Source organism: Carassius auratus, unplaced genomic scaffold (genome assembly GCF_003368295.1).
Source record: "Carassius auratus strain Wakin unplaced genomic scaffold, ASM336829v1 scaf_tig00041983, whole genome shotgun sequence".
Taxonomy (NCBI): domain Eukaryota; kingdom Metazoa; phylum Chordata; class Actinopteri; order Cypriniformes; family Cyprinidae; genus Carassius; species Carassius auratus.
Window position 1 is genome coordinate 30,135 of NW_020526686.1, and position 72,089 is coordinate 102,223.

Genomic DNA, 72,089 nt, shown 5'->3' on the forward strand with positions numbered 1-72,089 from the left:
CCATGGCAACACTATATCAGATATCAATATCCCCACAACAGATTTACATCGGACGTGTTTTGTCATTATTCTGATGAAGTTTTAAGTAAATAGAGTAAAAATAAGATGCTGAATTCAAAGCATTTGGAAAATGACACACTTCCTGCTGCCAGTTGGTGGCGCTATAATGTTGACTCTTAATAGTCACATATATACGATCAGTATCATACAACGAACAAACCAATGAAGTTTGATCAAATTCAGGAAATGTATGTGGATGTTATTAGACATTTCCTGTTTCTCATTTCTCGCCATAATTTCAACGCCTCGCCACGGGCAAACCGTTCGAGATATCAAAAATCCCCTCGCAATTTTTCATCCCCAATGTCTTGAGATCATGTTCACCGAGTTTCGTGGGTCCCAGCCTCTGCAGCGTCCTGATGGCCGCAGTTTCCAATGTGTGTGCCAATTTTCAAGAGGTTTTGAGCATGTTAAGGCCCCTAAAACCCCCTGGAAGGTTTAATAAAAAATAAAAAATAATAATAAGAATAATTCTTAGAAGAACAATAGGGCTCTTCGCCCCTTCGGGTTTGAGACCTAAATATAGCTGCAAGCAGCGATGTCGGGCTCAAGCCATCAGTGCAACGCCACCCTGGTGGCATCGGGAAAACTGTGCCCAGCGGGCATAAGCATTTACAGTAACCCTCTGACAATCAAGTTTTAAGGGATGCGGCAGTTAAAGGGTTAATCCGACCAATCTAGACTTTAAAATCACATACACAGAACAATATATATAACTTTAGTAACGCTTTATTTTTCTATTTATAAAAAATGTATAAGGTGTGCATTGTAGCTGACACCTATATGAACACATTACAACTGTTTTGTGACTGCAAGTCTTTCTTCTCAAATGCTATTGAGCTTCAAATTTGCATTTGAGCCCATGTGAAAAAGTAGCATAATTTACATATGACTTACAGTTTGTTGTAATATATATCAAACATTAAAATTAATTGTGCATTATAGCTGTCACCTAGATGAACAATTACAGTTGTTTTTATGACTGTAAGTCATTCTCTTCAAATGCTACTGACGTTAGAAAAGTGTATAACAATATCACATGTAACTTTAGAGACCGGCCCTAAATTTGAGACTCTCGAATGTCCAATGTCAAGACAACTTTATGCCTGTTTTTTTTTTGTCTTTAGTTTTCATTTCTCTGTGCCGGATTGCTAATGTTCTATACCCAGGCATAGATGTCCATCCATCAATTACGAACATTCAGCCGCAAACATGAGGTGTGAGCGGTCGCGAGCACAGATGGGAGAATGGCGCATGTTTTTTTTTTTTTTGTGTTTTTTTTTTGAGCAACTGGGATGGTGCCCCCTCTGGGAGTTGGTGCCCTACGAAGACTGCATACTCTGCATATAGGGAGCGGCAGTACTATCTGGAAGATATATTCCTCAAACCATCGTACAAGAGGAGGTGATGCTAATCCTTCAAGAATCGCTCAAAAGCTTTTCAAGTGTACAGTTTCCTTTTATTGCATCTTGAAATAAATATTTCTGAAATCTGAATCAAACTGGGTTGTGTTTATTAATTTATTTTATAAGACAACTGAGACTTTAATCTATTTTGTAACATATGTGCTTTTAAACCAAGAACAATTTATTTATAGATGTATTACTGCTTAATAATTACTATTATTGAGGGAAAAGGCTTTATAATCATGAACTATTTACTAATGCTTAGCTAATGAGTGCAGTTATTATAAAGTGTTACCAATGCATTTACTAATGTTAACAAATTAGACATTATTTTACAGTGTTACCAAATCCTTAAATAATTTATTAGTGTTTTGTAATGATTTTAATGACCTATAAGCATTTGTGAAATAGTTTTGCTTGCATTGCAGCTTTATCTGTCAGTTGAAGAGATTTACTGTTACATCCATGAGATTAATAAATGTCATGTCACGTCACAGGTTGTCATAGGTCAGTATCAAATGAGTTTGAAATTATTATTTGCAGCACAAATAAGGATTCTTAGGATGTTTTTAAATCCCTAAAACTGTCAGAAAAGGATAAGGCCTAAGAGATTTCTTAACCTGTAATGAAAGGAAAAAACACCACCATTAGCAACAACAAAAACAATAACAATTTAAAATACAGATTTTTTTTTCCTGATTATTAAAGGGATGATTAGGTCTCTCTCTCTCTCTCTCTCTCTCTCTCTCTCTCTGCCAGACAGCCCCTCCCTACAATCCACACACACTGTCCAGTCACCAAACATTCACAGTCACCAACCCCCTCCCTCTCCCCCTCCCTTTCCTCACACAGACAGAGTGGCCAGAGTGAGATCATCTCAGTTGAGATGTCTGACAGTTTTTTAATTTTCTGTTATCCATACAGTGTTGTAAAGTCGTGAAACTATGCATAATTCCTCAGAATAATTTGATCTCTGTATGAAAAAATGCTTTGAAGTGTTTGGAAGCTGCAATTTAAACATACAAGACAATTAATGTTTCCCTTTTTACTGTCATTTCAAAAAATCACCACGACAAAACCGTTCAAGCTAACCAAAATCCGTTCACAATTTAAGTTCCTCAATGTTTTTTCTTCATGTAGACAAAGTTTGGTGTGTATAGTGTACTTCCCCTGTGAAGAGTATGCATTAATTCACAACTGTAAAATCTAAAAAATACACATTCAAATCAAAATAGCCGACTTCCTGTTGGTCGTAGCTTATGACTGTGAATTAGAAAGTTGTCCGACTTGATTAGAACAATTTATGTACCAAGTTTGGTGTCTGTAGCTAAAACTAACCCCCCCACTTTTGACAAAAGGTGGCGCTATACAGTGCCTCCTTCACGCCCTTTTAAAAGCATTTGCCATTGTCTAGCTATCAATAATACCGATATGTGTTTTGACTTTCATGTAAATCTGAGCTTGTTATCTGCCTCAAACTCACCATAACAGAATATTCAAGTTTGACACGTTGCCATGGCAACACTATATTAGATATCAATATCCCCACAACAGATTTTCATCGGCCGTGTTTTGTCATTATTCTGATGAAGTTTGCAGCAAATCGAGTAAAAATAAGATGCTGAATTCAAAACATTTTGAAAATGACACACTTCCTGCTGCCAGCTGGTGGCGCTATAACGTTGACTCTTAATAGTCACATATATACGATCGGTATCATACAGCAAACAATTTTTCATCCCCAATGTCTTGAGATCATGTTGACCGAGTTTCGTGGCAATCAAGTAAAAAACTTATGACAAGTATATTTAATTCCAGAGCATGCTTTTTTTAAACAGCCCTGAATAGCTGACTTCCTTTTGGGCGGAGCCTATGACATAGAGCGCGAAAGTTGTTCAGCTCAATGAGATCTATAAGTGTATTGAGTTTCATATAAATACATGCAAGCGTGTGTGAGCTATGGTTCAAGATTTCTGACTGTGTTCCAGGGGGCGCTGTAGAGCCCCTGTGCCACGCCCGGGTCCCAGTCTCTGTGTCGTCCTGATAGCCGCAGATTCCAATGTGTGTGCCAATTTTCAAGAGTTTTTGAGCATGTTAAGGCCCCCAAAAATGCCCGGAAGGTTTAAAAAAATACATAAAAAAAAAATAAATAATAAGAATAATCCTTAGGGGAACAATAGGGCTCTTCGCCCCTTCGGGCTTGAGCCCTAATAATAAACGACACAGAAACAAGAGGGTCCTCGCACCATCGGTGCTCGGGCCCTAATAATAATTAAAGCTGCAAGCAGCGATGAACAGGCCCTTGCACCCGGGCTCACCAGCAGCGAGTGGCTTTAGTAAATAGGTGAACGGTGAGCAATATGCATTTAATCTCAAAAATATAAGTAGAATATATCAATGTTTATTCCATATATGTGCCAATATTCCTGTTGCCAGCAGGTGGCGCTATCATTATAATGGACTATTGGCCTTCAGATGTGTTCAGGCCAGGACTCTTATCGAACATGTGAAGTTTGGGGAAGATCAAACATTTTATGCCTGAGTTACAACAACTTCTCTTGCTGTGTCGAGACATCAAATTTTGTCATGGCGCCATGGACACGACCTTTAACAAAAACTCAAGATTGCCACAATTTAACATTGCACAGGCCTTTATGTTAGACTGACCAAAAAAAATACATTAATGTCAAAAAATCTCTAGGAGTAGTTTGTCTCTGCGTAAAATGTCTCTTCCTGTTGCCAATAGGTGGTGCTATGACTATAACTGAATATGGGCATGTAGATCTGTTAAGTGCAGAAGTCTTATCTAACATGTGAAGTTTGGGGCAGATTGGACATTGTATGTCTGAGTTACAGCAACTTCCTTTTTCATGGTGAATCATCGAAATTTGTCAAGCCGCTATGGACACGCCCTTTAACGAAACCTCAAGATCATCGCAATTTAACTTCGCAAAGGCCTTTAGATAACACTGACCAAGTTTGGTGTTGATCTGAATAAATCTCTAGGAGGAGTTTGTTAAAGCACAACCCCTGAAAATGGCAAAAACAACACCAATTTTGCTGAGAAAATTCTAAATAACTGACTTCCTGTTGGGATTCGGATTTCTTACCAAGAGACTTTTTCGTAGATACTGGTGTGTTACATGTGTGTACCGATTTTTGTACATGTACGTGACACAAAGCTCGAGGCGCACTCCGTTTAAAGTTTATACGTACTCCGTTGAAAGTGTATAGGTGGCGCTATCGAGCCATTCTGCCACACCCGGTGGAATATTGGCCTGCAGATCTGTTCAGGCCAGGACTCTTATCACACATGTGAAGTTTGGGGAAGATCGGACATTTTATGCCTGAGTTATAACATCTTTTATTCCCATGGCGAGACATAGAACTTCGTCGCGGCGCCATGAACAAGCCTTTTAACGAAAACTCAAGATCTTCACAACTGAACATCACACAGGCCTTTAGATTAGACTGACCACAAAAAAGACATTGATTTCATAAAATTTCTAGGAGTAGTTCGTCGCAGCGTAAAATATGTCACTTCCTGTTGCCAATAGGTGGCGCTATGACTATAACTGAATATGGGCATGTCAATCTGTTCAGGTTCGGAGTCTTATCAAACATGTGAAGTTTGGGGCAGATTGGACATTGTATGTGAGTGTTTTAGCAACTTCATTTTTCATGGCGAATCATCGAAATTCGCCAGGCCGCCACGGACACGCCCTTCAACGAAAACTCAAGATCTTCGCAATTTAACATCGCAAAGGCCTTTAGATTAGGCATACCAAATTTGGTGTTGATTTGAAGAACTCTCTAGGAGGAGTTCGTTAAAATACAACACATGGAAATGACCAAAATTACACAAAATATGCTCATAATATTAAAAATAACCGACTTCCTGTTGGGTTTAGAATTTCGCTCCAAGAGTCTTTTTTGTAGGTATTGGTGTGTTACATGTGTGTGCCAATTTTCGTGCATGTACGTGAAACATAGCTGGAAGGCTGTTGATTTTCTTGGTATAGGTGGCGCTGTCGAGCCATTTTGTCACACCCTCTTCTGAATCATTACCGTATGTATATATATTTTTTTAATTGGATGAATTAAACACTTTGCATCTTTGATTTATTTGCACCAACATTATTTGATCTTAACATTTTGGAAAATGTATTTATATAGCATACTTTTATTTAGTCTCACTGGTAAAGACCTTTTTTTTTAATTTAAAAACAAATTTAAAAACTAAAATACTGAATGCTGATTAAGAAACATCTTATTGAATGTGTGTTGATTGTGGTGTTTGGATTGTAGAATGCAGTTATTGTCTTTAATTTCACATGGTTACAGTTAATCTTTTAATTTAAGGCCAGTTCTATGTAGTTTCAACCCAATTCATAAACAAAAGCTAAATGCTGATGTGTGTACCATCTATGTTTGTATTGAATGTAGGCTACTTACTGTGCAGATACTGCTGTTAATTTCAGATGGTTACAGTTATTGTTTTCAATAGCCAAAAGCAAGTTTGGCCTATTAAATACTAAATATCTTGTTAATGCACACTTTCGTTCTTTCTTGTTTGTTGCTTAAAATCGGAAATCGGAAATCGTCCAGTTTGTTTGTAAAAAATCGGTAACGGAATCGGCCATGAAAAATCATGATCGGTGCATCCCTAATGTCAAGCTCTGTGTGTGTGTAACGCGTCAAACTGTAGCCTACATTTATATAATTAAATCACAACCATTACCAATTTTCTGATAGTACTAAGCAATCCCAAATTCTCACCACTATTCATAAAGTTACCAGGTGAGTAACATGTTTCAGCATTGATTATATTCGCATTTGGTGATTTGAACCATTTGAACCCTTTTATCTGTTTATTTGGTTAATTGCTTAAGGCCATTTCTCTATTTTTATCATCATGCATTAACCAGCACTACCCTGAGCATGCCCCCTGAAGAACTGAAACAATGAAACAACTGAAAAACTGATTTAATACCAGTAGTTTGGCCTGCTCCTGCAGCAGCTGTTGCTGAAGGATTTCAAGATGTCTTTGCTCATCCTCGAGCTGCCTGTGGATAAACTCCTGTAAAACAAACCATAAACAAGTGTTTAGCTTAAGTTCTATGTCATTTTAAACACAAGTTATCTAAGAAAGTCACCTGTTCAAGGTCAATCCTCCTCTTTTCCTCCTCAGCCCTCCTGTGCTCTTCTTTCTCTTTACGTCTAAGTTCCATTTCCTCTTTGTGTCTCTTGTCCTCCTGTTCCCTGCGTCTCTGCTCCCGCTCCTGCTGCCGCCTCATCTCACGCTCCCGACGTTGTTGCTGTGAGAAGTTGAGTTTCTTTTTTTCCCATTTTTTACACTGATTGTGGTCCAAAAGATAATACTGAATCTGTGCATGTTATTCTTATTTTTACTGGGGACAGTTCAATTACTTTGGGCGTGGCAACTTCATGTTTACAACAGAGATGTGTGACAACTTGATGTTGGATGTCAACTTATTACTCTAGTAATCTAACAAACCCCCAAGATACAATCAAAAAACTGTATAAGCAATCTATCTGAAATTTCCTAATTTACGTATCAATCAGTCAAATCCCACACTGAATGCCGCTAAAAATGTCATATACATGTAATGTGATTGCTTTGCATTATGATCAATCATCATACATTTAAACTTAAGTGTTAAACTTAAATGTTTCCTCAATCAACATTAACCAGTAAAGACATAATAAAATAAACAAAGCGTTGAATGAGCATAAATATAGTAAAAGTATTGTTATTAGGGCTGGGACAACGCATCGAGGTCGTCGATGACGTCGACGGAAGAAATACATCGACGCAAAATATGCGCATCGATTCGTCGACCTGTTTTTATTTCTCTAAAAAACGTTTGCAAAATGTTTACCTTATGTGCGCTGAATATACGCGATGGAGGGATCAACATTCTGTCCAACGTTATATAACCAATCCAGGGGTTTTTCTGCATTGATCTTTTTTTTTGGCGGCTGTTAAAGCCTTATTTAATAGGTGAGTGATGTAGAATAGAATGACTGCTGGGCCTGACAGGGCGCGTACGAGAGAGAGCCCCGGCTGCACGCGCACTCACAGTCTTCAAACAACATGAGCGCTTCTTGCTCTCTCTCTCCCTTGTGCATATTAATCAAAATCATTAAACACGATAGAAAAAGGGCGAAACACCAAAGTTTCACGCGCGCTCATGTAATGGAAACAGGTCAATTTAGCTCAAAGGGAATCATTTAAGATTTTAAAGGGAATTTGAACAGAATCACTGTTTCACGGCTGTTCACGGAGACGCCCTGCGATTCAGTGAACTAGCCGTTTAACATCAAATCAGCGCTGGATACTAATATCCAAACTATAGTGAAAACACTATTAATTAGCACAGTAACAAGATCGGCAGTTTAAGACATTAACTTGTAAGCACAAAACACAAGATACTTCTCTTTTCAATATGAATAAGGCTTTATTAGATAAATCTAAGACATATAAACTAATCTAACACATAAACGCACGCACACACACATTCACACAAGTTGCAGGAAGGTCGAAAGTTAGGGAAAGATGAGTTTAATAGAATGGAAATATGGAATCCCAAGTTAACAGCAATACGTTAAATTGCATAAACATGAACAACCATCAATCACGTAATTAGCGCTCGCATTGAGTTCCTCAATGAGGTTAAAATTATATTAGATACACCAGTAAAGGTCACAGTCTGGAGGTAAAGTTACTTGCATCTCCTGTGAAGAAGGAGCCTCGGTGAAAGGGCTATCCCGAGGTCGTTGATTGGCTGGAAGTTCAGTCTCTGAAGTGACGTGTTGGGAAGCCCGTGGTTGTTGGGCGTTGGCTGAAAGTGCAGAGTCGTGTGCGCTGGTTGAAGTTGAACCGACGTTACAAAACTTAACTCAGAACACAAAACTCTCAAACGGAAAAGAAAAGAAATAAAGTTTGACGAGACTAGGTTGTGTTCCTTCTCATCGTGGCATAGTAGCAGCAGGCAGGCACGCTGGAACCGCGCTCAAAGAACAATGATGACTAACCACATGGCTAGATGCTACAAGCTAAAGCTAGGTAGCAAAGCTACAAGCTAGAAGCTAAGAGCAGGCATGACTGATAGCACGAGCAAGGCTGGAACTAAAAGCTGACTAAAAGCAAGGCAGGACTGATAGCACAAGCAATGCTAGAACTAAAAGCAAAATTTCATGGTGTCCAAAGTATTTAAACTTCCTTGTTGGCAACCCCTCAAATGTTGCCTTGACCAATCAGATATGGTCTTGGCTCGGGGGGGTATCATAAATCATTTGTTTATCTTACCAAGCATGTGGTTCTTGCCTCACAGGGTCTAATTTTGGACATGATTCCTATAGACGGTTTCAACAGCATCAACATAAACAAACGTTAATGCGCGTGAGCGCTTTTGTGGACCTAACTTAACTTCCGGTAGACTCCAAATAGAATCAATAACAACAGCCAAGTCCCTCTAGAGTAGATATTTTTTGATAACAAACAAAATGTGTTTTCTGTGTGGATCAGGCAGACTTAATGAAAATGCTAATTCATTATTTGCCAGCAGGAGATTTAAAGCATAGACATAAAGCGCGAGAAATAGAGGTTTCCCCAGTATCAGCTGTAAACAAAGCAGAGCTGGTACGCTCACACGCTGCTTTATCAGGCATATAACATGCAAGTCTTCTTTCAGAAATACAGGGATATAAAAACACCCGTGCCTCGTTTTGATATTTAAACATAAATGAAAGGAATTATTATTATTAAACGTGCAGTACGTAACGTAACGTTACGTTACTCATGTTTATTTAACGAAGCCTTTTTGAAAATCGATCAGTTTTAAAATTGTGGCGAATCTCCAAAAATAAATAAATGTATGGGAAACACATCCCGCAGCACAACCACCTGAGCCCAACTTCAGTCTACTCATCACCTTGGCTTTAACTGCGTTTGTAGGAGGTCCCGCTGCAGACTGATATACACAACATAGACCGGAAGTTAACTTAGGTCCAGGCGCGTGCGCCCGATAAAACCGTCTATAACACGATTATGATATATTTTACAAATAAATGATTGTCAGGACAATATCAAGCAAGAAAATTCGATTATATCAATACTAGACATGACTATGTATCCTATAGTTATCAAAAGACATACAGAATAAGTGATTATACATGATAGTCAAATGTGTGGGTTACACATAAATTAATATGGATTTAAGCAATGGAATGATTCATTCAAGTCTTTTTGAGTTCATTCTGGTCCATATATAATGTACAAAAAGCAGTTTCTTTGCCATTCTCTGGCAAAGGGACTTTTCTGTGAAGACAAAGGTTTAAAGCCCTTCCCCCTTAGGAATTTCAGTCTGGTTCTGCTGGGTGGGGGAAGTCAATGCAAGTATTTAACTTGATCTCCTGGGTTTACATGTGATGTCCAGCGTTGCATTTCAATCACGAACAATAAATTTGACAATCTCTTCTTCGAATTAAAATTGTCAATAATTGTTCTATTGGTGTTAATGTTGAAAGCTGTTGTGTGAACAAGTTGGTTGGTTGGTTATCTTGCTTGGTTCTTGTGGCACTAGAACTGATTTATGACTTCCTGAGGAGTTCGGCTCTCGTTTCAATGCACACAACTCTGATAGACTCTTTAATTTGTTTGGTTCGACTCATTTCTGCTACACTCACGCACTCACAGTCTTCAAACTACACGAGCGCTGTGTTACTCTCCCTCTCTCCCTCGTGCATAATAACCAAAATCATTAGACACAATAGAAAAAGGGCAGAACGCCAAAGTTTCACATGGATCATTCGGAGATTTTTTTTTTTCTCCATGACAGGCTGCTGGCTCCCACTGTTTATTTTTTTAATTCTTTTTTTGAAAAGCACTCTCTGTATTAGCTTAAAGCCCTCAAGTTTACATTGATTACTGTATTCTTTCAAGCATAAAAATACATTTTTTATTGAATGCTAGACATCAAGTTGTTGTTATTTTCATCTGAAAGAAGAACTTTTTTTCAGTAAGCTAGGCCCTATGTGTTCAGTAAGCTTGTTTCAATAAGCTATGTTTTTTCAAGGCTTCAAGGTTTTATTGAATGCTATCTCTATACAAGTGCCAAGTAATGCATTCTTAGTCAGTCTTTTATTTTGTTATTTTAAGAGCAATAAACATATATTGCAATGTTAAGGAATTCATGTTTTTTTCATTCAGATATGTAAATCAACATGTATAGTATTGCAACATGTTAGTAGTCAATTAATGGGGAGATAATCGAAATTGAATCGGTCTGAAAAATTAATCGTTAGATTAATCGATGCATCGAAAAAATAATCGATAGATTAATCGTTTAAAAAATAATCGTTTATCCCAGTCCTAATTGTTATATATTGCCACCACAACCGCCTGCACTTCCATTTTCTACAAAATGACTCACACACACATTCATGTAGAACAGTATACGCAGGATTAACACAAAAATCACAATATTTATATTGGAGACCAACCTCCTCAAGCCGTTTTCTTTGCTCCTTCTGCTGTTCAATTCGTTTTTGTCTCTCAGCCAATAACTGGAGTTTATATTCCTCTTGTTCTCTGAGTTGCTGTTCCTGGAGGAGCTGTTGTCTTCTCAGTGCCTCTGAACGCTCCTTATTCTCCTGCTGCAGCCGAATGAAATCACGTCGCAGAGTAGATTCACCAGGCACATTCACTATAGAACTGAGGGTGAGGGGTCACATCAATAAGACTTAAAACAAGCCACCCAGGAATACACTGAAAGTTTCAAGATACATCTGAAGCTAAGTAATTCTTACTTAAAAAAATATTTTGTGATACCTGGCCTCTCCTTCCTGTTCTTGTGCCTCTTCTCCCTCTTCTTCACTTCCACTGTACTCATATTCTGTCTCATCTGAAAGGAGAGAAAAATAAATCGTAGTCATAACATTTTAAAATTTGCTTTAAAAAAAAAAAAAAAAAAAAAAAAAGTCCTGCAACATTCTTTGAGAACTCCGCTTTACAGTGTGAAATAAAACACTACAAAAATCAGATAACAATTACATGGGGAGTTGGCAACTTTTATTATGTATTTGTACTACATTATATACAGTGGAATTGCTATTGCCATGTGTTTTACAACTAATGCTAAGCAACAAGGTTTACGCAGTCTGATCCAAAGATGCATACAGGCATGGAGATATGAGCAACAGAAAGAACAACCCTCTACAGACACCTTGACAATTGAATTGCCATTGGCATTTTTACTCGCCAGACTGTAAACTGCAGGTTATTACTATAAACTTTAACAATTTGTTTACACTTTTTTAAAATACTTTTTAATGAAATCTATATAAAATAAAAAAAAGAATAAGAAATAAAATACTGCTGCAAAGTTCTCCAATAAAAAATAAAAAAATAATTTCAGTCTCAAACCAATATTATATAATCAAATATATTGAAAAATATAAATAAATAATTGTGATTACAGTGCAGCATTACCAATCCCAGCTTGTAGGCCTGCTCATATTTAAAAAGTATATGAAGCGTCGATTATGGCTTAAATGTGGACGTAGTTTACTATGGCTACATTCAGACTGTTAGTCCAAATACGATTATCTTGTATCCGATTGGAATCTGATCTAAAATGATGTCCACACTGTATATCGCAACTGTTCAGATCTGATTTGTGTGTCCATGCAGCTGTTTTAAATTTGCGATAGATATGTTGTTTTATTTAAATTTTACAACGTGGAAATGTGTAGCCAACGCACTGGACTACTGCGTCTTGAGCTGCAGAACTCTAGGAGGCTGGTATGTAAAATTACAGCTTTTTTTTCCGTGCTGCGCTGGTTTCAAAAATAATAATTGTCTGCTCGTCCGGCACACTGCAACAACAAAGCCTCGTTTCGGCAGCGACTTTAAGCATGTTCCCTATAACATAATTATTCTATAATACTATGTATTCAACAGCTGCTCAGGTCCACATTTTAAGCCTGCTGGAGCACATTAAGCAGCAGCAGGACCAGCTGGTGTCCAAGGTCAATCACCCGAGCAGCAGAGTGTGCTCAAGAGCCAGAGTGTCCTGAATGCATGCCCATCGAATCACTGGAAGCGATGGATGAGCTTTTTGTAAACATTAATTTACACATGTGCATGTGGTTGATGAGCTGATGCTGTAACTGTACCTCTCTAAACCACAAACGCCTTCTTTAATCACTCTTTAACTTTTGACAGAACTCGAAATGTTTTAACCGATGCGACCGATTAGTTTAGGCCAAAACTCGCTAATTTTTTTAATAATCAGCAATAATCAGTCAAATGGCCGACTTCCAGATTGATGACACGTCGGGAAAACCCTCTATTCAGAAGACCGCACACACAGCCTGTGTCTCTGAATGCTTCTCATAATCGTTCCTCTCTTCCCCATGCGGCGCGAGTCCAGCGTCACGGACGAGTCATTCACATTTGCCACACTCACGCAGCCTGTTTCGTAACGCTCGGTTATATTCGCACGTGCACTGCACCGCAAATCTCCACAAGTGCATCTGGCAGTATGGATGAAGCTCGACGCATGCGCGCAACCTACGTTGACTCGCGCCTGGCTCCGCATTTAAAACAAATGTAAATTCAGTCTAACTGCTTGCTAATTTCACTTGAATTAAATGAAACATTCAGCACATTTTCCACTTATTCTTAAAATCCCAAATACAGTGTAACATGTAATACTTTAATAATTAACTAAAGAAATACAGTTCTTTATTTACATAAAAAATAAATATTTCCAGTGAAATTCAGTAACTAAGTTAATTCTATAAAATTAGCTATACCATTATAATTTTGTCTGCTTAAAAAAAAGAAGAAAAAAAGAAATATGTCTGCAGTGTGTATGCGTTGCATTTTTTTTTACACACCCATGTTAAAGGATTCCAGTTGTGTTCCAGGAGCGTTGCGTCTGCAGCAGTGCTTACGTACCGTGTATCGGACTGGAAACGTATCCTGTGTGAAAGCACATCGAGTCCGTGCTGCACCACATACGTAATGCACATGGACTGCATACGCACTGCAGATGGAGTATGTGTGAAACAGGCATGAGCAGAGCATATATATATATATATAGCAGGGTTTAATCAGTCAAATTTAAGATTTTTTAAGATTTTTTAAGACCATTAGGATTTGAATTTATCACCTACACGAATTACGATAACTTCAGTCATTAAAATTCCTTTCAAAAGTCTTTTTTTATTATTGACTTTCATTGAAAGTAACAAGTTTTATTATTTAAAGAGTTATTCTATTATTTCTTAAGATTAAGAAACTGAAGCCTTCGCTTCAAGAATACAGGAACACTTAACAATTGTAACATTGTAAAGTAACAATTCTTTTATGGCATTACTTTCCAAAATAATAAGTGTTATTGGTGTTTGGTCACAGTATTTAATACCCACAGGACGTAGCTGGGGTCAGTGGGGCCCCGGTGAAGGTTGTACCAGTGGGCCCTGTTTGAAATTGTTTAATTTGTATGTTTGTTCATTTTTATTTATTTTTGCTATTTACACAATGTTTAAGTTTTTTTCAAGTTTGTAGGTGTCAAGGTACAAAAAACCGAATAATTAAATGTAAAATAGCACTGGATAGTCTTCAATGTAAAAATTTAATATACAATCAAATCAGACACCTGGAACATTTCTCACATTATTAGTTTATTTGCTATTGCTTCTAAAATGGTTATAAAATGAAAAGGAACTTATAGTTAAACTCTGTCAGAACAAATTTGTCTTGATAATGTCATAACATTGATAGAAATGTACGTAATCAACCAAAAATCCTGACAACTGTTATGACAATATTTACACAAATATCAATACTTTGTTGACCAATTACCAAGCAATGCTTCATTTTGTTCAGACTGTGGTGTGAAAAGGTTGCATTAGCAATTCAGAAAAAAAAAAACTTAAGCAATGCATGGTGCTTTATAAGGTGCTGAATCATTTTTGTTCCCAATTTTATATATAGATAGATAAAAAAATTTATATCCATCTATTTCACTAGTAGTTCACTGTATGAAGATTCTTTGGGTATAATATGTCACAGTTTGCTTATACTCACTTACATAAATGTATTAAGCCCCTTTCACACTGCCATTCCGGCAAATACAGGGGTAAAGTGTTCTGGAGTGTGGATAATTTTTGGTTTGACTGTGCATAAATTCTTGTTAAAACTACAAAGTAATGAAGTCAAGAGCAGTGAGTGATTTTTCTTTCATTTTCTTGGATTAACATTACAGCAGCTAGTAGCTAAATTAGGCGCGGTCACTTTAAGAGACGATGAACGCATCTTTTTCCTCAACTGTTTACTTTCACTTAAGAAATAACTGACAAATAAATATGTTTTTTCGAGCATACTTTCCAAGGCAGGTATTTTGACATATTTTGCATGTATTTGTCGGTACAGGAGCAAAAAGAAGCAAATTCGGTGTACAAGCGTTTTGAGACGCCTTTATCAGCGTGAGCCCTGAACACCGTGGTAATGAATTGTGCCCTTTCAAATCTTTTTTTTTTTTTGTTCAAAACTGCGATTAGTATTTGTTCGTTCATGTGCAGGAGGGACTGTCCGTGATACGCGGCTCTCTCTCTCTCCGCACCGAACACAGAGCGCGCGAGTAACCAGCTACTCAGTTCAGCTTTTCTGCGTCTTATGTTTCGATGCTTGATACCAATTGTTAGCGATGGGCTTGAGCCAGCTACTAAACGCACCGTCTTCGAGCCATAGATCATTAAAGGTACATTTTCCCATTGTGATAGCCAGGATGATTTCAATTAAGCTAAGCAGTGACGCAGTATGATACAGTATGTTCGGAGTTTGCGCAGGTTTCTGTGAAAGTCCTTCTGACAAGTCTGTATGCTGCCGCATGGACCTTGTAGTTCCGGAGCGCTGTGATACCAGTGTGATACCACCCAGATTCCTCATACAGAACTACAACAAATGAATGCCATTGCTGCTGCGAGCGCATTTTGATGGAAGAACAAATTAATGGACTAGCATATCAATTTAAGATGTGGCAAAATGTTTTTTAGGGTGAGTTATTAATGACATAATTTAGATTTTTGGGTGAACTACCCCTTTAACGCCGAGTGGATGGTTAGATGCATGATCAGCTAGTATTAACAAAAAAATTATAATAAAAAAAAGGTCCTTCCAGCATTAAGGTAATAACATTACAGTTTTGTATCATCTTGTCTCAGTTATAAATGTATAAATATATTAAAACTTGTTTTGAAAAATTTCTTTGTCATTGGAATATTGATTTTAAAATTGATTTAAATCATAAATCAGATTAAGGCCATATGCTATGCCCAGCAATAAAAGCAAGTAAAGAAGGCTCCCTTTAAAATAACTTATGTTGTCAGTTAATTAATTTTTGCATCGTATGCATTTTGTTGATTATGATTTGAGAACTTGAGTTTAATCATGAGGACGGTTTATTAATCCGTCCATTCTTTAGAGTTTCAAAGATTTAGCTAAATTGTGCAGATTTAATGTATTCGTTTCTTGTTTTAGTTAGGCCTAAATAATGGGAGCGAAATGATACAGTGGCTCACGTTTTACTAAAATAAAGAATTTATAAAACACACAATGATTTCTTAATCGGTGTACAAATAGGTATCTTTTACCAAGTAGTTATCTGACAAAATAAAGGACAGGTAACGAATAACAAAGTATGCACATCAAAAATGCATGCTGTTTCATTAAAGGAATTTTAATATATATATATATATATATATATATATATATATATATATATATATATATATATATGTCATGATTCTGCCCTCGTGTCCTTGATTTTTCCTAGTCTTGAGGCAGGATCATGACAGACCCATGTTTTGTGTACAAGCGCATGGCCTTGTCTTTGGGCCATGTGCTTGTGTTGTCTCGTTCCCTTGCCCCGCCCCCCTTGTTAACCTAGTCGTGTCTTGATTGTCCTATCTGTAACACCTGTCGCGTCTTGATTAGTACCCCTATTTAGATCTCCTAGTGTGCTCTGTCTTGCGTCGGTTCATTGTACCTGTGATTGTGATTGTTCCACTCTGTGATTGTTCCTTAAGAAGTGTTTGTATTACCGTGAGTGTTTGTTTATAGCTAGTATTTAGAGTCCTTGTTTATCTTGTTAGTCCAGTCCTGTTTTAGTTATTTAGTCTTTACCTTGCTCCGTGTTTTCCCCCTCGTGGGTTTTGTTTTCCCCTTTTTGTAAATAAACCTGTTTGTGTTGTAAATCCTGTCTGCACCTGAGTTCCTCCCTTACCAAAACCCTGACTATATATATATATATATATAAACAAATGATAAAGCTTGGCTTATTGAATATCAGATCCCTTTCTAGGAAAACACTTTTTGTAAATAATATGATCACTGATCATAATCTAGATGTTCTCTGTATGACAGAAACCTGGCTAAAACCTGATGATTACATTATTTTAAATGAGTCCACCCCCCAAGATTACTGTTATAAACATGAGCCGCATCTAAAAGGCAAAGGGGGAGGTGTTGCTTCAATTTATAACAACGTTTTCAGGATTTCTCAGAGGGCAGGCTTCACGTATAACTCGTTTGAAGTAATGGTGCTACATATAATATTATCCAGAGAAAAAAATGTTAATGATAAATCCCCTGTTGTGTTTGTACTGGCTACTGTATACAAGCCACCAGTGCTCCGTACAGACTTTATTAAAGCATTTGGTGATTTTACATCCGAGTTAGTTCTGGCTGCAGATAAAGTTTTAATAGTTGGTGATTTATCCGTGTTGATAATGAAAAAGATGCATTGGGATCAGCATTTATAGACATTCTGAACTCTATTGGGATTAGACAACACATTTCAGGACCTACTCATACTCTAGAATTAAATCTGTCACATGGAATTGATGTTGATAGTGTTGAAATTATGCAGCCTAGTGATGATATCTCAGATCATTATTTAGTTTTGTGCAAACTTCATATAGCCAAAATTGTAAATTCTACTTCTTTTTACAAGTATGGAAGAACCATCACTTCTACCACAAAAGACTGCGTTTTAAGTTATCTTCCTGATGTATCCAAATTCTTTAGCATATCCAAAACCTCAGAACAACTTGATGATGTAACAGAAACTATGGACTCTCTCTTTTCTAGCATTTTAAATACAGTTGGTCCTTTACGCTTAAGGAAGGTTAAGGAAACCAGTATGTCACTATGGTATAATGAGCATACTAGCACCCTAAAGAGAGCAGCCCGAAAAGTTGAGCACAGCTGGAGGAAAACAAAACTAGAGGTATTTCGTATTGCTTGGTGGGAAAGTAACCTTTCCTACAGAAAAGCATTAAAAACTGCTAGAACCGATAACTTTTCTTCTCTTTTAGAAGAAAACAAAAATAACCCCAGGTATTTATTCAACACAGTGGCTAAATCAATGAAAAATAAAGCAACAACAAATGTTGACATTTCCCAACATCACAGCAGTAATGACTTTATGATCTACTTCTAAAAACGATACTATTAGAGATAAAATTGTAACCATTCAGCCGTCAGCTACAGTATCGCATCAGACAGTGCACTATAGACGCCTTGAGGAACAGTTCCACTCATTCTCTACTATAGGAGAGCAAGAATTATATAAACTTGTTAAATCATTTAAACCAACTACATGTATGTTAGACACTATACCATCTAATCTCCTAAAAGAGGTGCTTCCAGAAGTCATAGATCCTCTTCTGACTATTATTAATTCCTCATTGTCATTTGGATATGTCCCCAAAACCTTTAACCCTTTGAAGTCGATTAACGCATATATGCGTTTTGAGTCATTTTCTCCTGATAACCCCCAAAAAGAACTTAAATTACACTCTCAATTTTAATCGTACAGATAAGAGCAATACATCAATCGAATCTGTAAAGGGTCTACTTTTTTTTGGATACAGACATAATAACAAAGAACCTTTGTGCACTTATAAAATAAAGATAACAAACAAGGTGCGCTGTCTGCAGCCTTTATGTGCGCTGATCTTCATTTACAAACACATCATTAAAATGCAGAGATGTATAGTAACGAAGTAGAACTACTTCACTACTGTACTTAAGTACTAAAAGGCGGTATCTGTACTTTACTAGAGTATTATTTTTTTCTCCTACTTCCACTTTTACTTCGGTACATATTTTCGCTGAGTTTAATACTTTTACTCCGATATTTTTTTTTTATGTGCTGCATCGTTACTCGTTAATAAGGTTACGAATCATTGCATTACAAACCACTGCCAGAACTGTAGATGGCAGGTTTGATGAAGCTGGCACATCAATGAGCGAAACAAGCGATTAAGAAGACTGCGCGTGCTGACTCAACTGCTGTGAAGAGAGAAATGAACACCGAGCCGAGCCAGATAATGACTCGTTCACGAGTCAAGAACCGGTTTCATCGGTTCGCGGATGACCAGTAACGTTAGTTCTTTGTGACAGTTCTATTCAATAAACCAGTTGAAGAAAACAGTTCACCGATTCTTTTGCGCTCGATGCAATGGCGTCATTGGCGTTGACTGCACCTGGGCTCATAACATTAACACAGAATCAGTTCAGAATCAATCACCAAAAGAATCAGTTCAGTTCAGACGCTCTGTGTGTCGGTTTGCTTCACGCTAAATCACACATGCGCTGTATCATCAGCTCCTCGGTTCACGAATCGGACGCGTCTGACAGAAACGGTTCTTGACTCGTGAACGAGTCATTATCTGGCTCGGCTCGGTGTTCATCTTCAGTTCTCTCTTCACAGCAGTTCAGTCAGTGTCCTGTTTGAGTCAATGAATTACTACGGGATATTGGTTTGTTTTAACTCAGAGGGAGTGTCAGACACATTAAACAAGTTAACAGCTTAATCTGTGGATTAATGCGTATTGGAGACGCGAACTGTTTAAAATGATTCAGTTCGATTTGGTGGACTGTTTCAAAAAGATCCGGTTACATCGAATGATTCGTTCGCGAACCAGATATCACAAACTGCTTTGTTTTTAACTGTCTTACAACAGACACGGAAGAGAAGACAATGCTGAATAAAGTCGTAGTTTTTGCTATTTTTGGACCAAAATGTATTTTCGATGCTTCAAAAAATTCTAAATGACCCTCTGATGTCTTACGGGTTTGAAACAACATGAGGGTAAGTTATTAATGACATCATTTTGCAAATTGGGCTAACTAACCCTAGTAACCATTTTTTGTTTACAAGAAGTTACAGTCAAAGGAATTGTGATAGTCCTTAGGTTAATCATTTGAAATAGTAAAAACAATATGTTCAAACTTTTGACTACTTTCTTTAATAGCTACATAACACAATACTTCTACTTTTACTTTCAGTACTTGAGTAGAAAATTTTAAAATAGACTACTTGCAATACTTAAGTACAAAAATTTGTGAATACTTTAGTACTTCTACTTAAGTGTGGTGCTTAAAGAGCACTTCAACTTCTACTCAAGTCACTTTTTTGATACAGCACTTGTACTTTTACTCAAGTATGGGTCTCTAGTACTTTATACATCTCTGTTAAAATGAACTGTAACTCCGTGAATACTCAACGAAGAGACATGTGAATCATAATCCATATGAAAACAATGCAATGTCGGTTTTCCATGTCTCCCTTCATTATATCTAATGTGACCACGCCCCTGCGCTGATCGCGCTATTCCGATTCAAACTGAAGCGCACGGCTTGAATACGCCCACACAGAAGAAAAAGCAGTGAGACTGTTCTTCAAGTTTTTATTTTATTTTACTGTTTGCTTCGCGATGAGAGGAATAAGACATAATTCACCCCAAAAAGATGTGATGTGGTTGAGGATTTGAGAAATGGATTTCCTCAGAAAAAAAGAATGAAGCACTTTATTCAGCAGAGATCATAAACATGAGTAAGTCTCTTTTTCTTTATTTGTACTAGTTTTCACATAACGTGTAAACATTTTACTAGTTAGACTTTTTCCAAATAATTTTTTCCAAACTATAATTCCCGACTAAATGTATAATCAAGTGAAACATTATGAAGTTTCAATAACAATATACAATACCATTCAAAAGCTTGATGTAAATAATATAAATGTCACAAATAGATATAACTCTAACAAATGTTAAAACAATGCAGTTCTTTCAATTTATTCCCCCTAAAAAAACCTGAAAAATATTTTCAGCTCTTTTCAACATTAAAAATAATGATGATGATGATAATAAATGGGGGTTTTATTTGGTAGAAAATAAGATTGTTAAAAGGATTTCTGAAGGATTGTGTGACTGGAGTAAGGATGCCAAAAAATTTGTTTGAAAGTAAGCTTTGATTGTTCCTAATAAACTGTTTAACTGCTCCCCCAAGTGGATATTAAATTATGTTGTGGGATAATTAAATATATTCTTAATAAACTACAAACATAAAATTATATCGATTTATTTTGTTCTCACATTCTTTCTTGTAACTCCTCACTGACAGTGGCATAGCTGAATGAGAGGCTCATTATGCAGCTCATTATGCGGCCCTTTGTCTTCTCAGGTGTAAATCACAATGATATTCATGATAGTTGACGCCTACTCGCATATGACTTTTACCAACAAAAAGTGTCTTAGAAAATTTAAATCAATATATTGTTTTCTGTGAGTGAGTAAACAAGATGATTTTCACATAATTTAGAAAGAAAAATTCTAGGCTACAAGCTCCAGTTCTCAACAGTACCGGGAACCATTGTTCTTTATGTGTTTTATGGCCTTATTCAAGTGACTTAACATTTTTAGTTTTTCACTAACCATGCATAACATTTTTTTTTCTCAAAAATACAATTATGTACATGCATGCATTTCACATATTATTATAGCCTAGTTTGTGCTGATTACAGTGATATTAGACTTTACCCATTTAGATATTTATAAGAAACTGAAAAAAACACAAATATCAGGGCATGACAAAACTTCTCCAGGCCCCAAAAATACCATTAGACTCCAGAGGGTTAAACTGGCTGTTATTAAGCCTCTCAACAAAAAACCACAACTTGACCACAAAGAACTAGTTAATTATAGACCAATCTTGAATTTCCCTTTTCTGTCCAATATACTAGAAAAGGTGGTATCCTACCATTATATTCCTTCTTAGATAAAAATTTTATACAGTAGGTGGCCAGCCTATCTGGGCCTTGGTGCCGCGGCGGTAACTGTAATTCAGTCGCGTGTTGAAATCATTTGCGAAACTATCGCCAGGTGGCGCAAAGGGACGGATTGCGAAATGAATGTAATTATAAAATGAGATAGCAGTAAGTAAAACAACAATAACATTATGATATAACATTGTAACATAAAATCTTTTACAATTTGTTAATTGTAAAATTATTAATATATAAGCTAAATGTTTTAATTTCATTTTCATTTTGATTCATTCTTGGTTTAAAAAATCTTCAAGTTCCATATGCAGAGCAAAATGGGAACGGTCCAGCATTTAGCAATAATTAGTATTAACTCTGTTATTATTCTTGATTTTTCAAACTACCAACACTTTGCATTTTTTGAATTATGCCTTATGTGTGACCAAAAATTAAGTATTATTTGTTTCAGCTGTTTGATCGCTGGTGCCTCGCGCACGTATTCACTGGAAACAGCAGTCATTCACCAGACATTTGGCGTGAGCACTTTGACATATTGTTAATTATGATTTTTTGTTCCATCGATACTGAAACGCACACAGCCTATTTACCTCATGAATAATTGTTAAGCTTCAAATGGGCAACATCAGGAACATGGAAACGTTTGGATTCCTCCTGATTGAGAGCCCAAGCTTAACTTATGCTTAGCTTTAAATATATTTTTTTTTATTAGTAGTATTACTAAGCCTATATTATTATATACTGCAATTATATTTATCCATTAGAATTATATATTTTTAATTATTGTTTTGTTCTGATAATTTTTTTTTTGCGTGTTTAAAAAAAAAACATGCAGCAAATGAAAATAGGCGATTAATCCGTTAAAATGTGTTACTCTTGGTTAACAGTACCACATGCTGAATTAAAAAAAAAAAAAAACATTTTTTTTACATCAATTAAAAATAAAATATGCTACTAATGAAATATACGCTATATCCTAATGTTTTTATGTGATTTTTTTTTTTCTTCATATTTTATTTTCAGACATGAGCAGACCTACTGGCATAAGCATTTAACGAACACATACAAGCGCGCACTTTGGCAGAATTCAATTCAAATAGTCATCAACAGCCATTAGGTAAATTGCCTTTAAGGTAAAATTGCGCATCAGAATGGACACATTTGTTTTTTAAGGGAGAAAAAAAAAATTCCAAAAATGCCAGCGAAATGAACATGTCCAAACTGTGAATAGTCGCGCAACTCACTTGAAGAAGTTCAGGCAAATAGAAACACCATACACTACGTAGCAATCCTTAATTGAAGAAATGTGGCAAAACATCTTCTGAGAGAACCTCATATTATTAAATTCAAAAGTGCTTTCCATATTTGGATCAAAATAGGCTACATTTGTGAACGCACATTTTCTGAAATGTTTGCACGTCAGGTCATGCAAGCCTGCATCTTAAAGCCTCTGTCAAACTTTCTGCATCCGCGAGTCCACTAAGGACCACTAAGCAGGCATGACGTAAAAATCGTCATTGGAGAGTGTGTGCCGAGGCTCTGAACAGACGTCCGCGTGGTCAGTAGGCTTCAAAAGCAAAACTGCACATGTGCAGGCAGAGTGAAGAAGCTCGTTGCTACTCGAACCTGTGCAATCCGTCAGTAAAAGAATATAAAGACAGTCAGATGTGCAATAATTCTGGGCAATTGCAGAGCTGGCCATCAGCCTGCGCATTCAGAAGTATAAATTGAAGAAGTCTGCGTTCCGCGCTGGCCGTGTCTGCGTCCGGATTGCTAATGCGGAAAGTATAACCCAGGCGTTACAATCGCAACTTCTTTGTGCTGTTACTTCTTTCAAGCTGAATCTCACAAAATTGGTCAGCTCCCGACAGTATTAGGTGTTTTATTTATGGGGAGTAGAATTGTTTATTTCAATGAATGTAATAGATTACAGAGAGATTTTCCCATTTTATACAGGAATTGTTCATTTAAAAAAATCTAATTATCATAATCATTTAGAACTTTTTTTTTTACTTATAAACTCCTTGAGAATTTAAAGTTAGTTTAATAGTAGCCTATTTAAATTCAAGTTTAAAAAAAAAAAGGTTTTAATTGCTTAAATTATTTTTTATTAATTAATAATATGTTATCATGTTTATTCTTGTAAAAAATACGTGTTTATTTTTTAAGAAAACAAGGGAAAAATAAGGGACAATCCGAGTATTTGTTTTGCTTTAACTATTTATGTAGGGTACAATTATTAAAAAAAATAAAATAATAATAATAATTAAATAATGTCATTAAAAAATACCATTGGCCTGAGTAATTTTGACCATTATAGAATTGTGACTTTAAAGATTAGTCATTTAGGTAGTAAAAATACTGTGAAATTAATAATGGCATGGATTTTAGAGCATAACAACTGAAGGTTTATGAAACATTAGCCAATAAAGCAATTATTTTTAAACAACGGAACTTAAAGTTGTGAACTAAAATATTATTTCAACCATACAGCATGTGAATAAATAAAATGCATAACGTTTCTGGTGTTTGGATTTGCACTTCAATATAATGAGCTCCTAGTTTAAGAATAGCCCTAGACTCGTTTCTCTCTCTCTCTCTCTCTCTCTCTCTCCCTCTCTAACAGCATTAGCTCAGTGAAATACTTCTTCCTTCCGTTAGAATGAATGTTTTCCTGCCTTGCTTAATGTTGGGCTCATGATCAATAAGTTGTATTGGCCTCAATCTGATTCAGTAAAGTCAAACCGCAGACAGTGAAGCCTCGGAGACCCGAGCGCTGCGAGGTGGGAACAGAGGATTCCGCTTGGTCTTAAAGCCTTCTGCAAACATCCACGATCACAAATAACAATGATTTTCGTAAAATAATGATTAATTATTAATTGATGATTTGTTATTATCATTATGGTCTTGTGAAAATAATAATATGGGCTGCGAGAAAATTATGAATACAAAGAGTAGTGCTGCTGAGTGCAGGCATGTTTCAGCCCAGTAACACACCATTCCTCAGAGCCAAAACACAGACCGAATTCTGTTCAGCTTGAGGGGGTTGGGTTTTGGGTAGTTATGCATGGCTTGTGGGGGTCGAGATAAAGGTGTGACTTGCTCTTTCATATTGGACGGTTTCTTATGAGGCTTTCACTTGCTGAACTGGTTTATATAGGACTGTATATAACTTGGCTATATTCACAGTGCTGGCTCTCTCCGACGAGAGAAATGCAACATTCACACATGACACTATTCGTTTAAAAACATTTCAAGCTTTCTGTAGATATATTTTTAATGTATGTGAGACACCACGATATTATGTTAATTAAAAAATTATACATTCATTATCATGTAAAAATTAAAGTGATGAGACGGCGCCTCCCTGTCATTAATGCACATTAATAATTTTTGCACAAACACTTGAATATGAGCGTCGTGGTTTTCACCCGCTCCAAGAGCGCTCCTTCACGAGTAGCCTACAATTCATGCCAACAGCCATATAACTGCATATTCAGCAAGAATTCATGTTAAACATATTTTGCTTGATCAGAAGGTTACAATGACTGCAAGAGTCGAGCGGGATGTTAAGAGTTCGTCTGTTTCTTTTACTGAATATTTTCGGGTTAAAGCATGATTTAAACAGATTCACACTCAATCGGTTTTGCAATAATGCGTTCAAACAAATGTAATCGTACAGTGCTACTACATTATCAGCATGCTATCTGATTTTGAAATCTTGAAGAAGTTAATCGATCTGTTTAGATAAAATAACTGACAAAGATGTTATTTTCATCACAAACAAAATTTTCACAGCAGAAAGCAGCAATTAAAGGTGCCATCTGTAATGTTTGGCAAAAAAAATCAAGTCATACTCCACATTCTATAACAGATGGGGGCAGTATGCCTCAATAAAGTGAATTGGTCTACTCTAGAGTAACAAACGAGAAACGGCATAGTCTCTATGCTCCGCCCCTACTTTCACAACAACACTACAGCCATAGCCGAAGCCTAACTGTGCGTTCACACTTGCCGCTCTGCTCACGACGCTGCAGAAAGATTTGTGAGCGCTCAGACGCTCCAACGTAGATCGAATGCTTATTTTGTATTTAAAGCGGCCGCAAAGCAAACAAGCTTGTTGATCTCGTGCAGACTAACCACAAGGAGTTATAAGTTAACCTCATTAAATATTGTTGTGGATGAAATATTAGGATCCTTTACTTAAAATGAACAATCTCAGACACCTTGGTCCACGTATCACTTTTAATTTATTTTTTATGTCCCTGTACGCAAACAGGGACACATCATAGATTAATACAAACGCTAAACAGCAATAATCAACCTGTCCTTTATTCTGCTTGGGAATTAATGTGCCAACACTCAAGCATTCACCGTGAGACACACGCAATTGACTCTTTTCACACGCTTTCACACCACACATCATTTTTTTTACGCACAGAAAAACCACGAAGCAAAGAGGACACGGAGACCAACATACTAGACAGAGCAGGTTAGTTATGATATAATAAAATGGGTAACGTTAATCAAACGCAGCTACGCTAGCACGTTTATCGAACAGCCTTCGATACATTGCTATGTTATAACTTCCCGAAAACAAATACACAAACATATAAAACAAACTTCTAGCGAAATACTAACAGCATCTAACTTACTGTTAGAAATGTTGCAAGTTCGGAGTCGAGCCTCATTTCTTTCAGGTCGTTCAGTTGTCTCCAGCGATTGAAAGCAGTGCCGATGTTTACTCTGGTTCGGCTCCTTTTCTTATCGGATTTGATTTGTGATTCCGAGCGCGGTTGTTTCCCTGTAGCGGGTGGTGGTGGTAGGGGTGTCTTGCCAAGGGCTTGCTTGAGACATCCTTTCTCTCTCTTCCATGAACTGAAATGAAGTAGTGTGCTATACTTTCCACACGATTGACATCAGGTTCAAGTACACGCCCACAAGCCGTGCGAGTTATTCGTGTATTGCAGGTTGGCTGGTGGTTATGTTGCCCGCATACCGTCTCCCATGGCCGAAACTGGTATTACGACACCTGTCGGGCCGGGGCTAGGAATGCTAATGCTAATTAAGATTGATATCTCTGCAGAACTATAACTTGACATTTTTTTTATGACATCATCGCCCTTATTTCTTCTCATTCTTTTAATGCGTGTAGGTCATGTTATGGATATTTTTACCTCAATTCTTGCATATGGCACCTTTAAAGATGTAATGCTTACAATGTTATTAGTTTGGCATGTGATATAGGGAAAAAAGTTTACACATAGCCTAAGCCACTTTGAAACTCTCCTGTTATTTTTTTTTTTTAATAATTATTATTATTTTATATGCTATGTTATGAACATAACATTTCAAACATACTGAAATACTTTATCCACGGAGTGAAGGCGGAGCGTGTTTCTGGTATCAGTGCGCGTGGAGGGGAAGTTGTTGCTGCTCACAGACTCTGCTGCGAGTGAGAGAGATGTTTCACCTGACGAAATGAAGACGACCGCGGGAACACAAGCACAGCACATCCGCCAAAAATCAACCTGCAGCAATGCTCGTTCATCGACTCGCCAAGCTTTACTTTTTTAGGTCGCATGGCAGTAAATAATTCGATAATATGACCATGCAGTCAATACAGATATTTAATAAAAACATTAAAACAAGCAGGGCTGTAAAATAAAACAATAAAAAATGCACGCTAGATCTACACCAGACACAAGTGGAACGATCCAACAAAAGACAGCAGAACCCAGTGATGGATACACACGATCCCCATTAGTGAACTGATGCTCGTTCTGTTTATGATGAAATGTTCTGACACTGTGTTCAGATGATTTGACACTATAGTGTGATATCACCAAGTTTAGACACACTTTTTGCTGTGGGGCACAGATGACAACTTTCGCGTCCAGTGTAGACACACAGAAAGTTTCTGCTCTATTTACAAAAAAGTTCAAAAAACAAAATAAATAAATAAATATATATATATAAACCAGTGGCATAACGAGATGGAAGGTCCTCCCGTCCATGACACTGACTCACTGCTGAGCTGGCAGTTTTAATCTGAACAGCTCTTAAAGCTGAGTGGATGGTTAGATGCATGATGGGCTAGTATTAAAAAAAAATAATAAAGGTCTTTCCAGCATTTAGGTATAAGAGTACTGTTTTTTGAAATCATCTTGTTGCAGTTATAAATTTGACTGCTAAATGAATGATAAAGAACTATATTGAAACTTGTTTTGTAAAATTTCTTCGTCATTTGAATATTGATTTAAAAACCACTTTTAATGCTCCGATGCAAAGTAAACCACAATTTCTTTTGAATAATATAACTCATAATTAATATAATGTAAATAATACTGCACACCTTTTAAATGTGTCAAATCTAAAATATGGTTTAATACCATGTAGCTTAGAGAATTTAAGCACAGACTCAGGCACAGGCTTGACATTTATCCTGCTTGAATTTGTTCTAAGAAATGCACATAACTTCATAAATACCAAAATTTCATCTATGAACATTAAATATTAAAATATTAAATATTTAAACTATAGTGTTTTTCTTTCATTTACCGTGACTGAAGCAGTCAAATGTAACACATCATGAGGCAAAACTGACGTTTATTATGAAAATGTGCTTTGATGCGCTTGTCTGATAACTTGTGGTTGAAGCACCACTCAGCGGTCAAAGGCTGCAAATGCACTTTATACCGCCGCACGTACCGCGTTTTCGATGTCTACTTAGTGTATGTGTCGATTTCCAGTCAGGATTTAGACCGTATCATAGTACTGACGCTTTATATGTTACCCTTGGGAAATATCATCAGGAAACATGGTGTTATCTTTCACAGTTATGCTGATAATACTCAGCTCTATATTTCTTTGCGGTCCGGTGAAACACACCAATTTGAAAAACTAATGGAATGCATAGTCGATATAAAAAACTGGATGACGAGTAATTTCCTACTGCTAAATTCTGAAAAAAACAGAGGTGTTAATTATAGGACCTAAAAACTCTGCATGTAATAACCTAGAACACTGTCTAAGACTTGATGGCTGCTCTATCAATTCTTCGTCATCAGTTAGGAACCTAGGTGTGCTTTTTGATCACAATCTTTCCTTAGAAAGCCACATTTCTAGCATTCGTAAAACTGCATTTTTCCATCTCAAAAATATATCTAAATTACGGCCTATGCTCTCAATATCTAATGCAGGAATGTTAATTCATGCATTTATGACCTCAATGTTAGATTATTGTAATGCTTTATTGGGTGGTTGTTCTGCACGCTTAGTAAACACACTACAGCTAGTCCAAAATGCAGCAGCAAGAGTTCTTACTAGAACCAGGAAAAGTTGAATGAGCTCCTTTTACATCTCAGATCATTATTTAGTTTCGTGCAAACTTCATATAGCCAAAATTATAAATTCTACATCTTGTTACAAGTATGGAAAAACCATCACTTCTACCACAAAAGACAGTTTTTTTTAAGTTATCTTCCTGGTGTGTACAAATTCCTTAGCATATTCAAAACCTCAGAACAACTTGATGATGTAACAAACTATGGACTCTCTCTTTTCTAGCATTTTAAATACAGTTGCTCCTTTACGCTTAAGGAAGGTTAAGGAAACCAGTATGACATCATGGTATAATGAGCATACTCGCACCCTAAAGAGAGCAGTCCGAAAAATGGAGCGGAGCTGGAGGAAAACAAAACTAGAGGTATTTAGTATTGCTTGGCGGGAAAGTAACCTATCCTACAGAAAATCATTCAAAAATGCTAGATTCGATTACTTTTCTTCTCTTTTAGAAGAAAACAAACATAACCCCAGGTATTTATTCAACACAGTGGCTATATTAATGAAAAATAAAGCAACAACAAGTATTGACATTTATCAAAAAAAGTACACTCTGAACATGTCTAACCTCTCTCTCCTCTCTTTTTACGAGTGCGGTCAATGTGGTCTTTGAGCTGGATGCGGACATGTCTCTCATTAGGTTGGTCTCTAATGAAAGGATGTTTCAACAGTTGCTCAGTAGAGGGTCGATGGTTGTAATTCTTCACCAGGCAGGTTTCAATGAAGCTGAAGAACTTCTTGGACCTATGGAAAAAGGGGATTAGAAGATTACAGAGAAAAGCAGAGACTGGTCTATTAAAGGGGTAATACATGAATAATTGTGTTTTTAATTAAGCTGTCTAAGCAGTAAAAGGGCTTTTTTAATTTGAATTAATTATTATTATTATTATTATTATAAATTATTATAAATGCACTGGGCTCGATCAGACTGTGGGCAGAGATACAAAAAATACAGAAATACAATCTGCAGTTTGTTGAGAAATACAGGAATATCTGGGTGGAGGTAACAAAGACAAATTATGCACATTTTTCTTTTACTTATACTGCCAACACTGAAATAAAAACGTAGCTGAATGAAATTCAGTGATCGTGCCCTTTAATTTGGACAGTCAAAAGTTTACCGGTTACAGAAACAACCAAAAGATTAAAGGGATTTATTAAAAAAAATAAGGTAACATTTTACATGGTTCCTTGCGCAATACAATGTCAAAACACTTTTACCATAATACATGAACACATTTTGATGTTGGCATCTCATCAGCTTAACATATACGGCTGACGTAATAAACTTCCTGTGAAACATTAATCTTGATAAAAGAGCTCAATGACTTTTCTAGAGTTTTTTTTTGTTAATGCTATCAGCTAGGTTAAGGGTAAGGTATAGTATAGGGGGTAGACTACTTTCAAATTCGATAGAGAATTATTGTTTTAGCGCCATTCACCAGATATTTCATTTTTAGACCAGCAGCTTTATGTAAAACAAAGGTGTCAAACTCAATTCCTGGATGGCTGGAACCCTATAGTTTTTTTCCAACCCTTCTCCAACAGACATACCATGTAATTTTCAAATAAGCCTGAAATATATATATATATATATATATATATATATATATATATATATATATATATATACATTTTTTTTTTTTTTTTTTTTAAGCCCAATATGTAGGGGAAATCTCAGGACATAGACTCACCACTTCTTTGATTTAAGTCGTGGAGGAGGATTTCTGGGAATGAGGAAAAGGGCGCGCATTGGATGCATGTCACACAATGCTGCAGAAAAAGACAGGGGAAAAGATAACAAAAATTTGCCCATCAGCCAGACTTGGGGAGAAACAAAAAACTTGAACCAGTGGATTCAGGATACAAAAAAGGTCATTATAACAGACACATTTAATAAAGATGTTACAATATACTTTATTTTTCTTTGTAAAATTAAGATCACTACATAGATTACATCCATTTATTTAAAAAAATATATAAATAAAAACAAATAAAACAGGATAGGTCATAGGCCATCCTCACATACAAAATTGTATCTGTGGCTGATCTACATTTTTTTCTGCTAGTCTCACTGAAAATTAATCGCTGATAAAGAGATGGATGATAATCACACCTGCAACAGACTCAACCCATATAGTTTATGCATATGACAAAAAAGGTTCAGAAAACAGATTAAACTACTGGAGGCCTATGGGATACTTTCATGCTGCCCTTATGGTGCTTCTATTCCTTGGCAACTTTCAAAACTGATTTATGGAGTGTTTGTCTACCGTTAAGTATTTTTTTTTTCAATAATATATTTTAAATATTTATTTAATTAAAAAAAAATAAGAACTACAAAGCACATTACAAACAATAGGACAAATAAAATAGAATCAAAAATTAAAATAAAAAATCGAAATCAAAAAGACACAAACAAACTTCAAGCTTAAAGCGTTTGTTCACCCAATAATCAAAATTGCCCACGAGTCAATGTTTCGGTCATTATCTGGCTCGGCTCGATGTTCATCTTCAGTTCTCTCTTCACAGCAGTTCAGTCAGTGTACTGTTTGAGTAAATGAATTACTACGGGATATTGGTTTGTTTTAACTCAGAGGAAGTGTCAGCCACATTAAAAAAAGTTAACAGCTTAAGTCATTCGTGGGTTAATGCGTATTGGAGAAGCGAACAGTTTAAAACGATTCAGTTCGATTTGGTGAACTGGTTCAAAAAGATCCGGTTACATCGAATGATTCATTCGCGAAATGGATATCACAAACTGCTTTGTTTTGAACTCTCTCACAACAGACATGGAAGGGAAGACAATGCTGAATAAAGTCGTGGTTTTTGCTATTTTTGGACCAAAATGTATTTTCGATGCTTCAAAAAATTCTATCTGATTAATCTAGCTGAGATTAATGAATAATCTCACTAGATTATTATTAATATTAATGGCAAAATGAATGTTTGGAAATGTAAACTGATATTTCCTACTGACATACTACAGTAAAATATATAAATAACTGGCTTAAAACCCTTTTTTGGGGTGAAAATACTAATGTGCCTAAGACTTTACAAACGACATTGTTGCTACTTTATGAAGAATGACCATACAGTCATTCACAGAACTGATTAAAGACAGTGACAGACAGCACACATTTTAATTAAATATCAGAGTGATTGACAGAGATACAGTAGAAAGATTATGTATGGTTTTGTATTAAATAATGACCCAGATCATGAAATACATTTATTAGGCTTAGAGTAAGGGAAGCTTGGGAAATGAGAGCATCCAAGGAGTGTGTGAATGCTATGGATTTATTTTAAATATTTTTTAAATGTTCTTTAATGTTATCCTTTTTAGGCTTTTTTCATTTATTTATTTATTTTTATAGAAGTATTGGTTCAGGCACCGTTTAGGCACTGGTACCGTTTTAAAAGTATCGAAAATGGCACCGTATCAGATGAAACCCAATAGATACCAAAGCCTAGACTTCGGATCTACTCAGTCAATGCCTGTAGTCACCACCTGAGCAATTCCCACCGTCCCACCAGACAACATCACGTCCATGCCATTGCTGAGCAACAACAACATGGAAAGAGAAACGAGAACACCGTCCCACCAGACAACATCACGTTAATGCCATTGCTGAGCAACAACAACATGGAAACGAGAACAACATGTTGAGAAAAAGCTGTTCAGTTGATGGATGTCAGGAAACGTACTCAGTTACGAATGTAAACTCGGTACCCTGAGATATGGAATGAGTACTGCATATGGAGAAAAGCTCCTTTTTTCCTCGATACTGAAGCCTTTTTTTCAATAACATAGTGCAACTGCACTGCCATTGGTTTAATCTTTAAAGCCTTTTTAAACGAATGACTGTGCTGCATAGCTGCGCGAGCCTGTGGCAATGCAGAGCTCCAAAGCTTGCCAAAATGGGCGGGGTGAATGGCTATATAAGCAGGCAAATCGCCAGAGAAAGTCATACGACTGAGAGGCACTGCTTTGAGACTGAAGACTCCTTGGTGTGGCCACCAAAGCAGAAAAAAGCCATGCCTGGGTTTTAAAATGACCTTCGAATCATTGTGCCCAAACTCAAGGCATGCAGGTCTCACAGAGAGGGCCTGCAGATCGCCAACATGCTTGACCTGCAAGAAGCAGAGCGGTTTTAAGCGTTAGGGGCCGAAAGTCAACCTGACCGCAGCAGCTCAAAGGGAGGTGCTTTGAGAGCTCAGAAGACCGTGTGAAGGCTGACCATTTCTGGGCATAGAGGCGTCTTGTAGACGGGGCTCTCGCCTGAGCAATAGTGTGTAGCATGTCCTCGTGGAGGCTTAAATGTTCCCATCGAGGGACCATAGTTGCAGAGCACAGAATTCTGGCTGTGTATGCCAGATTGTCCTGTTCACCTGAGAGAGGAGGTCCCACCTCGGCCATGGGGCTTTTGTGGAAAGCCTGAATAGCTCCGAGGACCAAACTTGGCTCCTCCAGAGGAGGGCCAACCAGGAGGACTCTGTGCTGGTCTTCCCTGACTTGTCTGATGACCTGAGGGATCAGAGCGATTGGGGGAAAAGCAAAATGAAGGAGGCTGGGCCAGTTGTGAGCCAGCACATTGCATAACAGCACAAAAATCCCCCAGATTTTGAGAACCGTCTGGGGATGAAGCATCCACTCATCCTAGGGGACATTATTTTGAGATAGCATGTCTGCTCCCAGATTTGTCTTGCCAGGTATATGCGTTGCCTTGAGGGATCACAGCCTGGGTAATGCCCATTCCAAGAGGAGAGGTGCAGATGCAGAGGTGTCTGGACGAAAGGCCGCCTTGGTGATTTCTGTAGGACACCACTGTCATGCTGTCCAATTGGACTAGGACGTGGCGGGACTTTGCCCCTTCCTCTTTCTTCCCCAATGACCAGGAAGATTTGGAGGGCGTCGGGTCCAGCACAATCCTTGGCTGGGGGCTCTGACGTCTCAGCGGGGCGAGCTTGCTGATGCTGCTCCTTAGGGGGTAGAAGTAGAAGGGGTACCTCACTTCTGAGGTAGAAGTGGCAGGCTTGATCTGATGCTGTAAATAAACTTCTCACACATTTTATGTTACATTATGGAGCCAGCATGGTCTAAAAATGATAGTTTGTAAATGTATGCAACACTAACGTCATTCTCACGTCAACTTACTGTATCAGTAGAAAAGCAATAGTTACATAGCTTACTGCATTCGGTGTTTGAGAAAAAAAACAGCAACTCTGAATTACCATACTGGAACATCCTGTTGTATGCGCATTTGAGGAGGTGGTTGGTTGTCTTCGGTCATCGTCGATTCGAGGTCTGATTTCGGCTCAAACATGTTATGCCGGACAACACTTCCTTTAGCAGTGACCATCATTACTGGTGTTTCTATTTACCTTACTTTTGAGCATCACCAAGCCACAGCAAGCTACAGCATACATGACCCTAGCTACCTGTAGTTGGCCTGGCCGTGCGTAAGTCAGAAAACGACAGGCCACTCAGAAGAGAGGCTCATGAATATTAATTAGACAGGCCAAAATCAACCCATTCTTAGCAGAGCTCCTGAGAGTGGAGTTGTAAAAATATACTGAGATAAGAAATACATATAAATATACATTCTTAAAGACATCAAAACCTAAAAACTGCAAAAAGGTGTAAAATAAATGACCTATAAATTACAACATTATACTATATGTAATATTACTTATGCTATTAGTCAACTGATGCCTTAGTGAGTAATTTTTAATTTATACTTGAATTCAACGATTAAGTCAATGACTGAGAAGACTAGGAGACGTGTTGATACTTACGGGGAGCTCCTTCACCCATTTCTATAGCAGTGATACCACATGACCACAGGTCACTCTGGAGAAAGAGAGAAAGGGAGAGAAAGTGAGAAAGATTTAAATATTGCAGCAGCCACTAGAGTTTATACATAGAAATATTATGAATATTAAAGTGCAAAAGACTGCTATTTAAATATCCAGTTTGCAAGGTCTGTGCGTCTGAGCTGAGTGAATAATGAGTTTTATTTAATACACACATAGTGAATCACACATGGCACTCGTGGTGTTTTCCACGTCTGCTGCCTCACCATATGAGGACATGAACATCATCTCCAAAGCTGCTTAACCAGGATTTCACCATTTAATTTGAGAAAATCATCATATCACATACACACACTCTATATTACTACTAGTGTACAGTAGAATGCACTTCTCAAAGCGATAATTGTTAAATTACATATTTTAAGAAACAATATATTTTTCCTCCATGTTTTGATCTGAACAGTAAACCTCTGTTGTGCAGCACTTTTTTGGAAGTTACATTTCATTTGATTACAGATACATGATATACCCCAAATTTTTATGGGGTCGCAAATGTATCACTGCTTATTTTTGTACCTACTTATGTGTTATGCTATGATTTAATATGAGCATTCATTAAAACAGAAATGTGTATTTTAAGAATATGTTTTACAGCGTGCTCCGAGCATTCAAAACATCAAGCTGGCTTCAGCCCTGCGATGCGGGAAAGCTGAACTGAGCATGTGGTTACTCGCGCGCTATGTTCGTTGTGCACGAGAGAGCTGTGTCTCGCGAACAGCAACACTGAACCGAGCTCTCCTGCACCTGAACAAACAAATGCAAATCGCAGGTTAAATAAACAGAAAGAAAAAAAAAAGAGCGAAAAGCGAAAGAGCTCAATTCAGCACCACGGTGTTCTGGTGTTCAGGGAGCAAGCAGAGACGCGTCTCAAAGTCTTCTTGGTTTTGTACCGACAACAAATACATACAAATATGTCAAAATACCCGTCTTGGAAAGTGTGTTCGAAAGAGTATGTGGTTATGTCTTAAGTTAAAGTAAAGAGTTGCAAAAAAATCGGATGTGTATCATTATAATGGATGCGTTTGTCTCTTAAGGTGACCGCGCCTAATTTACTAGCTCTGCTGTCAGTGTCTTTAATGTATGAAAATGAAAGTAAATCACTCACTGCTCTTGATTGAATTACTTTGTAGTTTTAACAAGAATTTATCCAAAGTCAACCCAAAAATCAGATAGAATTGTTATACTAGTGGGTGCAGGCCACTAGTTCATTTATGTAAGTGAGTATGGCAAAATAGTGATCTGTGAAATATTATACCCAAAAATTCTTCATACTGTAGGCTACCAGTGAAATTGATTTAAAAAATAATAATAATTAGGGACCTGACCATGTTTTGCTTAAGTGTTTCTTTCTTTAATTGCTAATGCCACAGACTGAACCAAATTAAGCATTGCTTGCTTGGTAACTGTTCAACAAAGTATTGATAGTTGTGTAAATATTGTCATACTGACAGTTGTCTGAAGTTTTGGTTCTGAGTTCTTGTCATATTTTATTACCAATTTCTAAACTACAGCAAATAAACTGATAATGTGAGAAATGTTGAAGGTGTCTGAATACATTTTGGTTTGATTGTGTATTTTATTTTACAGTGAAGACTATGCAGTGCTATTTTAAATTAACAAAAACAAACTTAAAAAAAAAATGTAAACTATGTAAATAGCACAAATAAATAAATAGAATGAACATACAGTACAAATTAAACAATTTTAAACAGGGCCCACTGTACAACCTGCACCAGGGCCCCTCTAACCCCAGCTACAAGACGGAGCAATGCACTGTGTGTACTGTAAGAAATAGAACAAGGCATGTGGTTTAAAAGATGGCAAATAAAACGAAAAGCAAAATCTGTATGAAATACAGTTTTATTATTGTTCATTACTATCCAGTAGTTACTATAAATAATTTGCGTGACCAAATCATGTTTTGCGCAAGTAACTGAAAAAGTTAGTAGCGCAAGTGCCACCAGTGGAAAAAGTTAGTGTAGTACCCTGTGATCGGATTCATGCACAATTAAAGCTGCAAGCAGCGATGAATGGGCCCTCGCACCCGGGCTCACCGGCAGCAAGTGGCTTTATTAAATAGGTGAACGGTGAGAAATATGCATTTAAACTCATAAATATAAGTAGAATATATGAATGTTTATTCCATATATGTGCCAATCTTCCTGTTGCCAGCAGGTGGCGCTATCATTATAATGGAATATTGCCCTTCAGATATGTTCAGGGCAGGACTCTTATCGAACATGTGAAGTTTGGGGAAGATTTAACATTTCATGTTACAACAACAACTCTTGCTGTGTCAAGACATCAAATTTTGTCATGGCGTTATGGACACGCCTTTTAACAAAAACTCAAGATCTCCACAACTTAACATTGCACAGGCCTTTAGAATAGACTGACAATCCATCGCGCTGATGGATTACACCCCAGCAGAGTCGGGGCGGACTCTTTCTCATCTCCAGGACTCTTTCGGAGTCAAGCAAAATGTCACCGGGCCCACTCATCGTTTTAATCATACACTAGATTTAATTATATCTCATGGAATCTATCTTACTGCTATAGGTATTGTATCTCAAAGTGATGATATTACAGACCATTTCCTTGTATCATGCATGCTGCGTATAATTGATATTAACTATATGTCTCAGCGTTACCGTCTGGGCAGAACTATTGTTACAGCCACCAAAGAAAGATTCTCAAATAACCTGCCTGATCTATCTCAACTGCTATTTGTACCCAAAAAAATACACATGAATTCAACTAAATGACTGACAACATGGGCACTATTTTCTCTAATACATTAGAAACTGTTGCCCCCATCAAATTGAAAAAAGGTTAGAGAAAAACGTACTGTGCCATGGTATAACAGTAATACTCACTCTCTCAAGAAAGAAACTCATAGTCTTGAACGCAAATGGAGAAAAACTAACTTGGAAGTTTTTAGAATTGCATGGAAAAACAGTATGACCAGCTATAGACAGGCTCTTAAAACTGCTAGGGCAGAGCATATACACAAACTCATAAAAAATAACCAAAACAATCCAAGGTTTTTATTTAGCACAGTGGCTAAATTAACAAATTACCAGACGCCACCTGATTCAAATATTCCACCAACGTTTAATAATAATGACTTTATGAATTTCTTCACTGATAAAATAGATAACATTAGAAATACAATAGCGAATGTAGATTCTACAGCATCTAACACTTCAGTTTCATCCATCACACCCAAAGATAAACTGCAGTGCTTTACAACCATAGGTCAGTAAGAGCTAAATAAACTTATCACTGCATCTAAACCAACAACATGTTTATTATATCCTGTACCCACTAAATTACTTAGAGTTGTTACCTGTAGCCGAAGAACCGCTTCTCAATATCATTAACTCGTCGTTATGTTTAGGTCACGTCCCAAAACCATTCAAGCTGGCGGTCATCAAGCCTCTTATTAAGAAACCAAAACTAGATCCTAGTGTACTGGCAAATTATAGGCCTATTTCAAATCTTCCATTTATGTCTAAAATTTTAGAAAAAGTTGTGTCTGCTCAATTGAGCACCATCCTGCATAAAAATAATCTGTATGAAGAATTTCAGTCAGGTTTCAGGGCCCACCATAGCACAGAAACTGCACTTGTTAAAATTACAAATTACCTGCTCCTTGCGTCAGATCAAGGCTGCATCTCATTTCTGGTCTTACTTGATCTTAGTGCTGCGTTCGACACCATAGATCATGACATACTCATAGATAGATTACAAAACTATACAGGTATTCAAGGGCAGGCTCTAAGATGGTTTAGATCCTACCTGTCCGATCGCTACCATTTTGTTTACTTAAATGGGGTGTCATCTCATTTATCCTCAGTAAAATATGGAGTGCCACAAGGATCCGTCCTAGGTCCCCTTCTATTTTCAAAATACATGTTGCCCCTTGGTAATATTATTAGAAAATACGGAATTAGCTTCCACTGTTATGCTGATGATACTCAGCTATATATCTCAACGAGACCAGATGAAACTTCTCAATTATCTAAGCTAACAGAGTGTGTTAAAAATGTAAAAGATTGGATGACAAATAATTTTCCCCAATTAAATTCAGATAAGACAGAGATATTAATTATTGGACCAAAAAACACTACACAGAATCTTGTAGATTACAATCTGCAACTAGGCGGATGTACTGTTACTTCCTCTACAGTCAGAAATCTGGGTGTCATATTAGACAGCAATTTGTCTTTTGAAAATCATATTTCCAATGTTACAAAAACTGCATTCTTCCATCTTAGAAACATTGCCAAGCTACAAAACATGTTATCTGTTTCTGATGCAGAAAAGCTAGTTCATGCATTCATGACCTCTAAACTGGACTATTGTAATGCACTTCTAGGTGGTTGTCCTGCTTCGTCAATAAACAAGCTACAGGTAGTCCAAAATGCAGCAGCTAGAGTCCTTACCAGGTTAAGAAAATATGATCATATTACCCCAATTTTGCCGTCTCTGCACTGGCTACCTATTAAGTTCTGTATCAGTTACAAGTTATCATTACTTACCTATAAGGCCCTAAATGGTTTAGCTCCTGGGTACCTAACTAGCCTTCTACCACGCTACAACCCATCACGCACCCTAAGGTCACAAACCGCTGGACTTTTGGTAGTTCCTAGGATAGCAAAGTCCACTAAAGGAGGTAGAGCTTTCTCACAATTGGCTCCCAAACTCTGGAATAGCCTTCCTGATAATGTTCGGGTTTCAGACACACTCTCTCTGTTTAAATCTAGATTAAAAACACATCTCTTTCATTCGAATAATGTATCTTAAATTCTGAGTGTAGTTGCATCTGATCAAATGTGCATTTTTATTCATTAGCTTGGGTTAAACTAATTTTAGTTTGTTGGATCAGCAAATATGCTAAATGATGTCTCTATTTTGTTTCAATTTTTTTTGTAACTAGGATTTACACAAGCTCCAGTCTGGATCCAGAACACCTGAGAAGAGATGATGCTGACCCTCAGAGGACCTCAGATGATGCTAACCCTGAATCAACAACAGAACTAACAAATATTGCTACAAGTGTGATTGCATCATATAACAAATATTAATTAATAATATTAATAATGTTCATCGTCTAGCTGACTACGTCTTGTATTAATTCTTTCTTAAAATCCTGTCAAATGTGCACAAACTGACAGTCACCACCATAAGCTACTACTAAATATTGTAGAAACATAATTTTCTGTAAAGTTGCTTTGTAACGATTCGTATTGTAAAAAGCGCTATACAAATAAACTTGAATTGAACTGAGCACAAAAAATATATTAATGTCAAAAAATCTCTAGGAGTAGTTTGTCACCTGTTGCCAGCAGGTGGCGCTGTGACTATATCTGAATATGGGCATGTAGATCTGTTAAGGGCGGAAGTCTTATCTAACATGTGAAGTTTGGGGCAGATTGGACATTATGTGTCTGAGTTACAGCAACTTCCTTTTTCATGGCGAAACATTGAAATTTGTCAGGCCGCCATGGACACGCCCTTTAACGAAACCTCAGTATCTTCGCAATTTAACATCACAAAGGCCTTTAGATTACACCGACCAAGTTTGGTGTTGATCTGAATAAATCTCTAAGAGGAGTTTGTTAAAGTACAACCCCTGAAAATGGCAAAAACAACACCAATTTTGCAGAGAAAATTAAAAATAACCGACTTCCTGTTGTGAGACTTTTTTTGTAGATATTGGTGTGTTACATGTGTGTACCCATTTTCATACATGTACGTATAACGAAGCTCGAGGCACACACTGCTGAACGTGTATAGGTGGCGCTGTTGAGCAATTTTGCAACGCCCACTTGTGAAACCCATATCAGACGTAAATTTTCGCCAGTTCGGAGGTGTGTGCAAAGTTTCACCACCACCCGGTGCCCATAGGAGGAACCGTGAACATTGGGCCATATGCTTATGAAATAGTAAATATTTTTGCCACATTTCCTGCTGCCAACAGGTGGCATTGTGATTATAACTGAATATCGCTATGTAAATGCCTTTAGGTCAGGACTCTTACCAAACATGCAAAGTTTCAGGCAGATCAGACATCTCATGTTTAAGTTAGTATGAAATAAGTCATTCCTGTTGCCAGCAGGCGACGCTATGACTATAACCGAATCTGGGCATGTTGATGTATTCAGGACAGGACCCTTGTCAAACGTGTGAAGTTTGGGGCAGATCGGACGTTGCTAGCCTGAGTTACAGCAGCTTCCTTATTCACTACATTCGTAGCAAGCTAACAGTGTTAACCATGCCACTTCCTGTTACCAGCAGGTGGCGCTATGACTATAACTGAATACGGGCATGCTGATGTGTTCATGTTTTATTATGCTTCTAGCATGTTGCCAGCCCATTTAACACTTTTTGACACTTTTTTAATTTATTCTTAGGAGTTCATGACAGTATTAACCTTGTCACTTCCTGTTACCAGCAGGTGATGCTATCACTATAACTGAATTTGGTCATGGGTGTTTGTTCAGGACAGAACACCTATCACACGTGTGAAGTTTGGGGAAGATCAGACATTGCTTGCCTGAATTACAGCAACTTCCTTTTTCATTACATTATTAGCGTGCTTTAGCACTTAGCTAAGTGTTGCTAGCATGTATTAGTATGTATGTAGTATGTTGCCAGCCTATCTAACACTTGTCGATGCTTTTTAATATGTTCCTAGGAGTCCATAACAGTGTTAACCCTGTCACTTCCTGTTACCAGCAGGTGGCGCTATGACTATAACTGAATTTGGTCATGGGTGTTTGTTAAGAAAAGAACACCTATCACATGTGTGAAGTTTGGGGAAGATCAGACATTGCTTGCCTGAGTTACAGCAACTTCCTTTTTCACTACATTAGTAGTGTGCTTCAGCACGTGTTGCTAGCATGTTTTAGTATGTATCTAGTATGTTGCCAGCCTATTTAACACTTGTTGATGTTTTTTAATAAGTTCCTAGGAGTCCATAATAGTGTTAACCTTGTCACTTCCTGTTACCAGCAGGTGGCGCTATGACTATAACTGAATTTGGTCATAGCTGTTTGTTCATGACAGAACACCTATCATATCCTTTTTTAGCAAGCATCTTATACATATATTAGACCAATTTGTCAAGTCTGCTTAAGAAAAGCAATTATTATACCAGCAAACTCAAAATTGGATTAAAAATGTAACTAGGCTATAAATACTTGGATTATTATATTATTATATAGCCTAGTGTTTAGTTACTGATAGACAGTCAAAAAGAAATTAATCAATATTTTATTTATAACAAGTTTTTATTTATTTATAAAATAATAACACACCACAGATCCTGAAGAAAGAGTAACAAAAACACAGTGACAGAAATGTCAGAAAATGGATCCGTCACGTGATTAAGGAATGATTTGAACCCAAAGACTTGTCAGACAAGAGGTGAGGGGAGTTAATCACAGACTGAGCACTTAGCATTTTAGTTTTGTATTGTTTATAGTGTGATCAATGTTTGCGTAAGTACTAACGTTAGATGTGTTGGGGAAGTAACACGTAACATTTTAATTACATTTTGCTAAAATGAACGAAATGACTCTGAAAAAATATTTGTTCATTTTGCTGAACACGACTTAAAAGTCCGAGTCGGTATAATCATACCATCACCGAACTTCCCATCACTAGTGTCTCGACTTCCCACACTTGATAAAGTAAAAGTCCAAGTCCGCGACAAGCGTTGTTTCTCTGACGACGTGACACTTCTTTGAATCGCGAACTTCAGTAGAGTCTATTGAGAGTGAGGAGTCACGTGCCGATTTGGGTTGATTTGGGAGGGGTCTGAGCTGGTCGGCCATCATGGTAGGACAGCCTATCGGTTGCCAGGGGCAATGCCTTCAGAACTTCACAGAGGCGTGACTAAACATTTCAGAGCTCTTTAATTTTTGTGCATGTATTATGTCTGCAAAACGGAGACGGATCTACGAATACGAGAACGAAAAGGAAGAAAGTAAGGCAATGCAAAAAGATAAGGCGAAAGAAAGGGGACCTTACAAGAACAAGCTCACACCAAGCGCAAAACTGTGATATTTGGAGAAGCTCTCAGGCATCCAAAATATCAGCGGCACAGAGACCTGGACCATTTACCTCCATGCACATAGTGAATTATCTTGTTTACGATGTAGGTCACCTTGCATTCACGCTGTTAATGGCTTTAATCTAACCAGGACATTTACATCTTGCAATCATGCATTTAACTACCCTAGCTAACCCATAACTGGTTTGTCCACTTTGCAGCCCCCAACACTAAAACCTGGTACAATGTGTCATTGGGCTAGAATCAAATTATAACTAAACATACACAGCTTTAGCCTACATCAAAACATGTTGGAAACGTTTGTGTACATTGAACATCTAGTTACAATCTAGTGTTTACGAAACAGTCGCAGTTATTTAAGTTACTTTGTCATTTTGGTCAGTAAGTGTCTGCTAAATGCAATGTGTAATTACAACACGCTCAAATGCATGTGAATAAACTTACTTTAGCCAGTACAATGTTGTTTTCACCACCTGGAGGCTTGTAGTGTCCTGCACTCAGCCACAGCAGAAAGCCTCGTAACTCTCCAAAGACTTGTGGCTTTTAAACACCTTCATTGTGTAGTAACTTACACCAAAAACTAGATAATTCTCAATGTCCATATATGTGCATGGAGGTAAATGGTCCAGGTCTCTGTGCCATTCCGCTGCAGGGAGCTCCTATGGGTCGATATTTTGGATGCATGAGAGCTTCTCCAAATACCACTGTTTTGCGCTTGGTGTAACCTAAAAAAACTTTATTCCAATGTTCTAATGTGTTCCACATGTATAGTGTGAGGTACTGGAGCAGTTTTTAACGCAGCAGTAACTTCCATGCATGGTAAAACAGTGCAGAATTGCGAGAACCTCCTCTACTACAGAGTTAACAACACACGTAAACAACCATGTTTTGCTGCCAGTAGGGCTGGGCGATATGGCTTTAAAAAAAAATCACAGATTTTTTCACACCAAACCCGATTTTCGATTTTAATCGATTTTTTTTTCTATTTAAAAACAAACTACAACAGACAACGAAATTGCTCAAAACAAATGTACTCTTTATTTTGTTCTGATTTTCGCTTAAGCAGTTTAATCTAAATTTCCCCTTTGTGTGACTTACAGTGACACAATGCACCTTCAAAATAAATTAAAATATAAATAAATAAAAAAATTGTGTGTCCCTCTTTGATAAAACACTTTTGGTTAAATAAATGTAACAAAAATGACAAAATTAGATCTATTACAAAAATACATACTTGTCACAGTGGTATTCATAAAGTGCAAACAAAACACTGTTAACTGTAATGTTGTCTGTGTGCGGCTGTAAGGAAAGCGGGGGGAGGGCGAGCCCACTCTGAACTATGGAAGCCTAATGGGCCTTTCACACAGGACGCAGTATGCGCGGCGCTTGCCGCTGGGTTCAGCGTTGCCCTTCAGATACAACGCGATTTGCGCTGCGCTATGGCGTAGGCGGAGTTTTAACCCTTTCAGGCTCAAATTAAGTTTTAGTAACAAGTTTTTAGTACTCCAGATACATAAAATATGTATCTGGAGTAATAAGGTAGTTAGTTTTCAACTGTTGCAAATCAGGAACGCCTGCCTTGAGAGGGTTTAAAAACTTTTAGCGGGAGCTTTCATAGTCTGTTGTTCCTCCTTTCGGTCAGCAGCAAACATGTATCTGTCCCGTTGCAAACATGTATCAGTCCTGCTGATGAGAATTAAGAGAGAAGCAAGGAAGAAGAGGCTGTGGGTACGACCTCAAGCTTGTATCGTACAGCTCAGGAAATTCTGACACACACAGTACTAGCCGTTCAGCCATTTTGATTTCCGTGCTTGTTTGGATCCCCCGATTCTATTGGTCGCGCTGGTAATCGTCACAGAGCGCAGCGGCAAAAGTTGAACTATTTTGAAGTTTGACCACGGCCACGCAAATGATGCACACCGCTGCGCTTGTGCTTTGGTCGACGCAGCAATAAAACGTCCTTGCGCGGTACAAGCCATTGAGATGAATGGGTTTCATAGGGCGTCATGTGTGTAAGGCCCATAAGGGGAGAGCCGGTGGTGGAAGTTAAAGAGAAAACCGATTTTCATTAAAAACAAATCGCCTTTAATGTCAAATTCAGGTTAATCGATCAAATCGATTTATCGCCCAGCCCTAGCTGCTGGTGTCCAGCCAACATGGCAGAGACTGTGATATCGAGGGGAGGGGCTCTGTGCTATGACAACAACTCCTCACTCTCAATAGACTGATTGACCATAAAATGAACCAATAACAAGACATATTATAGGGGGGGCACCTGGGGTGGCCAATCGAATTTCAGGGGGGGGGGCGAACTTCCCTCTCGCCTTGGACGGCGCCTGTTTAGTTTATATGTGGCAAACTAAACACAAAGTGCAAAACACTGCGACTCAACATCACAGAAAACTCAGGATCTTCAGTCAGGCAGGTGAGTGATGGGATACTGTCAAGCCCCTTTCACACTGCACGTCGGACCCAGCAAATTGCCAGAACATTGCCGGGTCACCTTCCGTGTGAAAGCAAACATGTCCCGGGATTGATTCCAGCATTGAACCCAGGTCGGGGACCTAGTAACATTGCCGGGTTCAGTCCCAGAATGAGCGCTGTGTGAACAAAAGCCAGATCTAATGCAGTGTCGTAGTGATGCACACATTATCGCGCAACTCTTTTATTTTGAAGAAAGATCAACGTTCATGACAAAAAAATGTGCATACTATAATGAAGCAGAGATCAGTAAGTTACTCACTTTCTGCGCTGATGCCGAGATCGTTCGCCAGCTTCAGTGAAAATAAAACGTGCCTAGTTCAAATAAATATGGTTGTGAAAAAAATTCACTGTTGTCTGTTGATATATCGAAATCGTCTTCCACTGCGATTTCTTGTACTTCTTAATATGTTTAGATCTTCACAGTGAAAGGTAACACTTCCAAAATCTCTGTGTACACAATGAGTGATGTACATGTGTGAGAGATCACTTCCGGTGCTTTCCGGCACTTCTGCAGACTAAGCCAGAACGCGCGCACACGTCATACACCAGGAAGCGCGCGCCCTCAGATCACTTGGACGTGGTTATGTACAAGAGGTAAAAATGATATAAATACTAGGGTCGGGACTTTAACGCGTTAATTGAGATTAATTAATTACACAAAAAATAATGCGTTAACTAAGATTAATTACAGAAAAAAAATTCCCGCATTTTTAATAACGGATTTTTGCACCGCGGAACATTTCTCACTGCATGAGTGTCGGCGGACCGATTATACTGGAGCACCAACTAGCGTTCGCATATCACGCAGCACATCGAGCCTCAAGTATCACCTCAATGCAAAACATATAGCAGCTAGCGTGGACTTTACACTTTATGTTGAACTATGTATTATTTTGTTGGTGCAACAGCTTATGTTGAACTCTTTATTGTTTTGGCCAAGGTTATTGAGAGTTGGACTTAGTATGTTGTGGCCTCTGAAGCAACAGAGAGATGTTTTCTAATAGTCAGTGTTTCCAAAGTTCTGAATGTAATTGACAGTATTGTGTTTTACTTAAAAAGCACTTTACAGAAGGTTCCAGCACCTATAAGCTTCCTGAATTTCTGAAATGTACTATTTCTAAATTGTTTCTAAATATGCTATTGCTACACTTCATGGCAAAAATTGCACTGGTCTGCTAGACTTGGTTGAACAAAAATAAACAATATTTTGTTGCTTAAGCTTATGTATTCAGTCATTATTCAATGGTATACTATAAATCCATGTGAAAAAAAATTACTTCTCACTTTTCTCAGATCAAATATTTATATGCGATTAAAATGCGATTAATTTCGATTAATTAATTACAAAGCCTCTAATTAATTAGATTAATTTTTAATCGAGTCCCGGCCCTAATAAATACTGTTCGTTTTCTCAAACAAACCGCTCGTTTCGTGTCTAAGGCCATCAATGTGTACTTCCGATGGGGAATTGTTTAATTTGGACTTCTCTGTGCATGCTCTTTGAGGTTGTGACCATAGACCTGCATTATATGACTGACAGACAAAGAACGGTTTGACCTAAAAATATCAAAATTGAAACTACTGCGGAAAGACACCTACATCTTGGATGCCCTTGAGGTAAGCTAAAACATACCAAAATTAAATTTTAAAAAGTGAACTATCCCTTTAAACAAATCTACGATTGCAGATCATTATTTGAGGATAGTGTTACATTTTATGGGGCTGATTGTAAGAAAGCCTATTATTCTCGACCTACCTCTATTTTGTTGTGGTCATGTTTATACTGTTCCTAGACCATTAAAAGTTCATATAAATGCAATACAGATAAAACAGTGATTAGAAAATTAAATGCATGTTAAATATACATACACAAAATTTAAAGATGTTTGTAAAAAAAAAACAAAAAAAAAACAGGCTCTTACTCTATAGTCATATGTCGCTTCTGGGTTCTCATCACAGGCAATGACCTCTGGTGCCATCCAATAAGGAGTGCCAATGAAAGTGTTTCTCCTGCCAACTGTCCTGTCCAACTGAGCGCTCACACCAAAGTCAACTGTAAAATAGGATTCAATTATGTGATTAAAGCAGAAATTAAATGGCAAGTAATATTATAGCTTTTAACAATTTTTCGATTACATACAACAGGCTTGTGATCAGGTATCAAAATCAGGAGACAAAAAAGAAGGAAAATCTGACCACGTCCCAAGCATTCATTATTTAAAAAATATATTTTAGAACAGACGTATCTTATATTGTAAAGGTACATATTGTCAGCATTTAATAACCATGCATTTAATAACCATGACAACAATAGGGCTGACTAATTTTGGAAAATAATCTAATTGTAATTTGATTTTCCAATATTGCAATTGCAATTTAATGTGCAATAATTTTTTAAGCTCTTTATGTTGTGTATTATTCAACAAAGACATGCTAAAAATAGTGTGACCAACACAATATTAGATAGATTAAACAGACATGTTATTTTCTATTAGGCCAGGCCTATGTTACGATGGAATTAGGTGATGCATGAATTGATATGAACAACATTTTTATTAAACTACAAACACAGTAGTATATTGACTGCTTTGTTAAACTTCCAATCTTGAAAGCATGTAATCATTACATGGCGGTGGGGAAAATTTCCTACTGGTTAATCAACGTGTGACAATACCAGTAATACCGGTATCATCGTGGGGGAGGGGGGGTATCATCTTTTCCTTGCTTCCTTTCTTTAGAATAGCTTTTAAAAAACATGCGCATTATACTTTCACTTTTGAATTAGCAGCAATTGGTAATTCCGCATTAATTGCATGAATGAAAAAAAAAAACACCTTACTGATATTAAACACAGATTTTAATAACATAACGTTAAAAATACCACCATGCATAGGCTGAAAAAAATGAAATGTATATATATATATAAAACAAATAAATAATTAAATAAATAAACACTTTAATTTGCCATTTATTAACAGTGCTTGCAGAGGGTTTTTTTTTTTTCTTTCGGGCTGCGGCTCGACGTCGGCTTCCCGCTCATTTTGTTCTCCCTCTTCTCTCACGGGGTGCATTGACTGCGCTTTCCTACCGAGGCTGACCGTTTCTTTCTCGGTCATCTTCGGTTTCTTCAACATTCGGGTCGTAGTCATCCCGGTAGTGCGGATCCATGAATGTTGCATAAGCTGACGGCTTGCTTCTGGCAGAGCTTCATATTTCATGTCTAAAATAAAGATGATGCCGGCTTTAAGGTTGGCTGTTAGTTGTCCATCCTTATCCGATGGGGCCAATGAGAATTGGACTTTTAAACCGAAGGTTGTAGGTTCGAGTCTCAGTGCCGGTAGGAGCGGTATTTGGAGGAAGTCAGGGAACTACACTAACTTTTTCCACTGGTGGCACTTGCGCTACTAACTTTTTCAGTTACTGGCGCAAAACATGATTTGGTCGCACAAATTATTTATAGTAAACTATTATGGATAATAATGAACAATAATGAAACTGTATTGCATACAGATGTGCTTTTTATTTTACTTGCCAACTTTTAAACCACATGGCTTCTTGTTCTATTTCTTACAGTACACACAGTGCATTGTTTGAAATTGTGTAATTTGTACTGTATGTTCAATCTATTTATTTGTGCCATTTATACAATGTTTACTTTTTTTAAGTTTGTTTTTGTTAATTTAAAATAGCACTGTATTCAATGTAAAATAAAATACATAGTCAAACCAAAATGTATTCAGACACTTTCAACATTTCTCACATTATCACAGTTTATTTGCTGTAGTTTAGAAATTGGTAATAAAATATGACAAGAACTTCAGACAACTGTCAGTATGACAATATTTACACAACTATCAATACTTTGTTGAACAGTTACCAAGCAAGCAATGCTTAATTTGGTTCAGTCTGTGGTGTGAAACGGTTGCATTAGCAATTAAAGAAAGAAACACTTGAGCAAAACATGGTCAGGTTCCTAATTATTATTATTTTTTAAATCAATTTCACTGGTAACCTACAGTATGAAGAACTTTTGGGTATAATATTTCACAGATCACTATTTTGCCATACTTACATAAATGAACTAGTGGCCTGCACCCACTAGTAAAACAATTCTATCTGTTTTTTGGATTGACTTGGATAAATTCTTGTTAAAACTACAAAGTAATTCAGTCAAGAGCAGTGAGTGATTTACTTCCATTTTGATACATTAAAGACACTGACAGCAGAGCTAGAAAATGAGGCGCAGTCACTTTAAGAGACAATGCATCTATTATAATGATACACATCCGATTTCTTTCTCAACTCTCTCTCTCTCTCTCTCTCTCTCTCTCTCTCTCTCTCTCTCTCTCTCTCTATATATATATATATATATATATATATATATATATATATATATATATATATATATAAGCTAAGTGTTTTCATTTTATTTTCATTTCGATTCATTCTTGGTTTAAAAAAATCTTCAGGTTCCATATGCAGAGTGAAATGGGAACGGTCCAGCATTTAGCAATAATTAGTATTAACTCTTATTATTCTTGATTTTTCAAACTACCAGCATTTTTGAATTATGCCTTATGTTTGAACAAAAATTAAGTATTATTTGTTTCAGCTGTTTGATCGCTGGTGCCTCGCGCACATATTCACTGGAAACAGCAGTCGTTCACCAGAAATTCGCCGTGAGCACTTTGACATATTGTTAATTATGATTTTTTTTTTCATCAAGTGGAACTTAGTCATTTTCCAAAACCGCTAAGCAAATATATAGAGTTTCAGTACATACCACATAGAGACGCCTTTGCTGATGCTGCTCTTGTTAAATTTCAGCCTCTGGATCTGTGTCACAGCTTCCAAACGCTCTCAACGCAAAATCCTACTGGCGCCTGTGATTCTTTAGCTCCACCCACACGTCACACCTCTAGGCTCTCGTGTTTTTCCAGGAAAAATCGGTACAGACTATCTTTCTCTTATAAATATAATAAAAATAAAGACTTTTTGGAGTTATGAAGGATGCAGTACTACTCTATAGGTACTCAAGATTAACAGGATATTGAGTGAAAACGAGCATTTCACCCCCCCCCCCTTAAAGGATTTGTTGTAAAATATTTTCTAATAGCCTATTTATTTCCTCTCACAAACTTTGATTTATTTTTTAGCGTGTTTAAAAAAAAAAAAAAACATGCAGCAAACGAAAATAAGTGATTGATCCGTTAAAATGAAACTTATACACGACTCATATATTTTTTTCCTCTGACAAACGTAATTAATTTTTTTGCGTGTTTAAAAAATAAAAAATAAAGAAAACATTCAGCAAATGAAAATAGGTGATTAATCCGTTAAAATGTGTTACTGTTGGTTAACAGTAATTATAATAATTTTACTTCAGAAAACAGCCTGGGGCTAATCTAGGTTATCCATGTTTTTTTTTTTTTTTTTCATTGCACCTGAAAATGACCTCCCGCAAAGCTCAGCTGTGGACGATTTAAACATATTTGATATAAAGCAGTGGTTCTCAACCCGCCGCCCGTCACAAATTCAAATGCGGCCCGCACCACATGCTAAAAAAAAAAAAAAAAAAAAAAAAAAAAACTATCAGTTTGTAAAATTTTATTGTTTACATCAATTTAAAAAAAAAATATGCTACTAATGATATATATTCCTATATCCTAATGTTTTTATGTGATTTTTTTCTTCTTCATATATTATTTTCAGACATGAGCACTGACATAAGCATTTAACGAACACATACAAGCGCGCACTTTGGCAGAATTCAATTCAAATAGTCATCAACAGCCATTAGGTAAATTGCCTTTAAGGGGGGGGTGAAATGCTCGTTTTCACTCAATATCCTGTTAATCTTGAGTACCTATAGAGTAGTATTGCATCCTTCATAACTCCAAAAAGTCTTTAGTTTTATTATATTCATAAGAGAAAGATAGTCTGTACCGATTTTTCCCGGAAAAAACACAACCGGCTGGAGGCGTGACGTGTGGGCGGAGCTAAAGAATCACGAGCACCAGTAGCTTTTGCGTTGAGTGCGTTTGGAAGCTGTGACATTACCGTGAGGAAAAAAACATCCAAAACAAACCATGACTAACAGTCAGATTCAGCCATTTATTTATGATCCAGAATCAGATCCCGAGGCTGAAACTGAACGAGAGCAGCAGCAGCAACGACTCGCTCCGAGCGGGGCTCGAACCCGGGTCTCCGGCATGAGAGGCGGACGCACTAACAAGGAGGCAGAGATATTTTAAGCAGTTTTATTCACCGCCTGCGGTTCCAACACACGATCGTGACCCTTTTTCGTTGGGATTGCATCATCCTTAAGAAATAAACGATACGCAAATTCGCCGTCAAACTGGGCCTTGTCTGTAAAACAAGCATCTATCGAAATGCAGGGAACAAACACAAACACTTGCACATCTCCGTTGATGCTCTGTAAAAATAAACTCCATCCACTGGTCCCTTAATGCTGTTTTTTTTTTTGGTAATCTGTGCAGGGTTGTCTTGCCCTGGCAACCAAAAATACACTTCTTTTGTGACATTTCGCGACGCTCTCGTTCTGATCAGTGAATGTCTGTGGTGCTCTCAGTGCTCTGCTATACTGGTGCGTGCGCTCTTCCGGCAGAAGTGCCCTTAGGACCCATATAAGGAAATTCTGCTCCATCTAACGTCACACAGAGCCATACTCGAAAAAAAACTTTCCGAAACTTGTGACAAACCGGAAGTAGTATTTTTGGAACAGAAATACTCCTTCAAACGTACAACTTAATTTTTGAAACTTTGTCCACGTTTAGCATGGGAATCCAACTCTTTAACAGTGTAAAAAACTCAGTATGCATGAAATAGCATTTCACCCCCCCTTTAAAGCCCCTTTCACACTGCAATTCCGGCAAATACACAGGTAAAGTGTTCCGGCAATTGTTCCCAGGTTACTAGATTTTGCACTTTCACACTGCCAATGATTACCCAGGATATGTGCGTGCTTTCACACACAACCTGTAAAGGTCCCGTAATGACACGTGACTTCAGGGCGTGATGTGTAATGTACGAGTTGAAAACGTTAGGCACGTTATACTTTCACTGAAGCAAGCGAACGATCTCTGTGTCAGTGCGGAAAGTGAGGAACTAACTGATCATTACAGTTTGCACATTTTATTTTTTTTTTTTGCGAACGTTGATCTTCCTTCATAACAGCCGGTAAAAGAGTTGCGCGATAACGTGCATCATCACTATGACACGGCATTAGATCTGCCTTTTGTTCACACATGGCTCATCCCGGGATTGAACCCAGCAATGTTACTAGGTCCCCAACCCGGGTTCGATGCCGGAATTAATCCCGGGACATGTTTGCTTTCACACAGAAGGCAACCCAGAAATGTTCCGGCAATTTTCCGGGTCCAACGTGCAGTGTGAAAGGGGATTAATTGAGAACTCTAATTTACTGATTTTTTTTTTTTTTTTTATATACAATTTCTACAATTATACCAGTTATACCATGTAAAGTAAATGTAATGCAAGTAAAAAGTATTTCATTTATTTTAGGAAAATAAAAGACAATGTGACTCACCCAGTTTCACCTCTGCATTCTCTGTTAACAGCACATTCTGACCCTTGATGTCACGATGGATGACATGGTGGACATGCAAATGGGCCAGACCCTGAAAAGAAAAAATAACCCTACATTAAACCTGAAATGTAAAAGTTATGGAAATCACTCAGATTTACACCCTTGAGGACAAACTTTGAATAAGAGAATTCAGTCAACATAAATATGAAATAAATTCAAGAGACTGGAGATATTTCTATAAAAATAAAAGTCCTGAGAAAGAGTGTAAATGGAGAGCTTTTGCAGTCACTCACTCTCAGAATCTCTCTGGAGATGTATGCAATCCAGTCTTCTTTCAAACTGTTGCCTTTGGTGTTCTTAACAAGGTCTGTTATAGAGCCAGCACCACAAAACTCCATGACCAACTGCATAGACAAAGAAACATACAGAAAAATCAAAGGGGGCAAAACAACTCTCAAAACGTTATAATGCTTATGTTGCATTTAAACATATTATTATTATTATCATCTCACATGCTGATGCTTCTATACAAATTTAAGCATCCTTATAGGAAAATGAGCCTGCCATCTCCCAGCATAAAAACATTGGTGAATCATGGGTGTTGGCTCTTTTTATCCAGATTGGCTAATAGTATTTCAATATCATCCTATAAACTGCAGCAAACTCCTAGCAAACCACACAGCTATCTGTCTGAAAGAATGCATGGCCTTAAACCCTTCAATCTTCAAGCTTTTAAAACTGCTTCAACTTTCTGGTCAGGCTTTTCTGTCCTGACTCCTGACAAACTTTTTTTTTTTTATCTAGTTGCTTTTTCAGTGCTACAGTACATCAAGGAAAAGCACTTTATTTAGACCATGAGGCAGTGAAAAACATGATCAATGTTTAGATACCCACCCATAGCTGGTCATCATGTCCAGGAGGACTCTTATTGATAAAAGCACCATAGTATGTGGCAATGTTTCTGTGGTGGGAGTATTTCTTCAGCATGTTAATCTCAAGTTTAATCTCCTCTTCCTCGTCCTAAACCAAACACATCAACAGAAAGACACATACAAATTTGATGAACCATAAAACATCAAAGAGAGTTGCTGCTAATTCTTTTCAGACATGCAGTCAAAGGAGGCAAACACTTTTTTTGATTCATGTACAATTCAGGGGTACCGAAGACTCACTTCTGCTATGCTTGCTGCAATTTTTTATGCATGATATGACAAAGAACACAGCACAACTATGATTCGTTGCACCACTACTATAGTATCATTTGAAAACATTGCAGTTGCGTTTTAAAATAAAACAACGAGCACCATGAAACCATTTAAAGAGACACATTCAGCGGTATCCTTGACGGGAAACATTCAACAAAGTAACATGATCTCCAACGTATGGCGTGCTCTCTTCATTTTATCAAATGATCATAATCACATCTATTCATTTTACAGTCCTGCTACTAGCATTTTATTAAGACTTAAACCCTTTAATTCGGGTGAGAAAGCTTTTTTTCCAAGTGGCTTTTGCACATAATAATAATACCGCTGCAGATTGATGCATTTTGCAGCATTAAGGTAATTAAATGAACATTAATTTAAACGACGATCGATCATGGAAATTATCGAATATTGACATCCCTAAATACAAATGAGTTGGATGGAAAACTGGTCATTGTCTGCATCAAACCATACTTCCGAACAAATGTCATTCACCGTTCTGGGCAGCTCCAGGACAGCTGTCTCTCCGAGCACGGTGCTGTCTGTGAGTGGGTCAGAGTAACGTCAGAGACAGTTTACTTTGGTAACGTCACGCTGCAGTGTTTGTTAGAGCTGCCAACTTCTCCACCCCATTTAGAGTGAAATTCTCTGACTACCTTTATCTCCCAGGACTGTTGTTGAATCTTCCAAAAATTTTGGTTTGTGGTGCTTCACATGCAGAGGCAGTAGCAGCACTTTCCACCGCACCAATAACACGGGGCTACCCGCCGACGTGCCTGACTTTAAATTGCCGCTCCTAAACACGGATATCAGCCGATGCTGATATATAAAAAAAAAAAAAAATCACAAATATCTAATAGATACCCAAAATTTCTACTTAAGTAAGGTAACAAAGTATTTGTACTTTGTTACATGACACCTCTGGTATTAAGGGTGGAAGAGAGTGCTGTTCATTCACCCAAGCTTACTGAACACATAGGGCCTAGCTTACTGAAAAAAAGTTCTTCTTTCAGATGAAAATAACAACAACTTGATGTCTAGCATTCAATAAAAAAAGGTCACCCAAAATACTTGTTTAGAGCAATTGAAAGAATACAGTAAGCAATGTAAACTTGAGGGCTTTAAGCTAATACAGAGAGTGCTTTTCCAAAAAAAGAAATAAATAAAAATTAACAGTGGGAGCCAGCAGCCTATCATGGAGAAAAAAAAAATCTCTGAATGCTCCACGTGAAACTTTGGCGTTCCGCCCTTTTTCTATCGTGTCTAATGATGTTGGTTAATATGCACGAGGAAGAGAGAGAGAGAGAGAGAGAGAGCGCAAGACAGCGCTCGTGTAGTTTGAAGACTGTGAGTGCGCGAGCGCGCGTGAAACTTTGGTGTTTCGCCCTTTTTCTATCGTGTTTAATGATTTTGATTAATATGCACAAGGGAGAGAGAGCAAGAAGCGCTCGTGTTGTTTGAAAACTGTGACTGCGCGTGCAGCCGGGGCTCTCTCTCGTTCACACGTTGTCAGGCGCAGCAGTCATTCTATTCTACATCACTCACCGATCAAATAAGGCTTTGACAGCCGCCAAAATAAAAAAAAGATCAATGTAGAAAAACCCCTGGATTGGTTATATAACGTTGATCCGGCCATCGCGTATATTCAGCGCACATGAGGTAAACGTTTTGCAAACGTTTTTTAGAGAAATAAAAACAGGTAGACGAATCGAAGCGCATATTTTGTGTCAATGTATTTTTTGCGTCGATGTCATCGATGACCTCGACGCGTTGTCCCAGCCCTATTTGAACGATTAATTGCCACTTTGAACAATTGCGTAATTGTGGCATCCAAAATTGTATTTGCGAAAATAAATGTGATTAATTGTGCAGCCCTATTGCTGGGTGTACCAAATGAATGAATTTTTTCAAGTGAAGTAAAATATGCTTAGGGAAAATTGAACACTGAACATGGACCCTGGCAATTGAAATGCAGCTCAGTTCATGGATCTCTCCATGATATCAGTATATGGATCTCTCCATGATAATTTGAAACAGTTGTGTTACAGAGAGACATATGACATATGGATAGTAGGAGTGCCAGGACCAAGATTAGATGGAGGTTATATTGGCTTGGGAAGAGGTATATAATTTTGGCTACAAACTGCATGGTTCCCAGTGGATCTATTCCTGTATCTTTCAGATCAGTAGAGCCTGTCTTTGTGTTAATCTAGACCCAGTTTCCTACACCCAGACTTTGATACCAACCACTTTCAGAGTTGCAAAAATCAGTAACATAGGGCAATATAATGAAATTTTAATAAATATAGTGTGCTTTTTTACCTCTGTGACATCCATGACTTTGATTGCTGCCAGCTGTCCTGTTTTGACATGTCGACCCTGTGGATGAAAACAAATAATTAGTCAGCAGCCTATTTTTTTTTCAATAACAGTGATATGACTTAAAAACATTTCCGATATTTCGATACATTACCAGTGTATTGATTTGATCCCATTCATTGATTTATTTGTGACGTTTGACTTTTGTTGAATAAACATGATCACTGCACACTTCAAAATCATAACGGCACGTTTGTTTTTTATGAATGTATCTCTGAAGGGATTAGACTGTCTTCAGAAAAAGTTTTGATAGCATTTTCATTTTATCTGATAAAGAAGCATTTAGGAATATTGTTATTTTTTTCTGCAGCAACTTTTCATACTCTTTATACTGGCTAAAGCACATTTGTTTCAATCTATAAGAATCATCAGCCTACAGTAGCAGTCAAAGCTTTTTGTACAGTAAGATTAACTAGGGGTTCAAGCACACAGTGCTGAAAACCTATTGTAATTGTAAGGATTTTTTAAATTATTATTATTTTTCTCTGCTAAAACTGATCGTGCAGACCAAACCGTAAGGCCTAGAGAGCTGAAACTTGGCCGGAAGGTAGAGCTCCCCGAGGGGACATTCTGACAAAGTCTCAGCCCAATCGGCCAAACGGGGGCGCTACAGCGCAAGAAACAATTTTCAGACATTTTTGGCCATAGATCGTAAACCGCTGGATGTAGACTCAAAAACTATGCATCGTTGTTGTCCTTGGGTTAGTACGAACAAAATTGCTCTGCGACTTTTTTTTACTCTACGACGCACCGTTTTTCTGTAAAATTGGCCTAACTCTCAAACCTACTTTTGCGAACTAGTCCTAGGATTTTCAACCAATCGGAACCAAACCACTGCAGAAATATTCCCTGGACACTCAATATCAATAATTATCAAAAAAAAGTTAAAATTTCGATTACGTGAAACAGTACACCAAACAGCATCTATGCTAATGTTAGCCAAATGTTATTTTAACTATAACTCTTGAATGGAATGAGATATCTTCACCAAACTTGGTACACATATGTATGAGCTTAATCTTTGGTCAAATTAAAAAAAATTGCGCACCTCTGGCACTTGGGGGCGCTATAAGATAGAAAAAACATATAAATGGCTATAACTAGGCAACCGTTGGCTCGATCGACTTGACAATTGGTATGCAGTGTCTTTGTCTGAAGGGGCACAAATATCTATGAGGACATTTGCATATCTAAAAAAACATGGCCGCCATTGGCCAAACAATTTTAAGCACCTATTTAATTGAAGTTGATCGGAATGAAACTCGCTGGGTACGTTCGACTCATGAACCTTAAAGTCTATAAGAATTTTGAAAGAAATCGGCCACTAGTTGGTGCTAACGAGTTTTATCACGTGGTGTTTCACATATCAACACTATATGCATATCATTTGACAGATCTCATAATGCACAACTTTGCCTCAAGAACCATTGCTGTCAATCAAGTTCAATTGTTATTCACAAATATGTTAAAAAGCTACTTTTGCAACCTAGTCCTAGGTTTTTTGCCCGATCGGAACCAAACCACTGCAGTAATATTCAGTGGACTCTCTAGATCAATGTAAAAAATGTAAATTTGTCTTTCATTTACCTTTGACCGGGTAATTTAGAAAAGGGGTGTGGCCAAAATACCCAAAAGCCTATAAAACCTAGACGAAAACTGGAAACTTTACAAAACTTAGTGAAAACATGTGACAGGTTACTCTGAACAAGGACGCAAAGTTTCATGGACATCGGACCATAGATAGCACTATAACAGCAGAAAAGGTCTCAAAAACACAATTTATATGGTAAATGGCCTCAAATTGTTTGAAAATGCTCATATATTCACGCAAACACTAGATCTTCATATCATATGATAGATCTCATTCTGAACAACTTTGCCTCTAGGACCAATGTTGTTAATAAAGCTGTTAATTAAATATTCAAGATAATTTTAAAAAAGTTACTTTTGCAAACTATTACAAGGGTTTTAGCTGAAAATCAAAACCACTTAAGGCTGGTTCACACGGCAGGATAATTAGGCCGATTTTAGCCCCGATTCACCCCTTCCGACAATCTTAGGATGCTCCGATTATCGTAAAATAATCTGATCAAATATTCCTGCCATGTGTGGTGTTTTAAGATTGCTCTCCTCTGCTCGGAAGAACGTCGGGACCGCTCCGATCTCAAATCGGGGATATCCAACATGTTGGATTTATTTGGCCCGATTTCTTCTCGTGTGTGGTGTCCCCCGAGGACAAACAATCACGGAGCCTGTGGACTGTGGTGTTTAGCCAAACGGACAGTGAGGTGACGAGGCGGTGAGGAAGTACCGGGAAACAAAATCAAAACAGCCGGCGTATATAATATAACAAATATAACAAATACAAATAAAGTCGATGGGCATAACTATATCCACAACTGCAGTCCACCAGAGTACATGGAAACGAATATATGAACGTTTATTTCAACGGTTATTAATCTGTGTAGTACGTAACAACATTTCTATGAGATAAAACAACAACTTTCTTCCATATCATGATGTAGCAAGTATAGTCCATGCTCGCGTTGTCTCCACCTCTTTGACCATCGCCTTTTCTTGTTTTTCTTATGTTTTTCTTCCGTTAAAAACAAAGCACAAACTATGGCCACTGCATCCTCTTCGTCCGCCATGATTGTTTACTCTGAAGTCACGTTTGATCTCGAGGGATTTTGCGAGATTTCCCGTCTTACCTGGGAATGCTCAGGAGACAAATCGGTTCGTGTGTGATGCGTTGATATTGCCCAAACCATAAGGCCTAGAGAGCTGAAATTTAGACAGATCGTAGAGCTCATTTTGGGGAGAACAATCGGCCAATGGGGGCGCTACAGCGGAAAAAAAATTTCTTTAGACATTATTGGCCGAAGGTTGTAAACCGTTAGCCGCAGACTCAAAAACCACAAAAAACTGCTTTGTAAGTAATTACAAGATTTATCTAAATTTCTTAGCAAATCCAAAACTCAGAACAACTTCATGGTGTAACAGAAACTATGGACTCTTGGATCTTGCATTTTAGATATGGTTGTTGCTTTATGCTTAAGGACGATTAAGGAAAACAGTCTGACACTGTGGTATAATGAACACACTCACACCCTAAAGAGAGCAGCCTGGAAAATGGAGCACAGCTGGAGGAAAACAAAACTAGAGGTATTTCGTATTGCTTGGTGGGAAAGTACCCTATTCTACAGAATAGCATTAAAAACTGCTTGATCTGACTAATTCTCTTTTCTTTTAGAAGAAAACAAACATAACACAAGGTATTTATTTATTCAATACAGTGGCTAAAGGAACAAAACATTTTAATGACTTTATGAACTAATTTACTTCCAAGATCAATACTATTAAGAGATAAAAATGTAACCATGCAGCCATCAGCTACAGTATTGCATCATACAGTGCACTACAGACCCCCTGAGGAACAGTTCCACTCATTCTTAGGACAGGAAGAATTGTTTAAACTTAATAATTATCTAAACCAACAGCATGTATGTTAGACCCTAATCCATCTATGCTTCTGAAAGAGGTGCTTCCAAAAGTCATAGATTCTCTTCTGACTATTATTAATTTGTAACTGTCCCCAAAACCTTCAAACTGGCTAAGCCTCTCATATTAAAAAAAAAAAACTACACCCAAAGAACTAGGAAATTACAGACCAATCTGGAATCTTCCTTTTCTGTCAAAAATACTAGAAAAGGTAGTATCCTCACAATTATACCCCCCCCCCCCCAGTGCTTTAAGTGGGCCGGTACTCAGTACCGCCACTTCCAAATATAGCTCTTGAGCGTACCATCACCTCTCCGTTCGCCCAGAACGTGCTTTTGTACACTCATTTGGACATCTGTTTTAATAGAGGATTTAATCTTTTACCTGCACTGCCGATTTAATGCAAGCTTCCTAATTCATCCCACCGAGAGCAGAAAGTACATTACCCAATTATCCATTCACCCTCAAATTATACAAGAGAATAGCGCATGTGTCGCTTTCCCCACTGTTAAGTGTCAACAACTCAACGTGGCCGGAGAAAGTGTGTGAAACTCACTGACTGACGCCTCACCAAGTCTATATGCTATTAACTGCAGGTCAGACTCAAGCTAATGAAGTAATGCAGCTCTTTCATGTAGGGTGACCAGACGTCCCGAAAAATTTGGGACAGCCCCGAGATCTAAACTGTTGTCCCGACTCCCGAATCTGGCCCTAATTGTCCCGAAAATTATAATAAAGCAAAATACTGAGTATTTATTGTCTGATAAATATTAAAAACTGTCCGCGGAGGTTGAGTCGTCCTGCAGCCAGCCCCCGCTGGCTGCTCATTGGCTGCAGCATCTTTTTTCTAAATTCTAAAAAAATACCGTAGGCGGCTAGGCACAAATTTAGAAATTAATTTATCTAATTAATCTATAGCCTATGCACAAAGACAATATGGTATTTTTGTCCCCTTTTTGTTTTAAAGCTTGATGAAGAGAGCGCAAGTTGCTTCAGCTGCAAGGAGGACAGTGATGCACGCGTACAGGAGTGATTGACAGTTCGCGGCACTGTTTACAAAAAATACTCCGCTACACAATTATTTCGTTATTTTCGTTTAAGCTTATTAATGTTAAGTGTTACAGAAAGGTCTGATTTACGCACTGTTACAACAGTCATTGTTTTTTTTTTTTTTGTTGTTTTTTTTTTTACAATGACATTTGAGTTCATGATTTTAATGTTGCTGTTTCTTGTTCCAGACTAAAGAGTAATGACAGACGGTTGATCTTTGAATAAAAATGTGTTTTGTTAAGGTTTGAAATTCATTATCTTTTATTATAGGCTACGAAGTCTAATATCATAAGCCCCCCATCCAGTCACCCAAGACCAAAGACCCCCCCCCCCCCCGGTATTGCCCACAAACATTATCTTGAATAGACTAGAAAACTTTATTGGCATTAATAGAATTGCATTAGCATGGTTCAAATAGTACTTATCTGACCACAATCAATTAGTTAAAGTGAACAGAGGTATCATATCGATCACAAGTAGGGCTGGGTGATAAAACGATAACAATATGTATCGCAATAGACATGTAATCAATGTCAATAAAAAATGTGTTCGATAAAACATTCCTTTTTTTTTTTTCTTCGTCGGAAGAAACCAGAGGTCACGAAGCAAGTTTGGTTGCATGAACAAAGCACTCACTCTCTGGTGACCTAGCAACGTAGAGAGTGACACACTACCAGCCAATCATGTAACAGTTTGGTTGCTCCATATCGATGTCCCATGTTGGATTGCTCCAGGAACATTTTCCCCCCAGACCTGTTTCTATCTGTGTTTCCACCGCGGTCTAAAGTACTGGGAAGATTGCAGTTACATCCATGAGATTATGTAAATTCAATTAAATGTCATGTCACAGGGTTTCAGAGGTCAGTATCAAATGAGTTTGAAATTATTATTTGCAGCACAAATAAGTATTTTTAGATTTTTTTTTTCATTCCTGAAACTGTCAGAAAAGGATAAAGCCTAAGAGATGCTTAAGCTGTAATGAAAACAGCACAATTAGCAACAACAACAAAAAAATAATTTAAAATACAGTTTTTTTTTTTTTGGTGATTAAAGAGATGTTTAAATCTCTCTCTCTCTCTCTCTCTGGCTGTCTGCCACTCAATTCATGCCCATCCCCCACTCACACTCACACACTCAGTCAGTCAGCACACATACATTCCTCAAACAGAGGGACAGAGTGAGTTGAGATGTCTGACAGTTTTTTAATTTTCTTTTAATCATACTATGCATATTTCCTCAAAACGACAAAACCGTTCAAGCTAACCAAAATCCATTCATAATTTAAGTTCCTCAACGTTTTTTCAACATGTAGACAAAGTTTGGTGTGTCAAGTGTACTTCTCCTCTAAGCAGTATGCATTAATTCACAGCTGAATTTTCCCAAAAATCCATATTCAAGTCAAAATAGCCAACTTCCTGTTGGTCGTAGCTGATGACTGTAAATTAGAAAGTTGTCCGTCTTGATAAGACCAATATATGTACTGTATTTGGTGTCTGTAGCTAAAACTAACCCCCCCACTTTTTACAAAAGGTGGCGCTATAGAGTGCCTCCTTCACGCTCTTTTAAAAGCTTTTGCCATTGTCTAGCTGTCTCTAATACTGATATGTGTTCTGAATTTCGTGAAATTCTAAGTATGTTATATACCTCAAAATCACCTGAAAAGTTTTCCAGTTTGACATGTTCCCACGGCAACAATATTTTTAGATATCGATATCCCCCCAGCAGATTTATATAGGCTGTGTTTTAACATTATTCTGATGAAGTTTGAAGCAAATCGAGTAAAAATAAGATGCTGAATTCAAAGCATTTTGAAAATGACACACTTCCTGCTGCCAGTTGGTGGCGCTATAACTTTGACTCCTAATAGTCACATATATGTGATCGACATCATAAAAAGAATAATCTGATGAAGTTTGATTAAAATCAGGAAATGTATGTGGATGGTATTAGACACTTCCTGTTTCTCATTTCTCGCCATAATTTCAACACCTCGCCACGAGCAAACCGTTCGAGATATCAAAAATCCCCTGGCAATTTTTCATCCCCAATGTCTGGAGATCATGTTGACCGAGTTTGGTGGCAATCGGCAAAAAAACCTATGACAAGTATTTCAAATTCCAGAGCATGCGCTTTTTACATAACTCTAAATAGCTGACTTCCTGTTGGGCGGAGCCTATGACATGCAATACGAAAGTTGTTCGGCACGATGAGATCTATATGTGTACTGAGTTTCATATGAATATGTGCAAGTATGTGTGAGCTATGCATCAACATTTCTGACTGTGATCCAGGGGGCGCCGTAGAGCCCCTGTGCCACGCCCGGGTCCCAGCCTCTGCAGGTTCCTAAAGGCCACATATTCCAAAGTGTGCGCAATTTTTCAAGAGTTTTTGAGTATGTTAAGGACCCCAAAAGCCCCCACAACTTTGACGAAAAATATGAATACTAAACCCTAAATAACCAACTTCCTGTTGGGTGGAGCCTATGACATGCAGTACGAAAGTTGTTTGGTTTGATGAGATCTACATGTGTACCGAGTTTCGTGTGTCTACGTGCATGTATGTATGATATATGGCCCTCAGTATTCCAGGGGGCGCTGTAGAGCCCCTGTGCCATGCCCGTGTATCAGTCTCTGCCCAGCCGTAATGGCAGCAGGTTCCAAGGTATGTGCCAATTTTCAAGAGTTTTCGAACATGTTAAGGACCCCAAAAGCCCCCGTAACGTTGGAAAAAAATAATAATAAACATAGCTGCAAGCAGCAATGGCGGGCTCAAGCCACCAATGCCATCGCCACCCCGGTGGCATCAGGTAAACTGTGCCCAGTGGGCACATGCATTCACATTATCCCTCTGGCAGTAAGGTTTTAAAGGATATGACAGTTAAAGGGTTAATCCGAATCATCTAGACTTTAAAATCACATTCACAGAACAATATATATATATATAACTTGAGTAACACTTTACAATAAGATTTCATTCATAAACATTATGTTAACATGAACAATATTTATATAGCATTCATTCATGTCATTTAATATTTCAAACTTAAACATTAAAACATTGTTTTATTGTGATTTTTTTCCAAGCACATTTTACCAATTCCAAACCATATCAATCTTAATAACTACCATTAATTTTTATTTAATCATTTATGAGTGCTATACAATAGTCCAGGAAAGCTTGAAGAGAAAAACTCCTTATATTCATGTGCAGAATTATTAGGCATGTTTTCTTTTACAGATGAAATGCGCTAAAAAAGAGTTTTAACTCAAACTGTTTTAAATCAAAGTCGAAAATTATAAAAAACCCATGAGAAATATCAAACACAAATGCAATACAGAAATGGATAAGTTAAGACTTGACCACTGTACAAAAATGCTGACTGGGTCATGAGGTCAGAAAAGAAGAAGAAAAAAAAAAACGGGTCAAGAAGAACTGACAAAAAGAATTGCAAAATAATTAGGAATTAATGTGAAGATTAATTTTTAGTCAATTCTGCAAGACAGACTTTCAGGAAAGGAGGTGGAATAAAAATGAGCTCCTAAATCTTAATCCCGGATTCTGGAAGATATATTTCTCAAACCATTAGACAAGAGGAGGTGGTGCTGGTCCTTCACGAGTCACTCTAATCGGTTCATAAAGCCTATATATAAAGTCTTAATATATAGTATTTCACAATACTTCATGGTATTCTAATTAAATAATTTTTTGGAATCTTAGATCTCTCAGAACCTGACACATTGTAATTCTGAGACTCCAGGAAAGTGGAAGTTCTGTAAAATGTTGGCGCTGGAGACTAAATGCTCCCTGATAGTTTCACACCTAATTCACTTAACACACACACACACACACACACACACACACACACACACACACATTACCCACAGTGACAGAGGGACAGAGTGACATCAGATGTATGATAGTTTTTTAATTTTCTATCATCCATATAGTGTTGTATAGTCATGAAACTATACATATTTCCTCAGAATGACTTGTCTTCTATGTGTAAATTTTTTTGAAGTGTTTAGAAGCTGCACTTAAAAAAATAAAAGACATTTACTGGTTACTTTTTTACTGTTATTTCAAAAAATCACCACGACAAAACCATTCAAGCTATTCAAAATTCATCCGCACCTGTTCTGTAAGATACATTCTTTAAACAGTGGTAAAAGAGGATGTGGTGCTGATCCTTCAAGAGTCACTCCAAACGTATCTGTCCATAAAGCCTATAAAGAATTATTCTTAGTATTCCACAATACTTCAGCTTGTTATTCTAATTAAGTGAGGGTCATTTTATCAGTAAAATACATAAAATTCATATTATTTTACTTTGAAAAATTTCTATAAATGATTTAAATCATACTTGTTTCTACAATAATTATTTAAAAGTAATCCTATAGCTCCATCTGGTGGCCATTATTGGTACTAAGAATTGCAAGCTTGATTTATATGTTATGATAGTTTTAATTTTATGCTGGCTCTTGAAAATGATAAAGCTATGAAACGTACTGTGCTTCCTTCAAATGATGACTTCTACGTATATAAAAAATTATGAAGAGTTGGAATGAAAAATTTTAAAGATATAGTAAAATAACTATAGTATTTTTTATGTTACTTTAATAAATCGCTATGGCCACACCATTTAAGGTATCCTAAACCCATTCGAAATTTAACATCTTCAGTATATTGGCTTCATGTTAAAAAAGTTTGGTGTGAACTACTTGTGTCTTCTTGGAGGAGAATGAATTCATTTACAGGCTGAGTTTATCCACAATAACATTTCTGAGTTCTGTATCAATCTGTGTTGTTGTTTGTTTATTTTTATTTATTTTTTTTTTCATAGGAAGATAACTGACCCTTTACTCTCCTTTTTAATAAATGAGCTATTTATAGCTGTATTTATAAACTGCTTACTACTGACTATTAATATTGGGACAAGGCTTTATGAAGCATGAACTGACTATTTACTAATGAGTGCAGTTATTATAAAGTGTTATCAATGCATTTGCTAATGTTAACAAATTAGACATTATTTTACAGTGTTATCAAATCCCTTAAATGATTTGTAAGTGTTTTGTAATGATTTTATTGACCTACAAGCATTTGTGAAAGTTCTGCTTGCATTACAGCTTAGTCTTGATCTGTGAGCTGAACAGATTTACTGTTACATCCATGAGATTATGTAAATTCAAATAAATATCATGTCACAGGATGTCAGAGGTCAGTATCAAATTAATTTGAAATTATTATTTGCAGCACAAATAAGATTTTTTAGGATTTTTAGAAAGATTTCTATGTGAGTGGCTAAATTTATTTGTTTTTATAACTATAATGCATAAACTATGAAATTATACAAAATGTATAAAAAAGTACAAAAGTTATTCTTTTCCAATGTTTTTTATTTTTATTTTTATTTCTTTTTATTTACATTTAAAAAAATTAGCCTATGGCAATCATTCTAAACAGCTTGAATAAAACCAGTTAATATTTATTATAGACCACTGTAACTGTGTATAATCTAACAAACAAGTTTATTATGAAAATAAAAGTGTGTACACCAGATAAATTGGACGATAAAGAAATTGCTAACAATAGTATAATAGAGCATGTTTTAGGTTTTTAGGCGTTTAGATGCAGAAATGGACAAATCAAATGTAAAATAAAATGTAATTGATTTAATTAAATATAGATTAATTCTTGTTAGAGCAAAATAATAAATAAATACGTACACACATAAAAAAAGCAGCCAAGATGAATGAGTTTCATTTTTTATATAGATTAAAATTGAAGACAGAAGTAGCTGGTATATGCGGTCACTTAATATTAAAATCCAGTAGATCCACTTCAGATTTATTTCTCAACAGTTTATGTTCACGTGGCTGTTTTCGTTTATATTCGCCAAGCTATTATGTATTTTGAAATAATCTTGTCTGTGATGTGTTCGTTCTTACGACGAAAGGCAGAATCCTGCAGCTCGAGAGATACATGTTATTCTGCCAGTCGCGCTTTCAAACAGTTTTGCGCACATAAAGGGGTCAAAAACACCTGCATTTAGCTCGTGTTGTGTTATAATGGGTGTATTGTGTGCATTTCATCTGTGTGCACATCTCTTGTGTTTCTCACGTATCACTGACCACACATCAATTATTAATGAGCCCTGACCTGGTAATAATCATATATGTTGGTTTAGCTTGTCAGTGTGAATTAAATCCAAGTATTTATTTGTATTTTAACCGATTTAAAAGTGAAACCAAAAGAGAGTCTCCTCCCTTTTTCAGATGCCTTTTTTAGTCCGGTAACTGCACCTGTAGGGGCGCTATTTCTCTCAGACAATGGAAGTCTAAGCACATATACTCAAACAGATGGACAGAGTGAGATGAGATGTCTGACAGTTCTTTAATTTTATGTTATCCATAAAGTGTTGTAAAGTCATGAAACTATGCATATTTACTCAGAATAACTTTTTTTCTGTATGAAAAAAGGTTTTGAAGTGTTTGGAATTTAAAAATGCAGGAAAATTAATAATTCCATTTTTACTGTCATTTAAAAAAATCACCACGACAAAACCATCCAAGCTATCCAAAACCCATTCACAATTTAAGTTCCTCAATGTTTTTTCAACATGTAGACCAAGTTTGGTGTGTATAGTGTTACTCTCCTCTGAGCAGTATGCATTAAAGGGGTCATGAAATGAGAAACCAAATTTGCCTTGATCTTTTGGAATATAAGAGGTCTTTGTACCATTAAAACGTCCTGCAAGTTTCATAGCTTAAGACGTCCTCCCCATTATAAACGAGCCATTTATTTAATCAAGCTCTAAATACAGCTCGTTCTGGATCCATGGTAAGAAGTGACGTCACGGTGCGAAGTGACGTTCCAACCATTTGCATATGACCGCCTCCAGCACAAGACAACTACGCTCATTTCGGATCGTTGTCGCGCTGCGCGCCTCACAAGTGTTCAGTCGACGGACAGCGAGTGGGTCTGTGTACAGGAAAATTACAATGCCACGCAGATGTGCATGCATTTTTGTCCGCAGTACACCCTATCATTTCATTGAAATTAGGTAAATAATGTTGAACTGTTAGCATATTAAACTATAGAATAATTATGCAACAATAAACCGTTTTCAAGTGTCTCGGGTTACAATTTTTTTATTAATTCAAAATAGTTTCACTTTCCATGTGGACACGGGCTGATCCAGTCTTCGTTGTTGTGGTGATGGTTCATTTTCCTCTGATTCCTCATCTGATTCCGGCTCAAACATATAAGGTTTTATCATTGCAAGAGCCATCGCTTCGAATGCATCACTCGCTACTAAACAGTTACGCTCAATCCGCAAATGTTCCGTCAAATGTCGTTAGCCAATCATAACAGTGGGCGTTAACACTGAACTCTTAAAGGGGAAACAACCCAAAACAGACTGTTTGAATCAAAGGATGAGAAACAGGGTGGGAAAATGTCATAATTCACTACATTTTAAAAGTTTTTTTTTTTTTTTTAACTATAGTAATACTATAATTGCACCTAGGGGACCATAATAATAAAATAAAAAAACCCATGTCATGACCCCTTTAATTCACAGCTAAATGTAAAAAACAATCCACATTCAAATCAAAATAGCCGACTTCCTGTTGGTCGTAGCTGATGACTGTGAATTAGAAAGTTGTCCGTCTTGATAAGAACAATTTTTGTACTGAGTTTGGTGTCTGTAGCTAAAACTAACCCCCCCACTTTTGACAAAAGGTGGCGCTATAGAGTGCCTCTTCCACGCCCTCTTATGAACTTTTGCCAGTGTCTAGCTGTCACTAATACTGATATGTGTTCTGAGTTTGATGAAATTCTAAGCATGTTATATGCCTTAAAATCACCTGAGAAGTATTCCAGTTTGACATGTTGCCACGGCAACAATATTTTTAGATATCAATATCCCCCCAGCAGATTTATATCGGCTGTGTTTTAACATTATTCTGATGAAGTTTGAAGCAAATCGAGTAAAAATAAGATGCTGAATTCAAAGCATTTTGAAAATGACACACTTCCTGCTGCCAGTTGGTGGCGCTATAACTTTGACTCCTAATAGTCACATATATGCGATCGACATCATACAATGAATAATCTGATGAAGTTTGATTAAAATTAGGAAATGTATGTGGATGGTATTAGACACTTCCTGTTTCTCAATTCTAGCCATAAATTCAACGCCTCGCTACGAGCAAACCGTTCGGGATTTTTCATCCCCAATGTCTTGAGATCATGTTGACCAAGTTTGGTGGCAATCGAGTAAAAAACCTATGACAAGTATATCAAATTCCAGAGCATGTGCTTTTTACATAACTCTAAATAGCTGACTTCCTGTTGGGCGGAGCCTATGACAAGCAATACGCAAGTTGTTTGGCACAATGAGATCTATATGTGTACTGAGTTTCATATTAATACGTGCAAGTATGTGTGAGCTATACAACAACATTTATGACTGTGTTCCAGGGGGCGCCGTAGAGCCCCTGTGCCACGCCCGGGTCCCAACCTCTGCAGGCTCCTAAAGGGCACAGATTCCAAAGTGTGTGCAAATTTCAAGAGTTTTTGAGTATGTTAAGGACTCCAAAAGCCCCCACAACTTTGATGACAAATATGAATAATAAACCCTAAATAGCCAACTTCCTGTTGGGCGGAGCCTTTGATATGCAATACTAAAGTTGTTTGTATTGATGAGTTCTATACGTGTACCGAGTTTCGTACGTCTACGTACAAGTATGTATGATATATGGCCCTCCATATTCCAGGGGGCGCTGTAGAGCCCCTGTGCCACGCCAGTGTATCAGTCTCTGCCCGGCCCTAATGGCCGCAGGTTCCAATGTGTGTGCCAATTTTCAAGACTTTTTAAGCATGTTAAGGGCCCCAAAAGCCCTCGTAACGTTAGAAAAAAATAAAATAAAAATAATAATAATAATAATAAAAAATAATCCTAAGGAAAACAATAGCCCTCCAGGCTTGAGCCCTAATAATAATAAACAAAGCAGATACAAGAGGGTCCTCGCACCTCGGTGCTCGGGCCCTAATAATAATAATAAACAAAGCAGATACAAGAGGGTCCTCGCACCTCGGTGCTTGGGCTCTAAATATAGCTGCAAGCAGCGATGTCGAGCTCAAGCCAAAAGTGCAACGCCACCCCGGTGGCATCAGGAAAACTGTGCCCAGCGGGCATAAGCATTTACAGTAACCCTCTGACAATCAAGTTTTAAGGGATGCGGCAGTTAAAGGGTTAATCCGACCAATCTAGACTTTGAAATCACATACACAGAACAATACATATAACTTTAGTAACACTTTATTTTAATATTTATAAAAAATGTATAAGGTGTGCATTGTAGCTGACACCTATATGAACACATTACAATTGTTTTATGACTGCAAGTCTTCTCAAATGCTATTGAGCTTAAAATTTGCATTTGAGCCCATGTGAAAAAGTAGCATAATTTACATATGACTTACAGTTTGTTGTAATAAATATCAAACATTCAATTTAATTGTGCATTATAGCTGTCACCTAGATGAACAATTACAGCTGTTTTTATGACTGTAAGTCATTCTCTTCAAATGCTACTGACGTTAGAAAAGTGTATAACAATATCACATGTAACTTTAGAGACCGGCCCTAAATTTGAGACTCTAGAAAGTCCAATGTCAAGACAACTTTATGCCTGTTTTATTTTCTTTAGTTTTCTTTTCTCTGTGCCGGATTGCTGATGTCCTATACCCAGGCATAGATGTCCATCCATCAATTACGAACATTCAGCCGCAAACATGAGGTGTGAGCGGTCGCGAGCGCGGATGGGAGAATGGCGCATGTTTATTTTTTTATTTATTTATTTTTATTTTTTGAGCAACTGGGATGGTGCCCCCTCTGGGAGTTGGTGCCCTACGAAGACTGCATACTATGCATATAGGGAGCGGCGGTACTATCTGGAAGATATATTCCTCAAACCATCTTACAAGAGGAGGTGATGCTAATCCTTCAAGAAAGTCACGTCACAGGTTGTCATAGGTCAGTATCAAATGAGTTTGAAATTATTATTTGCAGCACAAATAAGGATTCTTAGGATGTTTTTAAATTCCCTAAAACTGTCAGAAAAGGATAAGGCCTAAGACATTTCTTAACCTGTAATGAAAGGAAAAAAACACCACCATTAGCAACAACAAAAACAATAACAATTTAAAATAACAGATTTTTTTTTTCCTGTTTATTAAAGGGATGATTAGGTCTCTCTCTCTCTCTCTCTCTGCCAGACAGCCCCTCCCTACAGTCCACACACACTGTCACAGTCACTAACCCCCTCACACTCCCCCTCCCTCTCCCCCTCCCTTCCCTCACACGGACAGGGTGGCCAGAGTGAGATCATGTCAGTTGAGAAGTCTAACAGTTTTTACATTTTCTTTTATCCATACAGTGTTGTAAAGTCGTGAAACTATGCATATTTCCTCAGAATGATTTGATCTTTGTATGAAAAAATGCTTTGAAGTGTTTGGAAGCTGCAATTTAAACATACAAGACAATTAATGTTTCCCTTTTTACTGTCATTTCAAAAATTCACCACGACAAAACCGTTCAAGCTAACCAAAATCCGTTCGCAATTTAAGTTCCTCAATGTTTTTTCTTCATGTAGACAAAGTTTGGTGTGTATAGTGTACTTCCCCTTTGTGGAGTATGCATTAATTCACAACTTGTAAAATCTCAAAAATACACATTCAAATCAAAATAGCCGACTTCCTGTTGATCGTAGCTTATGACTGTGAATTAGAAAGTTGTCCGTCTGGATAAGAACAATTTATGTACCAAGTTTTGTGTCTGTAGCTAAAACTACCCCCCCACACACTTTTGGCAAAATGTGGCGCTATAGTGTGCCTCCTTCACGCCCTTTTAAAAGCTTTTGCCATTGTCTAGCTATCACTAATACTGATATGTGTTTT

At 37.3% G+C, this 72,089-nt stretch overlaps 1 protein-coding gene across 1 annotated transcript; it reads right to left on the reverse strand.

The window, feature by feature from the left end:
• Positions 1 to 5,985: 5,985 nt before the first annotated feature.
• Positions 5,986 to 56,615, reverse strand: LOC113085605 (mitogen-activated protein kinase kinase kinase kinase 4). Its single transcript, XM_026255211.1, has 12 exons — positions 56,517 to 56,615; positions 53,884 to 54,009; positions 53,283 to 53,393; positions 52,990 to 53,080; positions 47,342 to 47,472; positions 34,775 to 34,829; positions 30,670 to 30,748; positions 29,544 to 29,719; positions 11,323 to 11,395; positions 10,995 to 11,205; positions 6,623 to 6,784; positions 5,986 to 6,546 (listed from the first exon to the last, which is right to left on the reverse strand). Exons 1-12 carry the CDS (start codon positions 56,529 to 56,531, stop codon positions 6,397 to 6,399), a joined length of 1,380 nt encoding a protein of 459 aa, XP_026110996.1. The 5' UTR covers positions 56,532 to 56,615; the 3' UTR covers positions 5,986 to 6,396.
• Between the last annotated feature and the right edge of the window lie 15,474 nt (positions 56,616 to 72,089).

Coding starts and splice junctions, on each gene's coding strand:
- LOC113085605 (XM_026255211.1), bottom strand. Junction 34,830..47,341: donor AAGCGACATATGACTATAGA/GTAAGAGCCTGT, acceptor CTCTTTCTCCAG/AGTGACCTGTGGTCATGTGG. Junction 6,785..10,994: donor AAAGAAAACGGCTTGAGGAG/GTTGGTCTCCAA, acceptor AACTTCTCACAG/CAACAACGTCGGGAGCGTGA.